Consider the following 72089-nt stretch of genomic DNA (forward strand, 5'->3'; position numbering starts at 1 on the left):
AATCGTGAAGGGGGATCAATTAGGATCAATTTTCAGGAAAAAGTGTTGGAATTTTCTTACTTCTCAACTCTCAAGTTTATATTTCAGTAGATTTTTTTTTTAAAAAAAATGATGTCTTTTCATCTGTCTAACTTTTAGTGGCTGTAGTTATCCCAAGATTGTACCAGTGGAAAATAGATGATACAAGAATAAATTATTTGAGGTGCATGTATTCTAACATCACCCTCTTAAAACAAGGATAAGAGTCTTAATGACCGTGATTTTATAGTTTTTTTTTTTTGCTTTTATTACTCGACATAATTTTTAAAAAGATTATTATGTGCTTCATGTGAAGATAACTCATTTTTTTCCTTTTGAAGGAAAACAAGTTAAAATTACCAAAATTTAGGTCAAAACATTTGATCTTGTCTTTTTATGTTTTTCATTTTTATTTGTGAATTATTAGTTTGTGGGAGGATATACCTTTTCTTTTGTGATGGTTCAAAATAAGAATATTCGTGGACGGTTATGCAAATTGCAAAGAAAGGGAAATGACATGAGCCGTTAGTTTAGCGGTACAAGCATCGTCCCTACTCTTTGTGTGGCAGAAAGCAACATAATGTGCACACTTCATCCCCTCAACTAAGCTATTTTAAAAAAATGGTATCGGGTTTGCTTGTGCGTTGATCGAGTCCTCAATTACTATTTGTAAAAGCGAATTTAGAATTTAAATTTTATGAGTTCAATTTTTTTTTATATGAATCTATTATAATTTTAAAATAATGGGTTTCAAACCTATTATTTATTGCAATTTTTGTGAGTTTATATATATAAATTAATGTTACGCATTGAAAGTATTGGATTCAGACAAATCTAGTTGAGGATGCATCCTCCTCCGATTATCTGCTATATCCTATTATCATAGATATCTAGTAACTTCATCATAAAAGTTCACAGACATGGATGACTTTTAAGGTTTTCATCAACTTTATTGATCATTAGATCAGACCTTTTAATTTGCACTCCTTCAATTAAATTATTAATAGAATTAGAGTAATTAAGTTGTTACGATTTGAAACACAATTTTAATAATATAAAATTTCTGATTGATCAGCTTTCTTCGATTAGATTCTTAAAAATATATTTAGGCTTTGATGTAAATAAATATCTTAACACTCGAACAATTGTTCAAACTGTCATCCGTATTAAGTCGAATTGAAAATTTATTAAATAATAAATAATAATAACCATCATGTCATACTAGTCAATTGTAGGAGTAGTAATTATTAAATTAATTGAGTTTGGTAGGATATTTCTCCATTTTTCACCTTCATCTGGATTTTTTTTAGTGCTTGCCCGTTTGGACATGAAACAATACTTTGATATTTAAAAATTTATATCGGCAAGAAAATTTGTGAATAGTGAATCATGTTTAATTTTTTAAGTAAAATGTTATTCCAATTATCCAATGCACTACTTAGTTTGTATGCCTATTCTAAGTGAAATATTAATTTTTATTCTCACAACTCTTCAAAATTTACAAAATCTTTTTTTCTAATTAGTGAACTTCATATGTAAGTGCTAATTTCTACAACACTCTTTGTTGACTTCAACTTTAAAAATATTTTCTTGTAAAGGTTTTCAGAAAGCGCGAAGACAGAAGACGTCGTAGGGAACGGTCTTTGAGCCCGGATTGAGGATTGATTGATCTAAACCTCCCGGGCTGGGCTCTCACGTGTTCGGGATCCGATCAGACCTCGACAAGTCCTTGATTTCTTATCCGCGAAGGCTCCCAGGGCTATGGGGAAAGATGTAGATCGATCGCCGCCCGGTTCACCAGGTTCTACCACTGCAGGGCGTCTATTCCTTCCTTGGCAGTACGAAAAATCTGTATCTAGTCTGGTAGTTGAGAATTCGCCCCTTCTTCTTCTTCTTCTTCTTCAGTGAACCAGGTCCAGGTCTTGCTTTTGGCATTTTCGCTGTTGACGTCCCATCGAGTTAGCTAGTGTTGGGTGAAAGGGATTTACGAATGTGGTTTCAATCCTTCCGGTGATGCCAGAAGTTGATGTCAAGTCAAATATCGTCCAACTGCTTTGTTTCTCCCATAATTTTACCTAAATATAATCCACCACACAAAGATTTTGCGGAAAACATTTCTTGTAATGTCAAGTCAATATTGTCCAAATGCTTTCTTTCTCCTGTACTTTCACCTAAATACAATCCACCACATAAGATTTTTGTTGAACTGTTTTCCACATGACTTTGAATTGACCCTTACATTAGTACCGTTTTCTACATGAGTTGGAATTGTCCTTTTTCATAATACCAAATTCATTATTATAGTAGTGATGAATTTCTTTATTCGTCTTTATTAGGGAACGCTTTACCTAAATGTGAGATTTTCTGGCGCAAATTACTCCCTCCGTCTTAATTTATGTGACATTCAAACAGGTCATTCTTTGATAGTAGTTTTTCATATATCTTTAAAATATTTTAAATTATCAATTATTGCGACTTATAATAATTTTTACGTAGTTTTCAAATATGTAAAATTCATTTCGAAAAAACGTAAAGATCTCATGTCCGAATTCACAGTCAAAATTAAACAGTTTGACTCTCGAAATCCGGACCGTACCACGTAAATTGATACGGACGGTTAGTTGAGCTCCAACGCGAGTACCAGAATGAAAAACCAAAAATAAAAAAAAAAAAAATATATTAAATTACTGAAATACCCTGAAATGCCTTATCTTGTTATCAAGGATGACAGAAGATAAATAAATTAGAGAAAAATATAACGTGGCCAATTAATATGAGAATCAAACAACCAATTAGCAACTTAACCATAAAATTTCCACTTTTCCATTGAAACTTCTCTTCTCTTCAATTTTCCTCTCATCTGGGATCTATCGATCGCCTTAATCAAACCACTAATTGGTTAGTTTCCATTAATTAATTAGACCCATTTGATTAAAATTTCAAAGATTATCTTTAATTTGATGAATATACAATAAATTTTGGTAATGTATAGGTATTTCTTGTTATTCTTGTTTTAGCATGCATAGGAAGCAAATATTTGTGGGTATTTTTGCTAAATTTTCAAGTTGATGATTATTGATTGCCATTATGATATTTAACTTAAATTTTAGGGTTTTATTTTTATTTTTGAATATTTTATGGTGTTTATGATTTTTTTTAATTATCTAATTAGACCCATTTGATTGAAATTTCAAAATATCATCATTAATTTCATGAGTTTTGGTAATGTATTGTTATTTCTTGTTTTTAACATGCATAGATAAAAATAATTAGACCCAAATAATTTTTGCTAAATTTATAAGTTGATGATTATTGATTGCCATTTTGATATCTAACTTAATTTTAGGGTTTCTGTCCTTTTTTTTTTTTAAAATTTTTGTTTTTGTGATTTATGTAGGTGTTTTTCACCACGGTTAATTTTATCTGAGCGTTTCTGTGAGTTATAGTTTAAGGCGAAAATCGGGAAAGAAGTGGATATTTAGATGATAAAAAGGTGAGGATTTTGATTTGTTATATGTTTTCCTTTTTCTTAATCCATGAATTGCATGTGATTGTGTATCACGTATATATGTTATGTTGAAGATTATGTTTTCTACGTGTCTGTCTGGCAGTGGTGGAGCCCGGAATTTTATTAAGGGGTGTCAAAATATATATAAAAAAAAAAAAAGACATACGTAAAAAATAAGGGGAGTCAATATAGTATACACACATAAAACTAAAATTTTGACTAAATGTGATATCTAAATGTGATTTTCCGGCGAAGGCCTTAGCATAAGGTGGCTCCGCCAATGCTGTCTGGGTGTATGCCCGTATAATTTGGTTTTCCTTTTATGAGTTTTTTTGATTTAGTATATGTGTGTATACATCCGTTGACTAAGTTGGTTTGTAGATTTTGAATAATTCATGTAGTTTCTCGGTAGTTTTTTCCTCGAGCAACAAGCAGTTGATTGGAAACTGTGTAATTTGTCTTGCCCACTTCTCAAGTAGCCAAACAGGACATGATTTAATCACGAAGTCCTAATGTACCTTTTCGGCTGTTTTTTCTTTAACTAAAACCGAGATTCTATCCGGTGTGTCCTTATTGAAGTGTGCGACCATATCATCTAAAAGCTTAAGCTGTTAGAGAGAGAGAGGGCACACCTTATTTGCTTAATTATATTCTCAACATGCTCCCTCATGTGCTGGCTTGATATTTTTCATGGTTAAGCACACGAAAACTCTATTGATGGGTGGCGATGAGATTCGATCTCAAGACCTCTATCTGCTCTAATACCATATTGAAGTGTGTGACCATGTCATCTAAAAGCTTAAGCTGTTAGAGAGAGAGAGAGAGAGAGAGAGAGAGAGAGAGCGCACTCTTTATTTACTTAATTATATTCTCAACATTCCTAACTTAAAATAGTATCTGGGTCTATCTGGTGTATTTTGATTTATAAGGTTTTAAGAATTTGGAGTTCTTTTGATTTGGTTTAATTCCTTGCCTCGGCTACTCCTTGTCCTAAAGGTTCTTTGAGTTACTTAAAGTAGGTTCAGAAAACAGAGTATGTTTGACAGCACGTTCTAGCTCTATGATGGTTGATAGGTGTTCCTCGAAGAAACATACGCTGTATGGGTGACAAACAACTCCTCCTATCTTGTTTAAGAGAAATTAACTATGTTGCTCGGACTCTCCAAATATACTGCCCCACCCGTGTTGGATCTTCCAAGAATGCACTGCTTTTGGAGGACCCGACACGCACCTGGTCAGCATTTTTGAAGAGTCCGAGCAACATAGGGAAAATATTCATTTTAATACCTAGATTGCCTGCTGCTTGGCACCAGAGAGGAGGCATATTAATTCTTTTCTGCGTTATATTATTTCTCTTTATATCTCTTTCCTTTTTTTCTTTTTTTTTTTTCTAGTTTTGAGTCTTCCTAAGCGTTGTTCTGCAACTTCACGAGAAAAGCAAAGCCAAACTTGCAAAGTTAGCTAGCTGGACTTCAGAATTGATGGTCATAACTAAAAGAGCCAGCCTGTGCGTAGTGGTTAAAATTCAAAGCATTCTCACGAGAAATGAATTGAAAATAAGATACATTTTGAGTTTCCCATAAGTAGCATCGGTTGGAGGTTACTCATCTTTAACCAGAGTCTTGTGTTGATCATCACATATCAAGGTATGTCTTTTGAATCTTTAAACTGGAAATAAGTATATCCGCATTCGAGGAAACAGCGGAGGGATCCGAATCTGACCTAAATGGGTATGACATGAAAAGTCATTTTCAAAACCTAGCATTAAGGGCGTTACGGCGATATACAAGAGGAATTGAGAAACTCGTGATGACGGGTCTAATCTTTATTGGTTTCTATTTGGACCTGTTATCTACTCGTTTAAATTGATTTTTATTTGTTACTCAGTTAAATGCTTGCGATTATATATATCAACTTCTCATCTTCATATCTATGAGTCTGTGAGTCACCTTTTTATGTTAGTATATTTGGCCATGAATGCATGGGTTGCTGCTAAGTCCTCGTCTCTGCTTAAGAATAATTAGTAGTTTTACCTAGTATTTCCTTTAGTTTCCAAAAGAAATAATTTACTATTATCTAGTAATTGGTTGGAAGTTATTACTGATTTCTAATATCCTTTGTTGTTTCGAGGTAAGCTATGGATTGTAATTGGCAATTCATTTTAGTTTCATGAATGTGCATTTATGTGTATCACTTAAGTGGCGATGTAATAATATCAATTACTCGAATCTATTTCACAGCTATGATTATTTATAAATCTGAATGATTGAGAACTGTGGTTATTATTCGTTTTTGTTTGAAGGTTATGACTTTTATTATTTCAAATAAGTTGGATTTTATGAACAGATATAAGATCTGTACTCTAATTTTGGTAGATCTGTGTGACCAGTGAATTCTTGGTTTGCTAGCTGCAAATGGACTGTAGTTAGTGCATTCACAAGGGTGTTTTTTGGTTGAAAATTGCAGAAAGACTCCGTTTTACTGAAGCCACAGTGCGACTCTCAGTAGAATCAAAAATGTCTGGCCTCTAATGCTTTTTTATTAAGACAGAAAAAACTCAATTGCGCTAAACGACTAATGAAACAAAACCCTAGTGCTGCCAAACTCTATGGCTTCTCCTCTCCACTCTTTTTTCTTTTTCTTTTTGATAACCGTGGTGCCCAGGCCGGCTTGCGCGCACCTCCACTAATTCCACGGGATACCTGCCACCTCCCACTAGCAACAAGTACCAGATAACTCTGTCCACCAAGGCTAGAACAGATGGGAGGAAATCACCTAATGTTTGGTCTCTACTAGGAATTGAACCTGAGACCTCATGGTGCTCAATCCACTTCATTGGCCACTAGGCCATACCCTTGGGTGCTCTTCTCCACTCTGTTATACTCCCTCTGTTTCAATTTATTTGAACCTATTTCCTTTTTAGTCCGTGCCAAAATGAATGACCTCTTTCCTAATTTGGAAACAAATTCACTTTATGAATGATTTACAGCCACACAAATTTTCAAGGCTTATTTTGAATCACAAATTTCAAAAGTCTTCCCTCTTTCTTAAATGTCGTGCCCAGTCAAATGGGTTCATATAAATTGAAACGGAGGGAATATTTGTTTAGTCATACCTTTACTTAAATGGCTACTTTAACACATCACCAGATGTATGGTGTACATCGGTCTCCTATAAAAAATATTTATGATGTACATCAGTTTCCTCCATCAGTGAAATTCACACCCTCCTTCACCTTCAAATGCCCAGTTACAAATATAACTGCTGCAGGGTATGGCCTTTATGACTAGTGAATTCGCCATCTGGAAGATATACCCTTTATGACTAGTGAATTCGCCAATGACTGGTTAAGGTGATTCTGAATGCAGAAAGAAGAGCTCGCCAAGTCTCCCCATGCCATGTTTATTCGGTTCATTATATTTACCACTCGTAACTACTATAGAAGAAACACTCATGAGTTCTGCGTTTTTTTTAAATAGTCGTTAGTGTTATATTGACGTGATGATATGTGTTAAGACGAGCTCAATTTTTCTGAATTGAAGGTGTAAATCCTAAAGATCTTGATTAAGAACTAGTCAATTTCTAGGCTCAATTTTGAACTTCACTTATTGGAATGAACATGGAGTAAGATATTGAAATAAGCATCCATTGATCTAGATGTCCATTCTCAAACAAAATGATTATCAGCTAACCATCTATCAAGTTTATGCACTTCCTTTTGTCAATGATATTATTAAGGTGCAGTATGTATTATAGCTTGTTCTCCTCCAAGCAGGCATCACCCCACAAAATTGTAACCTCGAAGAAAGGACAAAGGAGCATGTCACACGGTAATCGTATAATTGATTTGGAAGCAGATCAGCCAGGTCAAGAGTTTTTTCATTCTGCGCCTTGCATGTTTTATGCACAGCCTAATGTCCATGCAGTACCAGCTCCTGGAAATGCTGGTAATATCTATTTGCACCATGTATCAGACCATCAAGAGGGTACCTTAACATATGGGTTGACACAGTACAATGGGGTTCAACATCAGCATCCTCCCACCAATCCTGACCCAGCCATTTCTGCTTCATCCAATCATTACAATCCGTACATGGCTGTTCCTTCCGCTTCTGGAGATTTCCCATTTCCAGTAAATCATGGGCCACATGGAATGAATTCAGACTATGGAAGGAACAATCATTACATGGACGATGTCAGAGGCTCATTTAAGAGAAAGAATGCTGAAGGAATTCCTGCAAATCTTCAATATCATCATGCTTTGGCAGGTTCCAGCTCTGCTGTTGCTCCAGTGATTGCAAGGACACATGAATCTGATATTTCGATGGATGCTGCGTCATTTACACCACCAGATTATGGAGGCAATTCATCATCATTCATTGAAGATGGAGCACCGAGAAATATGAGTAACAGATCTGGTGCAAGTGGTACAGAAAATGTTGCACGACGTAACCATAATAATCAGTTATTTCAAGGAAACTATATAAGTCAGACCCATCAGTTGCCTGGCAATCCTTGGTTGGACTTGCAGTTCAACGGCAATGGTAGTGAGACTCAAACTTGGGCCTGGAATCAGGCTGCTCCTTTACCCTATGTACCTGGTAATTTATGTTCATTTTTTAATTGAGATTTAGGGATCTATTTTTCCTAGGTTTACTGTTGTTAATCTTCTCCTTATTTAACGTTTTCTGAAGGCCTTTGTTTGAAAGTCCCGTTTTCTTATGTGCTGCTGGCATGCCGACCCAGATGAACAATGAATCTTTCAGCTTCCTTTTGGCCTCTTATATTAAATGGAAAAATCCACAGGAAACACGTCTTATTTTCCTTTTACCTTTACTACCATTTTGTTAATTTATCTCGTATTGATTTTAAGTGCTAAAAGTTGACTTTGATAAACGACTTGCCCCCTTTTTTCTATATCTCCAGTAATAACTTCAGGAACTTATTGCATCTGTTTGCTTTTATTTATTACTCTAGGAGGCATTGGAGGCTGCGTAGATGCTGGAAACATGGGCGTGCGAGGTTATCCAATGACATCTAGCAATGGAGGTTTGACTAGTTTTCTGCAACCACCTGTTCCTCAAGGGCACCCAGGCCTTCATCATATGCCACCTAATATTCAAGGAATGAGAGGCCAGCCTATCACCTTCCCTCCACAAATGACGGCATCATCCTCACACAGACACCTACCTAATCCGTCCAACATCACCACTAACCTAATGCAAGGTGTTGTAGAGGCTGGACCCAGATATATGCCCTCCCTACCAACTGGCTTTGGGTTGTACAGACCTCATCAAAGGGCTATCGTACTTGAAAGAAATGCAAGACATCGGAACCTTCCTAACATGAGAGTTCTGCCAGAAGATGTAAACTTTCTCTGTTTGACCATGTCTAGTCACTTCCTTTGTCTTTATTGTCGTCTAATTTGATGCATTTGAAAGGGATTTTTTTCACTTTTGGCCCGTCAGCCAAAATTAATTATGGCCCCGAGCCGAAATGTACCAAACCTATACACTGATTATATATATATTTATTTGTATGTGTATTATATGTATATTTATACTTAATATACAAAACCTATATACTTGCTGGCTATTTTATTATCTCTATGTTGTAAATTAGATCATCGAAGGCATTGGACTTTATTATCTCCATTTGAAATTATTAGAATTACTATTGTAAACAGCCTCTCTACTTCTATGCGGTAGGGGTAAGGTCTGCATACCTCCCAGACCCACCTGTGGGATTACACTGGGTTGTTGTTGTTGTTGTTGAAATTATAGAATTGAATGCTAATGGGATTATCTCTTCATGGTTGTTATATTTAGGGAGTGGCAATGCTGGATGTTTCAGGCTACCATGAAGTTAACAATCCCACTGATCAGCACAGAGATATGCGTTTGGACATAGATCACATGTCCTACGAGGTGAGCAATCGCTTTCTTGATTATATTTAGTGTCTCAGGTTTGTCCTGATGGTTGATCAGTATATGCAAATTCTCTATTTTATTCGTGTGTTTTATAGTCTGCTCTGCGCTTGATTAGCATGACATCTAACAATAAAATATCTGCAACTTTAAAATTCTGTACCAGGAGCTTCTTGCACTGGGGGAGCAGATTGGCAGTGTAACAACTGGGTTGTCAGATGAAATAATTGTTAGCCGTTTGAAAACAAGATCATTTTCGTCCCCCGAGATTCCTTGCACCCTGCAAACTGCTGCATGTTTGGATCACAAAACCGATTTCTGTGTCATATGCCAGGTATCACTATTAACTTTTACTTTGAGTAGGACTAGGTTTGCCTATGACTTCTGTAGGGATAACAGTAGGGATGGCTCTGCTTCAGTCTCCTTTTTTCTGATCTGTTTTCCTTTTAGGTCCTGATTAAGTACACTAACCAAGACAAATGATATTAGTTAAACTCTTGCACAAACAACCACATTAGTACGCTCTAATTTGTTATCAACTTTAACTTCATTCCAAATCAACTTAACATCTCTTAATTTATGTTCTTATATCTACTAATTATTCTGGTTTTCACTCTCATAATCATCAATCTTCTGTTCACGCTTTTCTTTCTCAAAAAAATGTTTTATTTTCTCTCTTACCATGGTTAAAAGAAACTTCTTTCGATACTTCATATGGTAACTGAGTCAAGTTTGGGAGACAAATTGTATTAATCAGAAATATGAAGTTGGTACAATTGTCCCTATAATGCTTTTATTCTTTATCATAATAAAGAATATAATGACTTTACAAATCCATTCACATGGAAACTTTTGCATTCCGAATTGATTTCTTTTTCTTTTCCTATATTTCTTGTAACTCTAAAAGTGACAGTATAGAATATTATGGAGAAAGATAGGTTGATATCTAAGTATAAGAACTAAGAGGTCGTTTGGTTGCTGGTTAGTAGGTGAATTATTCATGTACTAAATCAGCATAACTAGTACCATTTTTGGTAGCATTTTAGTTGCTATGTATAAAATTTAGTGCACCAAGTACAGTGTTTGGTGACCAGTTTGCAATCCCGTTTAAGTAATATATGTATAAGTTATGAGGGATTCTGTACAATCCCGCATAACGAATTCATGTATAAGTTATGAGGAAATCTTTGTATTATTTTATGCGGGATAGAAGATGGAATAACTAATACATGAATAACTAAACCCTTCATAACTAATCCAGATACATGCATAATTTTAACCAGCAATCAAACGACCCCTAAGTGTTCTCTTGGGTGGTGGTATCTATGTAAGCCAGAGCGTAGCGTACACTGTCAGCTGAATTATTGACAACAGTTTACTATAAACTAAAGAGGATGCTTTTTATTCTTTCCTAAATCTTTATAATCTTTCCTACCATCACAGTATGATGGCATCATTAATTTTTGGATTTCCACCACGCAAAGTATTGCCTCGGCAGCTGAGGTGTTTCTGTATCTTTTTTTTTTTTTTTTTTTTATGTTCACATAGAATGCTGTCTATCGTTATTTACGTTGTCTGGATTTGTACTGCATGGTTATTTTTCAATCATTTGCTGTTAACTCTTTACTGTGCTATCCTATGGAGCTACATGTCTTTTTCTTTCTTTATTTCTGATGGCTTGCATTGTATGTTATGCCTTCTTTTTCAGACTGATTACAACAACCAAGAAACTATAGGAACTCTTGATTGCGGGCATGAATATCACGCAGATTGCGTAAAGAAGTGGTTGGTTGTGAAGAACATTTGCCCCATCTGCAAATCCACAGGATTGTCAACATAAAGAAAGAATTTGTGGATACAGGAAGTTGGTTGGTGGATGAATATTTATAAGAGTTGGACATTTTGTTCTCTTGCTAAATATTTATTCTCTATCAAGAGGAAACGTTCCTGAACCTGTATTATATATATTTTTGTATATACACTTGGCTAGATGTTAGCATATAACTTGGTGACCTTAATTTGTCACCTTGAATTTGTACAGACCTCTTAATTTTGTTGGAACCACCATGCATGATTGTGAATTTTGTATAGACATCTTAAATATTCTTGTTCGACCACGCATGATTACTGTATCCTTTATGGATTAATGTGTTATGTTGCGTATGACACACATCCACAACTGAATGCTGGATTCATGTTCCTGAATTTGTAGCTAAGGTGATAAGTCATTGATTCTTTTTGTTACTGCTGCTGCTATACAAGTAATGGTGCTCTTGCTTTTCAACTAGTAAGACATTATGCTATGTTTTTACTGCACGTTGTATATCTAGTTAGTGATAATTTCCTATAGTATTGAGCATGTTTATCACCATTGGCATGTGATCACTTCTTGGGAAAATACTTACCGGAACCTCATGTTTACACCAAACTGAGCAAGTCTAACCTTATGGGTCATAAAATAAAGTGATACTACATATCATTTGATTGCTATTAAGTGACAAAAACTTATGTGCAACTCTTTAGGATAGTTCTTTCTTAACCTGCTGCGACAGTGGATCTGTGTAATTTCAGTAACATCTTTTGAATGAGTATGATCCCTTCTTTTAAGTATTTAATGGAGAAACCCACTCTTTTTCCAAACAAAAAAGGTCTACTCCCTCCTGTCCTAATTTATGTGGCAACATTTTTCTTTTTGGCATGTCCTAAAAAGAATGTTAGCTTTCTATTTTTAGAAATAAATTTCCTTTTTACCCTTAATGAAATGATCTACAACCGGAACATCAAGGCTTGTTTTAGACGACAAATGAGTTCTATATACTACACAAAATAGATAGGTACAATAAATAAGTTCTACCAAGTCCCAGGTTTTCTAAAAAAAATGTGTATACCCCTTCCCTTCCCTTCTATAAAGAAATCAAAATTTGCCTTGAAGTGTGAGATAAGCGAAAGGGACAGGGGAGTGGAGTCCGGAGCCAAAATGACTTGTTTTTGGAGCTAATAGCCAAAAATAGAATGCCTTTTTTTTTTTTAATACCAAAATGGGTATTTGTTGGTTATCCACTAAATACCGTGTAACTATTATTAATCGTCCGGTTGCATTTATACATACGTAGCGAAATGTAACATATAATATTATTTTTTTTTTGTATTTCGTGGTACTACTAATAGGATAATTTTTTTTTTTTTTTTTTTTGTAGTTGGTTAATTTTTTTTTTTAATTTCGTTCATACAAAAAACGAAATATGAATATATATATATATATATATATATATATATATATATATATATATATATATATATATATATATATATATATAAATATATATATATATATATATTTTTTTTTTTAATTTCGTTCATACGAAAAACGAAATATGAAAATATATATATTTTTTTTTTATTTAGTTTATAAAAAAACAAAATAAATATATTTTTATTTTTTATACAAAAACGAAATAGGAAAATATAATTTTTTTTTGTATTTATTATATATGAACGAAATAGGATAAAACTTTTTTTTTTTTTTTTTTTTTTTTTTTTTTTTGTATTTCGTTTATATAAAAACGAAATAGGAAAATATTTTTTTTTTTTTTTTTTGCATTTCGTTTATATTCATCGTATTCGATTATCTAAATCTCAAACTAACTAACTTCATTAATGTCTAAAAAACCTTTTTTCAGCGGATGGTTTTAAAAAAAAACATAAAGGAGAGGGGAGTTGGACTACGACGCTGTGAACTGTGGGGCTTGGACTACGACGCTCTCGGATGGGAGGGGGGAAATCGCTCACTCGATAATGAAGATGGACGAGATGGAGAGGAAGATGAAGATGAAGATGAATACGATAGCATTAGCGTCATTTCACGAGGCCGACGAAGATTAGAATATTTACATTAATAAGATATCGTTTATATTTTTAATGAAGTCGGATTTATTTACTTGAAATTCAAATTGAAATAACATTGAAAAATGAAAAAGGTACAAATACAACACTTAACTAGCCGACATAACAACGAGAAAATGCTTATGGAAAATCATCTTCATCGGACATTTCGCGATCTAAGTTCCAATCGGGGGTAACATATAACCCCAATCTGTCCCTCCAAACGCAACCATCGCAAACGCATCCTATTATTTTCTTCGCGAATGCGGTTCAAAGCAAGATTCAATTCTTGGGGTGATGTGAGCGCATGCCTATTGCACGGCGTTTTGGACGATGTAGGCCACGACTTAAATCGGTCTCAATATTATGAGCTCATCGTCAGGCGTAGTTCCATTCTCTCCTCATCTTGCTAATGTATTGTCTATTATAAGCGCTCGCTCGGATTAGCGAGTACTCAAATTCACGTTCCAAAACTCATTTCCTACCCATTGACTAAAAAATGTCACCCGGGTGATATGTCATTGGGCCGCGTTGCGGAAGAATGGATTCCACGATGACATTTTGAAAGAATTTGTTTTAGCGTGGTGAGATGAATGAGGTATTATGGAAGACTATTTATAGAAAAATACATGATGCAGAAAGGTCTAAACCCCACATGCAATTTTCGTATTTATTAAAAAAACAATTCATATAGAAGTCTAATTAGTCAGAAAAACACCATAATTCATATTGACGGAATATATGTCGCTATAATAAGTCATATATAAGTCTAAATAGTCATAGATACACAATAAATTTTCAAAATAGGTTGTTCAAAATAATATCTTTTACATTTCGTGACTTAATTTGTGAATTTTTTTTACTTTTTCTCCGTTTATAAATATTGTCCTATCCTTTTATCCTCGTCTTTCAATTTTCTTTTATCCATCTCATATCTTTCATCTATTGTTTTTCAATTATCTGTTTCATATCCTTCTTTTATTTTTCTCTCATATATTTCATAAAAGATGACGGAAACTCATGTTAAAGTGTATTTATTTTAGGGTGGTGAAGTTGTGTATGAATCGGGTTCGGTTAGATACGGCGTGGTCTGAAATAGGCAAAGGTTTTCAATTTCCCTAAAATATGATCGTACGCAACGCATCTTAAGGAGTAAAAATGTTCGTAAATGATCCGAACTATCGGTGGTTATAACCGGACGATGTCCAAGTTCATTTACAAGCCGATGGTTCACCAATTTATGGTGAGATGCCAATTACGGACGATGAATCTTTATCGTCATTTCTTCGTTGTCCGAGATTTTTAAAAATCACATATGCATAGCGGCGCTTGACATGTATGCTACGGTTCACGCTCTACCTGTGTCGAAGTACCGACCGACAATGAGTTCGATTTTGGAGGTACTACCTATCTCCCAAGTTTGAATATTGGTTTTTCAAGGGTGTAGTTCAACAACAAACAATTGTAGGATTTGGTAGCCAAATCAAATGATACAACTAATTATGGTACACAAGTATGATGGTATGGCTTCAACGCACGATCATAACTTTGATTGGAGTGGACAGAATCGTGAGACGGGTGGACCAAGTAATGCTACTACGCAGTTGCATAATTTGAATTGTAATGTACGACACCCTTCACATCCTGGTCCAAGTGAATTGGACAGTGATAGGTAAATATAATCATATTTTATTCACTTTATTCATGGATTGTATAATTGTGTTTGACTTGTAAATTCTATGAATTTTTCTTATTTATAGGCATAATGATTTTGAAGATAACCCCAATTGACTCCGACTCACACAAATTGTGAGCAATAATGATTTAGCTAATGATATAATAAATGAGTCGGATAGCGATAGTCCATTAGATCATGAAGGGACGGACGATGATCAATCGTTTGCCGACGGTGACAATTCTGATGAAGATGTTGCGGCCCCCAATAATCTTAGTGTTAATTATCATTCAAATGTGATCCCATATTTGGATAATACTGAAGAAAGTAGAACCGGAAGATTTTGCATACATGAGAGATAACGGGTCCCTGGATTACGTAGAACCGCACTTTGAATTCCAAGAATCCTAAAGTTATCAAATCAAAGTTAGTTTGGTGCGACTAATTTTTTTAATAATATATTATTTTTGAATTTTGTGATTTTAATTGGTGTAATTAGGAGTTGATATTTTTTCTTGTACATGCAAATAGGTATGTTATTTCACGAAGAAGCAAATGAAAGGTGCAGTGAGACTCTATAATATAGCCCACAAAAAAGAATTTAAAACACATCAAGCCAAAGGTACATTTTGGAAGGTTATTTGCAAGCGGCATGAGGAAGGTTGTAGTTGGATGATCCGTTTTTCGTTGATCGGAAGTGGTATGTGGAAAGTAGGAAAAATGATTGAGCCACATAATTGTGACACGGATGATTATACGAGAGGATCATTTCAATTTGAATAAGAACATGATTGCTACTTCGTTGATACCATATGTTATGATCAATGCACAAATCGGTATTAAGTTTGTTCAGAAACTATAAAAGGCATCCATCACTATACTCCTAGTTATAGAAAAGCGCAAAAAAGGGCGTAAGAAAGCTTTTGAGATGGTGTATGGTGATTTCGAAGGTTCTTTTAGGGCATTGCCTCGATACATGGCTGCTAGAACATTTCAATCCGGCACTATTGTTGAGTGGACACACGAGTCAACTACAATGCAAGGCGAACACATCTTCAAGTATCTTTTACGGGCCTTTAAACCAAGTATCGATGGATTCAAAAGTTGCAGCCGGCCATCTCAATAGATGGCACTCATGTCTATGGTAAGTATGAGATGAAATTGTTGATTGTTGTTGGCATTGATGCAAAGCGAAATATTTTTCCACTTGCATATGCTATAGTTGCACGTGAGAGCTATGAGTCATGGACTTGGTTTCTCGATTTATTATGGAGACATGTTGTTTGTGATAGAAAAGGCATTGGACTAATTTCCGACCGTCACCAAGGGATCTTGCAATGCGTAATGACACATGAATGGTTACGACCACCACCACACATCATAGATTTTGTGTTTGACATTTAAAAAGCAACTTTAACAAAAAGTTTCTTAACTTTGATCTTGAGAAGCTAATGTGGTTGGCTGCTACAGAGCACCAGAAGAAGAAATACCAAATGAGGATGCAACAAATCAAAACTTTGTCACCTGCAGCGCATATGTGGTTAAGCGAGCTTTCGAAGGAAAAATGGACATTGTATAAGGACGGTGGTTATAGGTGGGGGGCTATGACGACAAATGTCTCTGAGTCTTACAACGGTTTATTGAAGAAAGCCCGTGGATTGCACTCTTGCCATGGTTCGCTTGACCTTTAAAAATCTTGATCATTTTGTTAAAGAAGCGCCACGTCGCTCGCTAATGGTAAATAAGAAGACTTGGCCGCCCGGTGTTGATAAGAAGTTCCATGAATATTGGGATAGGGCCGCCATGAACTACAACATTGTGACTGGGGTCTTCGAGATTCTGACATTTGCACACGAAGGTAAGGGTGGAAATGTCCATAAAGTCTCTGACAATGGAAAAAAGGTTCGTGTGGGAAGTGGAAAAACTACCACATGCCATGTTCCCATGCAATTAAATTCTGTCGGATCCGTAAAATTCAGCCTAAGGACTATGTTAGCAAGTACTATAGTTGTAGGTATTACAAGCAAACATACAGTGGAAAGTTTTCTCCCTTGGGTGATGAGGCATATTGGCTGCAAGTCCCTTACGTTTAATTGCAAACACCGCATACGAGCGAACTTACGGAGCCCGAGAGAACAACTAGAAGGAGGAATGAAATGGATATTGCTCCGCTCGCATGGCTAGGAGGTGTGGAACTTGCGGGCAGCAAAACCGGTCATAACAAAAATTGTTGCCCAATCGTACTCGGTAGTTGTTGTTGCTTGTTTACGTTAAGTTTATTCATGAGTTCTATGTTGTTGTTATCTTATGTAATCTTTGTTATCTTATGTAATCTTCAATAATATGTTGTCGTCCTTACTTTAAAATATAAACGGTTCGTATTGTAGAGTTTAATTTTGTCTTTAATTTAACAGTTATTGTTGGATAGAACTTACACAACACTTTATTGAATGAACATTAAATTACATTATAATTGAAAATTAAAACACATAACACATAGTTGGTCTAAGGGCGTTCGTTAGGCATGTCATCATCCGATTTGTAAAGTTCGTGTGCTAAAACACTTGCTCTTTCATGTTCTGTTAGCGTGCGATTTGTTCTTTACGGCTTGTTCTTCAGCCGAGCTTAAGGATATAGTACCTACAACGTCTCACCAACATCTATTATTCTCCTTTCGAATTTGTTTCACTATGATGACTCTCTACCTCATATTCTACCATATCCTGCGTTCCATCCACGAGAGAATCGACGTGGCTTGGGTGCCCCATTGCTCAAGCTCATTCATGAGCATATTTGACTCATGGTACCTATGCTCCCATTCACGGCGTAATCCGCAGAGTACTCACATGGATCGATTTTTCAACATCCGAAAATCATCCTCTCGTTCGTCAAGCATGTGCGGGTTGTACATGTCCATCTCAAAATCATATGGATCCCATGTTCCCGATCGGTTGTTGGGTGACTCTGAACTTGAGCTATCATTTCTGTTTTCCGGGAATGCCCAAGCAAAGGGTGAGGAAGAGCTTCCAGGAGTGTTCTCTTTATTCTTCGACATTTTTTGGATAGTAAATGGATTGTAAATGCTCAGTCGAAGCTTTTGGATAATTTGCGAAATGCAAAATAAAAAAAATTGGCTCTTGCTTGTAAACGCTCGCCCGAAGATAACAATGACCGGTTAGAGTTCTTTATAATGTAAATTTTGTTGCATTTCGTTGCATATGCACCGAAATGTAAAATAAAAATTTGGAGTAATCCAAGTTTATAAATAGCTTTTCGTCATGGACTTGTCAAATATAAGTTTTTTATATTTTGTTGCTGACCTTGCGAAATGCAAAGCTAAAAAATTGTCAGAAGCTTGTCAATAGCTTTCAATTTCTTTTTTTTTTTTTGACTTGGAAATGAATTCCTTTTCTTTTTACATGGACAAGTCAAATCCAATTTTTTTTTAAGAATCTTGTTATTAGCATTCATTTTTTTTTTTTTAACTAGGAAACGGATTCCATTGTTTATTTTTTTTATAGGGACAATAGCTTTCAATTTTTTTTAAGAATCTTGTCAGAAGCATTGTTGCAGTTATCCTTTCCAAGTCAGAAGCTAAAAAAGAAGCTAGTCAATAGCTTTCAATTTTTTTTAAGAATCTTGTCAGAAGCATTGTTGCACTTTTATATTTCGTTGCATACTTTGCGAAATGCAAAGCTAAAAAATTGATGGAAACGGATTCCTTTTCTTTATACAGGGACAATTGAGTTCCAATTCGTCATGAACTTGTCAAATATAAGTTTTTTATATTTTGTTGCTGACCTTGCGAAATGCAAAGATAAAAAATTGTCAGAAGCTAGTCAATAGCTTTCAATTTTTATTTTTTTTTTATTTGGAAACGGATTCCTTTTCTTTTTACATGGACAAGTCAAATACAATTTTTTTTTAAGAATCTTGTCGAAAAGCATTCATTTTTTTTTTTTTTTTGACTAGAAAACGGATTCCATTGTTTATTTTTTTTATAGGGACAATAGCTTTCAATTTTTTTAAGAATCTTGTCGGAAGATTTTTTTTTTTGTTGCGCTTATCCTTTCCAAGTCGAAGCTAAAAAAGAAGCTAGTCAATAACTTTCAATTTTTTTTTTAAGAATCTTGAAGAAGCATTGTTGCACTTTTTATATTTCGTTGCATACTTTGCGAAATGCAAACTAAAAAATTGGTGGGAAACGGATTCCTTTTCTTTATACGGGGACAATTGAGTTCCAATTCGTCTATGGACTTGTCAAATCTAAGCTTTTATATTTTGTTCATTGACCTTGCGAAATGCAAAGATAAAAAATTATCGAGTTCCAAGCTAGTCAATAGCTTTCAATTTTTTTTTTTTTGACTTGAAACTAAAAAAGAAGATTCCTTTTTCTTTTTACATGGACAAGTCAAATCCAATTTTTTTTTAAGAATCTTGTCGAGCATTTTTTTTTTTTTTTTTTTTTGACTAGAAACGGATTCCATTGTTTATTTTTTTATAGGGACAATATCTTTCAATTTTTTTTTTTTTTTTACTTTTTTTCAGGGGCGTTATGGACTTGTCAATTATTAAGCTTATCCTTTCCAAGTCGAAGCTAAAAAAAAGCTAGTCAATAGCTTTCAATTTTTTTTTTTTTTTAAGACTTGGAAGAAGCATTTTGCACTTTTATATTTCGTTGCATACTTTGCGAAATGCAAAGCTAAAAAATTGGTTTTCTTCTTTTATATTTCGTTGCATATATTTCGTTGCATACTTTGCACTTTTGTATACGTTGCATACGGAAGCTAAACTTTTATATTTTGTTGCTGACCTTCTCCATTCTCCATTCTCACTTCTCCTTCTTCCTCACCTTCTCATTCTTCCTCTTCTTCCGTTCTTCATTCTTTTCTTCTTTTTCTACTAATCCTATCACAAGGATTCCTCAACTTTTGCTCTATAATCTTCTTCAAATTGAGGTAATTTATTAATTTTATAAGTTTTTACATATATTTTTTGATTTAGTCATTATAAATTAGTTCACATTTATTTTTTTGATTTATTTATATCTTGTACTTAGTGTAGTAGACTATAATAAAGAAAACAAAAAGTTACAAGTTTAATTAATCAATAGTTGGTAATTTAAATTCGTTGCTTCAATTAAAAAAAGCTTTAAAAAATGTTAGTAGAGTTTATTGGTCAATTAAAAACTACAATTAAAATACTATAAAAAATGTTCTTTTAGTTAGTCATTTTCATAGAACAACCGATGAAGAAATTGTGAGGAAAGTAAGATTGTTAAATATAACATAAAGATATTTGTATCATTTGTTGGGTCATTTTCTATGTTCAAATTGTGACTAGTCGTTGGAGATTATTTTTGTTGATAAGCATGAAGAATTTTTACTTTTCAAATTAAAAGTATAAAATCAATAGTTGGACTTGTTTATGAAGCTAATAGACAAAATAGCATGACCTTTTTTTTTTTAATACCAAAATGGGTATTTCGTTGGATAACTAATGAAATACTATTCCGATCCGGTAAAAAAAAAATTAACTATCCTTGCATCCCCTCTCCAATCATATGGTTTGTTTTAAATAGAAAAGAAGTAGTTATATGTAAGATGAATACTATTATGGCAATTAATTATGAGCTTAACCAAAAGTTTAATTACATTTCATTCACCACATAGCGAACTGCAATTATTTTTTGACAGTTGTACTCTTATTAATTTTTTTTTTCTTTTCTCACGTGATAATATATCTTATAGTTTGACCTTTGTTGACTTTCCTATTGAATATATAGTAAACAATTGTGTAAGGTGTTGTCAATTATTCTAACAGCAGTGGCTTGGTGTTGCAATGTTATAGATATGGATCGCCCAAAGTCATTGTACATCCGGTCCAGAAAACTATGATTTATTAACACTCCAGCAACAGCATCGATCCCAGGCTGTGTGGGATGGAACATTGACTGGATGGAACGCGTGTTTAACTATACGTCGTGCGAATCATGAATTACGGAATCACGTGAGGCAATACCTTTACATAATCGCATCCTTAATTACTTTGAGAGGTGTAGATTTGGGGAGTTTTAGCAAGAGGTAATGTGCGGTATGATGAAGGAATCATCACCGCACTTATTGAAGATGGCGTCCGACGCATACATTTCATATGCGGATGGCGAATGTGCCATCACCTTTGCCGCAGATGTCGAGGTGTTATATGGCATTCCCGTGGATGGCCACCCATTGGTGCAAAGTAATGTTAAAAATATAACTAAATCGCGTAGCGGAATTGATGTACGACCTTCAAGTTGGTTGCCGAGAAGAAGCAATTATAGGTAATAGCTTGTTGGTAATAACACAATTATCTAATCATTTGGAAAACTTGATTGCAGGAATGATATTATTGATGAACACCTTGATGAAATTTGAGGTACAAAAAAGAGGGTCGGGTTGTACTGCTTTGGTTGATTGGTGGCACTATATTCCCGATAATACTGGTTCAAAGCTTAGTTTACACTTTTTGCTTGACATAATAGACCTTGATGCAATAGGCGGTAAAGCTTGGGGAGCAGCAGCATTATCATACTTGTACAGTTGTCTATGCCGTGCTTCGATGGCTAATAGCCGTGATGTTTGTGGATTTATTGCTTTGTTACAGGTACGTGAATTTCAATATTATATTGCTCTCAAAAGTAGAAATAAGAGATCAAGCGACATTCTTATAACCACCATTACCCAAATTTTGAAAAATAAAATTAGGAACCGAAAGTTGAGCTTTATTATAAACACTAAATGTACCACTATATATAATGCAAACTGATTATTAATATTTGTGTATATATGTAAACGTCGATTAACCATATTTCCTTGAGTTATCACGCTAACAATTTAAAAGTATTGCTTGATACACGTTTAAATAGTCAACTTCTCGCTATCTTTTAAATAATATTTTAGATTTCCTAGTGTTATAATTTGTATTATAAATCATTAAAAATTATAATATTGTCGGATGGCTTGCACGACAATATTAGCACATTATCGGAACCCAGCCATAACAACACAATTTTCATGTGTATTTTCGGTTATTTTATTTAATTCAAAAAATATTTATATATTTAAATTTACTTATACAGGTTTGGGCTTGGGAGCGAATAATCCCGATGCAGCCATTACTTCGTCCTTCAAGAGTAAACGAATGAGATATTGTATTTGCGCAGAAGTGGACTCGTCGTGGAGTTCGTGAAAGCGAGGCACGAGCTGTGCTAGTAGTTTGTAGGGATGTTTTAGACAACCTAACTGATGATCAAGTATTTTTCCTTTTAAATTTTTTTGATAAGAAATGTAAAAAATATAACAACAATAAAGTTTTTATAGATTTGTTCATTTTTTGCTAACTCGTACTGTGATAATGGGTTGATTTTGTTTTAATTTGTTATAGCTAATTTGCTACAACTTGCTACTAGTTGTGATATTTTTTATTAGCTTTTCTTCTTTTAGCATAATTAGTATTTTGTCTAGGTTTGTTTTAATGGCTAGAAGGTTACTAAACTATTTTATTTTGTTTTTATTTCCATCAAAATCCATTATGGAATTTTCAAGTTAGCATGTTCTTGTTATGCTTTGGAACTGAATAAAAAAGAAAGTGCTCCTAGCAAGGATTTGGTCATGATACGCTTTCTACTATTGAGTATTTTTTATTCTTCATTTGCACGGTTTGAAAATGATGAAATTTTGTGTATTTAGAAGGAAGGAAATTGCTTGAATGTTCTAATCTTTACTTAACTGAAAATGCATAATGGATGTTTGTTGTAATGAGAAAATGTATAATTTGTCTTATAAATTATAAATGATTGTATAATATTTTTGCTATCATAGTTTGTGTGGGAGCCTTATACAGAGGCCATCAATGATGGACTTCCGGAGTGGTGCCGACATGGTCAAGACATTTGGATGACGCAGTTGCCACTCATTTGTGGGATCTACCGAGAGTGGCACATGGTGGGTCGGGTCAACCGACAATTTGGTAGGGAGCAGTTTGTTCCCGGACCACTCCCCCCACATAGACCATTTCATTTTTCACTGGACAAGCGATTTACGATAAGTCGGGGAGATGGGGGGAAAATTTTGATAAGCCGAATATTTGTGGGAACGCCGTCGGAACTAATAGTTGAAGCACCACATGCTACCGTAGCTCTTTGACCGGATTACTCGAATATTTTAAATGGTACCGAGGTACTCCGCACTTTGATAGGAAATCCAGAACGTACGCGTGGATAGGGGATACCAACACCTCGCGAGGGGAGGCACGAAGCTAATCGGTACGTAACTTTTGGTGCATGTCAAGTTAAATAGACAAAGATTAATGATGTACTATATAGTTTTCTAACATTTGAGTAGAAATAAAATTCGCTAGTACTAATTAATATATCTTGAAAAATAGTCTAAGAATTTGACTTACTACAAATCTCATCCAATGCCATTATTCGTGCAAATTTACCATGATTCTCTTAACCTAGGTGCTTCAATTTTTATACTTTATCTCTTTCGTTATTTAGCAAAAAGAATGTATAATAATACATTGACCATGATTATGAAAGTAATTTAATTATATTTTCTAACTAAATCATCATATAAAGGATTTGGAACCGATTTACATATAAATACATGTGTATCATATGTATTAAATATTATAGTAATATTAATAACTATACATATATGATACATATTAATTTCTTTTTGTCAATAAATGGCTTTCTTACGTCACTGTTTGTTATATATTTTTTTGTAGGCGCGTGGAATTCATGGAGTTAGACATTTGGCTTACAGTGTTGGTATGAATGCATTGATGCAAAGGTTTATTAACATGTCGACTGAGTCTCTGAATGCTGCTGCAATGGGGACGAGGTTGACATTTGATCCCGATTATATACCACCAGCAGTTTATGTGGCACCGCCTAAGTTGCCAACTGGTCGTCGGGATCGTGCAAATGTACGTCGTGCTGGTAACCCACGGGGTCGAGGTCAGGTGGCGCACCAGCTTGTTGATGACGATCAAGTTGATGATCTAGAGCCACAACCAGGTACGGATCATTCATTTGATTTTTCGGCCCATCTATGACTGCTTCGTATCATCCACCTACGAATTTACCCACCCCATATCACCCATCTAGTCCACATTACCCACATACGAATTTACCTAGCCCATATTATCCGTCGATGGAATTTTCCGACCCATCTATGATCGCCCCAAAAGCTCCATGTCACTCATCTATGGATATACATAGCTCCCACTATCCGACCATGGATATATCCATGCCCATCTATGATAAGGCTCCATATAACTCGTCTAATATGGTCACTCCACAAGCATCATCACAATTAAAAGGTTTCACCCCATTTAGCAATTCCTCACAACCTTGGAGCCAACAAAGCTTTGGACAACCTCTTTTCCAAGTTCTTCGTACTAGTACCTCATCCCGACCTCCGCCTAATTTTCCCCGTGATGGAAGGAGGCTCAGTTTTAATCATGCATATGCACCTACGCTAGATGTTCAGGACTTAGAGGCACAGGTTCGTTTTGAATTTAAATTTTTATGTATATAACTTTAGTGTCGCATTAAAAAGTAACTTTTATTTTGTATGATATTTATAGGGTGCGGAAGGGATTAAAAATAAATATACTTTGACATGAGTTTTCGTCATCTTTTATGAAATATATGAGAGAAAAAATAAAAGTTGAAGGATATGAAACAGAAGAAAAACAATAGATCCAAATATATGAGATGGATAAAAAGAAAATTGAAAGATGAAGGATATAAAGGTAAAGATAGGACAATATTTATAAACGGAGGAAAAAAAATTCGCAAAGTAAGTCACAAAATGTAAAAGATATTATTTTGACAACTATTTATTTTGAAAATTTATTGTGTATCTATGACTATTTAGACTTATCTATGACTTATTATAGCGACATATATTCCGTCAATATGAATTATGGTGTTTTATGACTAATTAGACTTCTATATGAATTGTTTTTTTAATAAATACGAAAATTGCATGTGGGGTTTAGACCTTCTACACCATATATTTTTCTATAAATAGTCTTCCATAATACCTCATTCATCTCACCACGCTAAAACAAACTCTTTCAAAATGTCATTGTGAAATCCATTCTTCTGGCAACGCGGCCCAATGACATATCACCCAGGTGACATTTTTGAGTCAATGGGTAGGAAATGGGTTTTGGAACGTGAATTTGAGTACTCGCTTAATACGAGCGAGCGCTACACTAGACAATACATTAGCAAGATGAGGGAGAGAATGGAACTACCGCTTTGGATGAAGCTCATGATATTGAGACCGATTTAAGAAGTCGTGGCCTACATCGTCCAAAACGCCGTGCAATAGGCATGCCACTCACATCACCCCAGGAATTGAATCTTGCTTTGAACCGCATTCGCAAAGAAAATAATAGGATGCGTTTGCGATAGTTGCGTTTGGAGGGACACAGATTGGGGTTAATGTTACCCCTGATTGAAACTCAGACTGCGAAATGTCTGATGAAGATGATTTTCCATAAGCATTTTCTGTTGTTATGTCGGCTAGTTAAGTATTGTATTTGTACCTTTTTCATTTTTCAATTTGAATTTCAAGTAAATAAATCCGACTTCATTAAAAATATAAACGATATCTTATTAATGTAAATATTCTAATCTTCGTCAGTCTCAGGAACGACGCTAATGCTATCGTATTCATCTTCATCTTCCTCTCCATCTCGTCCATCTTCATTGTCGAGTGAGCGATTTCCCCCCTCCCATCCGAGAGCCGTAGTCCAAGCCCCACAGTTCACAGCGTCATAGTCCAGCTCCCTTCTCCTTTATGTTTTTTTTTTAAAACCATCCGCTGAAAAAAGATTTTTTAGACATTAATGAAGTTAGTTAGTTTGAGATTTAGACAATCGAATACGATGAATATAAACGAAATCCAAAAAAAAAAAAATTATTTTCCTATTTCGTTTTTATATAAACGAAATACAAAAAAAAAAAAAAGGTTTTATATTTCGTTCATATACCAACGAAATAAAAAAAAAAATTATATTTTCCTATTTCGTTTTTGTATAAACGAAATAAAAAAAATATTTATTTCGTAAAAACGAAATAAAATAAAATAAAAATTATCCTATTTCGTTGGACTACCTAAAAAAAAAATTATCCTATTTCTTTGGTAGTCCAACGAAATACAAAAAAATAAATAAATTATATTTTCAAATTTCGTTTTTTGTATGAACGAAATAAAAAAATATATATTTAATTCATTTTTTTACCAACGAAATACAAAAAAAAAAAAAAAAAAAAAAATTATCCTATTTCGTTGGTAGTCCCACGAAATACAAAAAAAAAAAATTATTTGTTACATTTCGCTACGGATGTAATGCAAATGCAACGGACAACAGGTGTCATGGGTATTTCGTTGGATAACCGATCTAAATACCCATTTTGGTATAAAAAAAGGCATTCTATTTTTGGCTATTAGCTCCAAAAACAGCCATTTTAAACTCGGGACTCCGGGGCGTGCCGTAACAACCTGGTTTCTACTTTCTTGCAGTGATAAATTAACTAATCAGATGGGCTGTCCTAACTGGATCTGATATTTAAATCAACATCGGATTCCGGTTATTAAAAAAATGCAGACGGAAGCGGAGATCACAAAATGCAACATAACAACCATTTCTATATTGTTCACAAAATAGATAGGTAGAGCTAGGAGCTCGATATTGGAAAAATGCTCTCTTTTCTTCGGGAAATTGAGTTAGTGGGACTGGTTTCCTATCCTCAATAGTCGATATATATAACGAAAAGATTGATTGATTTACTGCATTCATTCAGGAAAGCACTTGCATCTTTTTGGTGGGCCTTTAAGAGGTAAGTGACACTGGTTAATTAATGAGACTGCTACTGTTGATGCCTAAACCAACAAAGATTCTGGTAAATTACCACTAGTAGATTATGACTACACAAATTAGTTATTCCCGTACTTCCCTAAAGCTCAAGGTCAGGAGCTCAAGATTTTGATACTCATATTGACCTTTACAACATGTCTGTGCCTAATAATTTGGTTAGTGTAGTCGTACTGAACATCGAAGTTCCTGCCTAATTCAAGGAACTACAGATACTACCAATAATTTACTTAGCCTCGTTAATAATCTTTCAAAATTTGCTTATTTTAAAAAGTATTTTTTTTGTCAGTAAGTACTTTTAGAGATGAGTAGTTTGTAATTAGCTACTCAATCTGAAAATTACTTGTACCAATAGCAGAGCAGGAATTTGTGCTTGAACACTTATTTTTTCCCCATAAAGCATGGCCAAATACCTCAATTCCCTAAAATAACGACCTTTTGAAAAAAATAAGTGGTTTTGACTTCCCAAAAACTTGGCCAAAGTGCGATATTAGTTTTTGGGATTGTAAATGAATAATAGTGATTGATAACCTTATTTACTTACCCAAAACAATAGAAATTATTTCATTTACCCGGCTAAAATAATACTGCGTCAAAGTTCTGGTTCAAATATAAGACAAATGACAACTTATTGAGCAATTCAAGATATATTGTTCTTCAGAAAACCCTAAAGCCACTGAAAGATACTTCACTAGACTCTCAACTGTCAGTATACAAGATGATCTTCCTGTCATACAAAACAACTACTACACCTCTGTCCCGAACAAATTGTGGACGGCTATATGAATCTTCACAAACCATATTTCTCCATTTAAAAAAATCATCTCATGCCATAACCATACCGCATAAAAAAAGGTTAAAAAAAGAACGTAAATGTATATAAATACTAGTAAAAATCTTTCAGTAACACTGCCTTGAATTGTGTGAAAAGGCAAGATGCAAGAGTCAAAGACTATAGCAAAATAGGGTACAAACTAAAAGAAAGTTAATGAAACAATACAGGGTTGGAATAATATAAGTAGAGACATCAGTCCTAAGATAATCAAAACTGAGAATACTGAACGCAACTATAGGAGAAGCATTTGCTGGTTGCAGTAAGCATTTGGTTGCTTAACTCACTGATTTCTTGAATTTTTGCTTAGACAGAGCAGCAACCAACTTTTTTAACAGCTGAAACATCATCCTTGCCAACATTTATAGTTTGCCCCTTTGGCAAGGCAGCAGGATCGTCCCCAACTTCGAGCGCTTTCCGACAGACCACCCTGTATATCTCGGTCAATACTTCCGTAAAGGCATTCTCAACATTCAAGGACTCAAGTGCCGAAGTCTCCATAAAGAAAGTACTCTCTCTTTCAGCAAAGGCCTTGGCGTCCTCTGTCGACACAGCACGCAAGTGACGTAAGTCGGCCTTGTTCCCAACGAGCATTATGACGATATTTTGGTCGGTATGGTCTCGAAGCTCTTTTAGCCATCTCTCGACATTTTCAAATGTGACATGTCGAGTGATATCATATACAAGCAATGCACCGACAGCACCTCTGTAGTATGCACTTGTAATTGCACGGTACCTGCTATCCAACACCGGAAAAGGAAGAATAAATTAGTAGGTGTTCGTCCATAGATTCCATATATTTTTCACTTTATTTGGAGTTTATGAAGTTAATGGAGGCTCGCTTCCGGAGTACTATGTGATAAGAAGGTGCCACCACAACTTAAGGGCAAGTTCTACAAAGTGGTGGTTAGACCGACTATGTTGTATAGGACGGAGTGTTGGCCAGTTAAGATCTCTCACGTTCAAAAGATGAAAGTTGCTGATATGAGAATGTTGAGATGGATGTGTGGGCACACCAGGAGTGACGGGATTAGGAATGAGGCTATCCGGGACAAGGTGAGAGTGGCCTCGGCGGAAGACAAAATGCAGGAAGCGAGACTGAGATGGTTTGGACATGTGAAGAGAGATACAGATGCCCCAGTGCGGAGGTGTGAGAGGTTGGCCATGGATGGTTTCAGAAGAGGTAGGCCGAAGAAGTATTGAGGAGAGGTGATTAGACAAGACATGGCGCAGTTACAGCTCACCGAGGACATGACCTCAGATAGGAGGGTATGGAGGACTCAGATTAGGATAGAAGGCTAGTAGATAGTATCGTTTATCCTTTCTATTAGTAGTCGCATTATCGCGATATAAGTTCTTGTGCTTTGATTTACTTTCACTATCTTGTTATTTCCTCGTACTTTGATTATCTTATTTTATACGTGTGATAGCTACGCCTTGCAAAGCTTCATCATGGCTTAGTCACTTTCGTTATTTTCATTTCCATATCGCTTTGAATTTCTTGGCCTTATCGACCTCTTTTTATGCTTTCTATTGCGGCGAGGGTCTTTCGGAAACAGCCGTCCTACCTTGGTAGGAGTAAGGTCTGCGTACACTCTACCCTCCCCAGACCCCACGTTGTGGGAGTTCACTGGGTTGTTGTTGGATTTATGAAGTTGGAGCTGAAGACGGAGTTGTGTTTGGTTATACCCTTTTTTTTGAGAAGGTAACATATTGTATATATTTATATAAACAACACCTGAGGTTGTGCTAAAACCATATTTACAAGTGAAAGCTGAAAAACTGCTTCAGAAACCTAACAAAAAAGAAGGGTGTCTATCGTTGATGCAATATCTTCGATATATCTCTGATTGGACAAAAAGCAAAAGAGGCTAAAGCAATCCAACTTAATCTTCTGAACTGAACTGCTAATATCATCAAAACATCTAGAATTCCTTTCTTTCCAGATTGTTTTGGTCATACTTCTCGCGAAGGAGAGACAAGAGCACTTAATTTGAAATTTATAAAGATGGAGCTGGAAAACAAGTTTGGAGCACTTTTCCAAATTTGGAATCCAACTCCAAGTTAGATTTGAAAATTTTATAATTAAACACTCATTCTGAGATAAAGTGATAAATTATTCCGGGAAAAAGCGAATAATTCTCATGGCCAAACGGGCCCTAGTCTCCACTTCTAAAAAAGTGTCAATCTAACCGTGCCAAAGTAGAACAGAAAAGATTTCAAACCAAAGATTGAACCGAGTTGAACAGACCTCAAACATATATTTCCATACTCAAAACCAAACCCTAAGATGAACTTGTCAGGAATTAGACCAGCTGCCAGAAGAAAAACGCAGGCTAAACAATAAAACAGCAAAAAAGCGAAGCAAAAAAGATAAGACTAACCAAAGAGAACCACAACTGAAGAACTATAAGGATAAACACCTTATTCTTTCTCTTAGGAAGACGGTTAACTATTTCAAGCACATGTATAGTAATAGCGTCTAGGCCGAAATTTCAAATAGTGAACCACCACTTTTTTCTGAGTAACTGGTACTGAAATACTGAACTACCACCTAAAAATGACATTATGAGGGAGATTATTTCTTACACCTAAGCTGCTGAAGTAGATAACAGTCAACTGTTGTGAATTAATAAAGTGCAAATGGTACCCCTTTTCTTTAAGATAAGTTATGGAAAATAGTACCCATTCATTAAATAAGCCCTCTAGTCTCCCCTGACAAGGAAAGTTTCTAGCAGAAGTCAATTAACGATTAAATGAGATGATGTTAGCTAGGAGATAATAGACTAATACTACCATACATGCACATGTTCAACTTTTTTCCAACTAGCTTGCTGAACATAACATTGCCAGCTAGCTAAATTTGCTCCATTTTTTGGAATAATTGAGAAATTCTTGAGGGGTAGTGGTGCACGTTTCGAAACTTGACAGATAATGGGCCCACCCCTCTGCCCTTTTCCATTTAAATACTAGGCTTTTGACTGCAGTAGGATTCCAACCTGTGACATACCCCTGAGGCCCTGACCCACAAATCCAAAGCCCTGAGGTCAAATTTGCTCCACTCCTTATTATACATTCTTGAAGCGCTTCTTTTTTTCCTTTAATTAGATGATATCCATAATTGAAGCCTTAAAACCTCAAGATAATTATCCCTTGTAATAAAGAAGAATCACGTCTGTATGGAAGTTCAACGTGTAGATGGCATTTGTTCCCTCCTCTAATTTACCACCGTAGAAGAAAAATAAGTAGAGTTTACCCATAGTCAGAAGTAAATTCAGGTCGATCAGTGAAGACTTGATCCACAACTACACTTGCTCGTTGTCTAAAAGAATCTATAGTCACTAACTGGAGGCATTGACCCAGAGGAAAAATCCGTTCCGCTAAGTTTTATACTCCTTCCGTCCAAATTTATGTGAAACTCTTTCCTTTTTAGTTAGGCCCAAAAAAATGACACCTTTCTATATTTAGTAGTAACTATTTAACTTTAAGCTTCCCATTTTCCCCTTAATGAGATGATTTATAGCCACACAAACATCTAGGTAACTATTTAACTTTAAGCTTCCCATTTTCCCCTTAATGAGATGATTTATAGCCACACAAACATCTATGACTTATTTTAGACCAAAAGTTTCAAAAGTACTCCTTTCATTCTTAAACTTCGTGCCCAGTCAAACACTCTCACGCGGGACGAAGGAGTACTTGTTAGCTAACAAACCAGAAGCAACTCTATAATACCATCAGCGAGACAGAGTAATCCTATCCTTCACATCCTCCATAGAGTTAAGATATATACATACAAAGACAAAGTACCACAGAGACAGGGAAAGAGGAAAAAAATCAAATCCCAAGAAAAGAATCAAGGAAAAAAATCTAGATGGTAACATAACATAAGTAGCGTGGTTTTTCTCTGAAGAGGCATTCTAGCTGTTGCTCGGGCTGTTCAAGAATGCCGACGGGTGCATGTCGGATCTTCCAAAGTAGTGTATTTTGGAGGATAGGATACAGGTGCGACAACTGGAAAGTCCGAGCAACATAGCTAGATTTTATATATCTTAATTGAATTAGGAAACTTTCTCTCTTAGCTCTGGAACTACCAAACTTCTAAATCTTGCATAAACTCAAAAAGATGCAACTTTTTCTGGGGGAAAGTTTATTAACTCCGTTTTTTCCAAATCCTAACATAAACTGAAACAAACCCAGCTTAGAGACTTAAATTAGCAACTTACACACAACTTTAAGACCACAAGATTCTTGGTGAAGTAATTGTTTACACCAAACATCCTACTTGGCATATTTAAGACCACAAGATTCAAAGGCCAGTTTGATAGACCACACACAATCTTTAGTTTAAGACCACAAGATTCAAAAGTTCTATATTTTCTTAAACTCCGTATAGAGTCAAACTAAGACGAACAAATTGAAGCGGAGGCAGTAACTCATTTTTTTTCTAATTCTTGCAAGAATTGAAACAAACCCCAACTCAGAAAGTTCAACTCATACATAAATCTCAAGTAGACAAGATCAGTTACAAAATGGGATTTTCAATGTTAATAGATCAAACGAGATTCAACCCAATTTGAAGTCCAAAAAATGCTAGCATGCTATTTACCACTAAAGATGAAAGCAAACTCATAACATAGAAATTTCACCTTTCTTGGCCACCGGTGTCCAAAATCTGGGCCTTAACGATCTTATCATCGACCCGAATACTTCATAGTTGACTTAGATATTGGGCACGGAGTTTAAGAATAAAAGAAACACTTTTTGAAACTTGTGGTTTAAAACAAGCCACATGTGTGGCTGATAGAAAGTTTAAAGTTAAATTGTTACTAAATATAGAAAGTTCCTTAAGAGAGTCAGACATATTGGGACGGAGAGTGTAACTTTTCTACGGGAAGTTGTTACTCCCTCATCCCAATTTAAATGCCTTCCTTTCCTTTTTGGTCTGTCCCAAAGAGAGCGCTTCTTTCTATATTTAATAAGTTGACAACTCCAAATCCTACATGGCAAGTTTATAACCACAAGATTCAAAGGACATTTTAGTACATTATGCACATCTTTAATTTAGAACTACAAGATTCAAAAATCTCCCTTTACTTTTTAACTCCGTGCCTAGTCAAACTAAGACACTTAAATTGGGACGGTGGGAGTAACTCATTTTTTTTCAAATTCTAGCAAACATTGGAACAAACCCCACCTTAGCAAGTTAAATTAGCAACTTATACACAAATTTCAAGTAGGATTAGATCATTCAAGTGGTTTCACCTATAAGATGGGATTTCCAGTATTTATAGATCAAACGTACAAGCAACAAGTTATAGCAATGAAAAGATGAATCTCAGAGAAAGAAAAACTTCACCTTTCTTGGCCAGCAGTGTCCCAAATCTGAGCTTTAACAATCTTATCATCAACCTTAATACTTCTTGTAGCAAATTCAACCCCAATAGTAGATTTAGATTCAAGATTAAACTCATTTCTTGAAAATCGAGAAAGCAGATTAGATTTACCAACACCAGAATCTCCAATTAACACCAACTTAAACAGATAATCATAGTCATCCTCAGCTCTATATCCACCTGCCATACTAAAACTTATCTCTTAATTCAACAACAAATATATATGTATTAACTAAAACGAAAAAAATGGGTCTTGAGGTTTTGCTTTTTGAGTAAATCAAACTTGGAGATATATGAAGTGAATAGAGTTCAGAGTTCAAGAAAGTTGAGGTTTAATGCTAAGAAGGTAGGTGGCAATAAAGGGTTCATTTTTTAGGATTATTAATGGGAGACACGGGGCGTTTTCAGTTTTGAGTTAATTGTTAAAGTGCTACAGTATTACTATGTGTTATTTTATCTCTTTTATATATTGATATTTCTTTTATCTTATTTTATTATAATTCTGCGGCTTATGTTTTTAGCGGGTCTATCGAAAAGCGATTATTATCCCACAAAGATAGATGTAAGATGTGCGTACATTCTAACCTCCCCAGACCTTACTTATGAGATTACACTGGTATGTATGTTGTTGTCGTTGTTTGCTACAGTGTTATCAGTTATGTTATCAATTTGAAAGTAGAATTAAGTTTCCTTTACGATAGTGAAAAATAAGATGGTGATAATAATGAAGAAAATGAGTGGAAATTGGTGTGAAAAATAAGATGGTGATAATGAGGAAATTGGTGTGAAAAATATAAGATGGTGATGATGAAGAAAATGAGTGGAATATTGCTGAGGTCGACCATTTATAATTTTAATAGAAGAAAATTATTTTACTAAATTTTTTGTGTGTTATTTCACATTTCTTAGGTGTAAAATTAAAGATTTTTGGAAGAAAAAAATATGTAACTACAAATAAATTTATAAAGGGCTATAAAATCAGTTTACTCAGGTTCATTTTCTACTAAAATAGAAAACATGTGTCTATAAAAAAAATTAGATTAATTATTTTATTTAGTGATTTTCTATAAAAAGATCATACAATTAAAACAATATTTTTTTTTGGCAATTAATTTAAACAATTTTTATAGTGTACTTCAAAATCAAATCACCCTTAAACATGAAATACATTTAAAATATTGAAATTTATGAATTTAAGTTTTATACATAAGAAAGGTAAAAGTCTCTTTTTTTGTAAAATTGTAATGTCCGAGCGAGCTTGCACGCACGTCGAATAATTTTATGGGATACATGTCGTCTCCCACCCGCACGAGTACCAGATAACTCTGTAATATGTCACGTCCCGAACCGTGGCCTGGGCGTAACACGGCACTCGGTGCCTGACTGCATGTGACCGAGCGAACCACATGGCTTGCTGAATCATCATGAGGCATACATGAGCGGAAATATAACGTAAATGCATGATGAGCTTTTGTAAAACATAGTAAGTCACAATATAATATAGAAATACTTGTTTAAATCATGAATGCGGATAATACCATAAAAGAGCCAAACCGGCTAACCAACTCTGAAAGTCTGACATGACACAACTGACTTGTCTATTCTATGAAACCTCTAACATACGTCTGAACGTGGAACATACTTGCTGGGACAAGGCCCTCAGCATACCTTTAAATGCATAACTAAATAAAGAGAGACAATGTCTAAACCCCGAATGAGATGGGGCTCACCAATAAGCTGATACGTGTGGAGTCCTACTAAGCAGATGCGTCGTCCTGTAAATCAATACCTGCATCGTGAAATACAGGCCCCCGGACAATAAAAAGGGACGCCAGCACATTGAATGTATTGGTATGTAAAGCAACTGAAAGAAATAAGTGGGACATGGAATAACATGATAAGAACTGAAACTGAAAACCTGGACATGAACATGAGCATGAATATATATATATATAAATCACATGAGTAAAACATGGTAAGTAGGGAGAACATTTCATAAACCGACAATATGGTATCACCACGTGGGTACGTGGAGTCTAGTACCTCGCCGGACCAGCAAAGCCCCCATACCTTGCCAGGGTATAAGGTGTAACGTGCCTGATGGATCCATTCAGTGGAAAATTAAGGAATCATCCTAACTGGGCGGAGCGATCCTTGTCCTACAGTGGCTACGTAGTTTCAGGCTATCTGAGCCTTCTCGGTAACTTGTGCAACTCCCAAAAATATGAACATGATATAGTTGGCTAAGAAGCCCATGATTTTCGTGAATTAACTTGTAAATGACTTGTAATCATGAATTCACGAAATAACTTGCAAATATGGTTTCATGAAATAACTTGTATTTAGCATGTATGTATCTTGAATCATTGCATGAAGATAATTATATAATACAATTGCATGAAAACTTATAGACATGTAGGATATTCATGAAATAAGCATTTTTATTCAATAACATGCATGTAAGAACCTATGGAATACGGGATATGGGTTTTCATGGATTACGAACAGATTCTCAATAATCAAAACGAAATATCAAGAACACAATAACGAGATTATATCACAAAGCTTAATATAATATAGTACATGCACCTAGGGTTATCATGAACATGGCTAAAACCCTAGTTTCTGGAGAACTTGCGTATAATCATGGAAGTACATGGCGTGGGGAAGAACAAAGATGTTACCACACGTGAATAGAAACTCTACATACCTGTTAATGCTCCAAACTTGTATTAAAAATCTGTTCTTGGAAGAAGAATCCAAATCCTTGGCCTTGAATTTCTTTAGGTGGGTTTTCTTGAAAACCTTATGGTAAGAACATGAAATTTCTACTTAGGATTCTCGGGAAATTGATGGAATTCACTTAGGATAGCCTTAAGGGGCTTACCTTGATGCTTGGAGAAGTTGAGAGGAGAGAGTTTTCGTGTTAGGGCTTGAGAGGAATGGGAATAGTGAAATAAAAACTGAATTCCCGTCTTTTAATAGTCTCAGTCGCGGCACCATTACGGACCGTGTTACGGTCAGTAACACATGTTACGGTCCGTAACACTGGACCGTAACATGCGTGAAATTTCCAGTGAGGTGCTAAATTTTGGGGTCGGGTTACACTGTCACGTTACGGGCCATAACTCATGTTACGGTTCATCACGATGAACCGTCCTTTGGTCCAAAAGTTACGAGACGGTGATTTTTCAAGCCTACCCATTACGCTATGTATGATGGGCCGTAACACACGTTACGGATCGTCCTTTGGAGCGTAACACTGGGTTCTCTGAACTGAAACATATTTTTCGATTCCAACACTCTCCTTCTTGGGTTTCTAACATCCTGAGTCATGAATATAATTTAGTACGAATTTTACGAGGTGTTACAAGATAGGTCATCCTGATATCTGCATTTGTGTGAACAGTGCTAAGGTCCAAATGATTCTTTGTATTATCCTAGTTCAGTAGTCCTTTTACAAGATATATACAATACTTTTTTCAAGTGTTGGTTGGAACACTGTATGAATTTGATAGTGGAGATACTTATAAATAAGTCATTTTTGCCTTTTACTGAAAAAATATTTATGACAACCAAACGCCAAAAATAATTATTTAATATTTTGCTAAGAATATTCTTCATCATATCATAGAGAAAAATGTCAATACCTTCCTATTTAAGTAATAATAATAAAAAGAGAACCTCATTTTCAAGTGTAATTAATCAATTTCATGGCTTGTTGACTTACAAGGTGGGGTAAGGTGTATTAAATTGCAATGTCGGTGGCATTGGCAAAAGCCTCTTGTTGCGTTGGAAATTCAATTTGCATCGACATGGGGTAGTAGCGATGTAAACTAAAATCATGTATATCCTAGGCTAAAAAGTAATGTGAACTTTACACTAAAGGGAACCTACCGGACCGTAGCAAAAACAAGTCTTTATAAGAGATTATCATCGCTTATGGATCCGAGCCTGAGTAATCTATCTATAATTAGAATGAAGAAATTAAGATCCGAACCGACTGATGTTGAAGAATGACTTATGGTTATTAGTGAAATGCCACTCGAATCAGAGCAAGCGAGTTCTTCCCGAAATGCATGCGCAAGAATTGATTGGACATCTAGAGGTAAAACGTTATTTCGGTGCGAGCCGCGAGAACAATACCTAATCCAGACAAATTCTGAATGCTAGATATGACCTCCAAATAATAGGGATCAGTGAGACGATAGGGCATAAGCTTCATCGTTGAAAGGAAACACAAACGGGATCACCAGCCATGTCTTCTAAATGATCGCTTAGTGATAAAGAAGTAGAATTAGATGTTACCCTATTTAAATTTGTTTATTTCTAATTTTAGTTGGTGCTTTTGTCTTGATACATGAGAATTTTATGACAAATAGTAGAAATAGAGGAAGTAGGGGTTAGATGTAAATTCTCATGCATCAAGACAAAAGTACCAACTTTTACGGCTTAAGAATGGCAAAATCCAATTGTAACTGAATTCAAATTTATTACAGTAAAGATATGTCAAAATTGATATTTGAAAAAAAAAAAAAAAAAAAAAAAAGGTAATAAAAAGTTTTTAAGGCAAAATCTTTTGCCTTTTAGCAGAGGGAACACTTCTTTGATACAACCAAAAAAATGTCTATGAATCCTGATTTAGACATGACCCAATATTCTCAGGAACCATTTACCGGTCATATTTACATAACACTCTTGGCCGCCTTCAATCCTATATACTGTATAAAGTCCAAGCAATGGAATTACCCCTCAGTTCAAGATCTCCCTACTTGCATGTAAGAGGGCTTTTGAAGAGCTATTGCCTTCCTTCTAATCGTTTTGAAGAGAAAAGAAACATAAAATAAGTCTGATTGCAACGGTAAGATATAAGCTTAAAAGTAGGCAGTTCGTAATGATCTCCAAAATAAGAATTACGAGGATAGGCAAATCAAGAGCTTTTGAAGTTTTACCCAGGCGCGCTTCTTCATTCATCCATTTAGGCTCAACTAGGAACACATGGATCCAGGCCACACCGAGGGAGAAGACGGAAACAAGCAAATCAGTGGGTTCTAATTTCTGGCCTATACCCTATCTTCAAATGGACTATGACTAAACAAGTACTGCCTGAAACGACAATAACTCCAAGAAGGAAACCATCGCACGCCCGGGGTGGGGTGGGGTGGGGGTGGGGTTCGGGGTGTGGGGGATAACTTGCCTAAATTCAAAGAAAGAGAAGGGAAAGAAGATGGCAATTCTGCATATTCATTACTTTTGTATATTGAAATAAAATCCAGTACAATTGTTGGCATGCATTTGCAAAATGGAAGACATATTCTTGTTATTTGGTTCCTCTTCCAAACACTCCCTAACCTTTACAACATAGATAAATTCTCGTCCATAAAGGTAACATGCAGCGGCTGCCTTGTATGTCAGCAGTTCCCAATCACCTGCGCTCAACAAGCAAACCAGAATATTAAAATGTAAAGATTTGTCGGATATATATATGAGTTTAACTTATATACATCTCACTTAAAATATAAAGCAATTTTACACTCAAGTAGCCATTACTAGGTATAGTAGGTAATCTACCTTATTTTCAATATTATAAATCTCACTTTTTACAGAGTGTTCCCTGTAGATATCTTTCAGATGACCTTGTTGTGTATGTAGGTAAACTCTATATACATTGCTTTACATCCAATACAACGTTGAATACAAACACATACTAGCAATACCTAAATAAGTCCGGATGAAAATCCCTTAGAAGTACTATGCCTCACTTTAAAGCAAGATGTTTTACTTCAGCGGAAGAAAATTAAAAACCATGGTAACTACTTTAAAGCAGGATGCCGTACTTCAGCAGTACAAACAAAATCATCAGAATACCATGTCATAAGAATTTTTAATAATTGGAATTTTAAGACTTCTAAACTAAACTTGTACATCTGTTCTACTAGCTAAAAACAATTTTTGGCTTTGGCATCAAATAAGAGTTTAGTTTCGAAAAACTACAAAAACTTAAGGGCCGGATCACCAAACGCTTTCTCTGTTGGGGTCCATGGGCTTTTCACAACTCTTTTTAGGCAAAGAAAACTCGAAAGTGGTTCAGCAATACGTGAACAGATTGTCGTGCTGATAGAAAGTTGAGCATAGACAAACACAAGAAATTCCTCCAACTATGAAATGTAAGGGGCAAGGTGGTTGAGAGCTTAGACCCAAATAATCCAATACGGCAGAATAGATCACCTCGAAACAAGATCAAGCCCCCAAAAGCTTCAATTTTGGACATTTATTATGGTAAACATGTCAAGTAAGTTACATGCTATCGAGAAAGCCATGAAGCAGTACCTGAAGCAATATCTGAAGTGAGTATATTCTGGCTGAAGTGGCGTGTCAGCCACCATTTGCAACGGAACCTCCATGACTTGCTGGATTCATAATCGCTAAATATTCTTGGAATCTGACTAATCCGGTTCGTGAATTTTTGCTTCTCGCTATCTTCACCCTTGGAGCACACAGACATGCAGTCTTCTTCACATTGAGAAAGTTTTAGGAAGCAACAAGCCAACTCCTTCCATGTGTCACATTTTGCATGAGTAGCATCCAAATGCAAAGCTATCATTTCCACCAGCTTTTCAGTGCTATACTCTCCTGCTGTTGATATGAACCAAGCCCAAGGAAAAACAGGACCCACAAAAAAAAAAAAAAAAAGTCAATATACAATGAATGATGCATCAATTGCAAAATAAGGTTTCGTTTGGGACAGTTCCACAAAATGGGACTTCTCTTCAGGTTGAAGAACACATGACTTCAAGTCAAAATATAATTCCCCCCCCCCCCCCCCCATCAACACACACACACAAATAAGGTCGATGTAATCAAATGAAATCATAATTTGCACTTCTAAAAAAAAAAATGTTATTTGGTGTTTTTTTTTTTTTCCTAAAATTATACTTTCATGGAGAGGAACTTGAAAAACATGCAAGGACTCCAAATGCATGAGCTTAACCCAACTAACCAAAAGATGTCAAGATCTCTCTATTAAGTTAATTGAATTCTCCTTCCGTCAATATCACGTGCATCTTCTTGTTGCAAACAGATGTCTTCATCGATTAGGTAAGGGTCTGAGGGGTGGTAGAATCTACTGCACAAGTTTCAAACACCCTCTGATTTTCCAGTGATCATCTCCTAGAATCAACAAATCTAAAACTAAGGTAATCCTCCAAAGCTTGTTTCCTAAGAGTTTTCTGTAAATAAACAAAGCTGGTTTCCTTATATTTTGAGATCTGAAACTCGCTGGTGTATATATATATATATATGTAATGCTAATGCAGATCATTCAGTTCTCTAGGGGGTACATCTATAAGCCGAGCAAATAGTCTCGACTTCCAATTTCCTAATTTGCTTTGCCTTATCAGTTTGGACTGTGAATGCGGCCTTGTAGCAATGGAGGAAGCTCTTGTTTATATGGGTGACCAAGATTCGAATAACCAACCTCTCCAATGAGGAGGTAAGGCTGTCTACATTTGCCTCCCCCAGAGCCTGTCTGAGCAGGAGCCTTCTGGCATTGGCGTACGCTTTTCTATCAGTCTGGACTGATCCAAACACTTGCCACAAAGTTGTCCAAAATAAAAGGGGCTTTAATTATTGATTTGTAAATAAACATTTCATTAAGTTAATAGTATTATTTGTTAAGTTTTCAAAGGTTAAGTACCCCGCATTGGTTAGGGAGGAATGGGTTGTTGTCTCCTTATATGGTCTTGGACAGTGCTAATTTCATGATTCAGCTTTTGGAGTTGACTTAGGCCCATGTTCCATTTTCTTTACAGAATAAATAGTTTTGTTTAAGCCAATTATTGAGCATTATTTCTTGCATGTCCTTAAGACAGTACTTCGGAGTGCTGCAAGCCTTGTGGAAGTACTAGGATTTTGTATCTCTTATCTCTTTATGATGAAGTGAATAAAATGATTTTTCAGGTAAGGATGTACCACTTCTATGCAATCTGATGAGTCTCCCTAATGAGTGGCTACATGTAGGATCCTTTTCCAAATTTTCCTCAAAGATTGCTGCAAGTTTGACATAGTTTCCACTGTCAAAATGCTCCAAGATAGTTGCTTTCAACCTGCATGATAAAGAACAAAGAAACCAGAAGAAATTAGATGAACTGGAGAAAGAGATAATGATTGGATTTACAGCAAGCACTCAACTAATGACATGACAAGAAACTCAATACGGAAAATTGTCATATATTATTGAATATTCTCTTGTAATCCTTTTGTTTTAATAAAGTACGTCTGAAGAGAAGGATCCTGGCCCATGAGCTCTAAGATACGAGGAGCAGCGCATTTGTGTTAGTACCATTGCACAAGTGGTAAATGCATTTTGTTTGTATAAGGAGTAAGATAGCTGAAGAGTGAGGGAGCAAATGCTGGTATCAAATCCTTCCAACAGACAGAGAAAGCTGGTGCAGCAGTAAAAGATGATGAAGCTGTTAGAACATAAAAGCTCCTAAAACTGAATAAAGAGTAAAAACAGCAAGAAAGGATTAAAATTCCAGCATATCAAGAACATGGAAACTTCAGAATTTAAACAAGGAAAAAATTACCAACTTCCTATCTCAACCCACTTTGTAAGTGAATGCTAGATATGAAGTTGGCTATTTTTTCCTTGTTTCAATTTTGAAGTTTCCATGTTTAATGATATGCTGGAATTTTAATCCTTTCTTGCTGTTTTTACGCTTTATTCAGTTTTAAGAGCTTTTATGTTCTAACATAGGCATATGGTACAGAACAGGGTACCTTGAAGCTAAGTACCGAACAATGGACCACAAAAAGTTGCATACTGCACAAAAGGCCCTACAAGAAGATCACTGTTCATTGGAAGCGCTATAATCTATGTCACAAATGATCAATCCCCAAATTTCCGGATAAATTCTTTTACGAATTGGGGCTTGGCTTAATATTGATATAGACAAAGTTAGGGTTGATCATATCTTTTCATGTAAATATCGAGTCAAATGCATTTTGTTTTAGGAATTGGAGATTCGCTTGATAGATATAGAAATTAGGGCTGGTTAAGAGAAACTAAAGGTTGGATCACTTTCCATAAATGATCTCTTGTAAATAGTGAATAAAAGTTTAAGTGGCAACATGTATAACCAACACCACTTCAATCTTTGATCATTCATTTCACATCAAACCCAATATCAGAAATCCTGATATACTAGTACCCAACACTGTTTTTGTCTGAGAAGTTCAAAGTCGTCATCGTTATTATCTTTTAGGCTTATATTCAACTTTACAATGAAGAAACAGTTACCTCAACTGAAATGATGTGTTGGAGTATGGAGAAATTTTTTCCACCTCATCAAGAGCCTCCTTCACCTGATCCCCGAGCAGCAGCATCTGCCAAGATAGTGACGTTCAAGTAAATGAAAAGCATATCATACATTAACTTACATATATCACTCAAAAGCACATCGAAATATAGGATAAATAAGATGGAATATTTGCAAAGATATTCTTGAATTCTTTAGCATTTCCCTTTTGTATTGCTTCCATCAGCACCCCCCCCCCCCCCCACAACACACACCACCAAAACACACACACACACCCCAAACCTCCTTTTTTGCAGGGTAGGTAGAGGTGTCATTCAGCCAAGCAAAGTCCAGCTTGCTCAATAAAGTGAAAAGGCCAATAAGCAAGTTCAAGCTTTAATTTATATTTTTAATATATGAAAATAAACATTTTGAATTATACTAGGAAACATTAATATCTTATCATGCAAATATCGAGACAACTGCATATTGATTTATCCGGACATACCATTAAAGAAGTTTATATTTACAAAGCTTTCATAAGTATTACATTTTTTAACGTTCTTGAACACAAAACAGCTTGAGATGAAACTAATTTTAGGGGCGGGTTTAATATACAAGATTAATTTTGAGCTCAAGCTGCGTTCAACAACTTGTCTCATTTAGGTTTCTTTACAAAAAGGAGGTCTCCTCTGTTGGTTTAATCTGATGAAGCTAACACAAAAGACATGTATCTTTCTTGAGCAGCATGCAGAAAATAGAGATACACAAACAGACACATATAACCAACCAATAAGGGGTTATGGAATCCTCTTTCGAGAGTTGGGGATAGCGTGAACATGCATGAACTTCCTAGCACGTCTACATAAAAGCTGTTATAAATATAATTTGAAAAAATCCCCGTATGATTTCTTTTTGTTGATGAAAAATTACCCGTACGAATTCTTTCTTGGACATAAGAAATTACCTGCATTAAAGGATGAAAAGCTTCGAGTACTGGCGGACTCGAATACAAAGCATGTCGTAAATACTTTATTGCACTCTTATAGTGGTCATTACGCAAGGTCCGGTGCATATTGAGGTCATCCTCTAAATTTTCATTTGAGGAAGGCAATTGTAAAGGCAACAACCACAATGGAAGACCTACATTTGAATAGAGTAAGAAATATCAGGATTTAAATCTTTTATCAGTAAGAAGAACATAAGATATCTTAAATACCATTCTTAGCAGATAGAAATACATGAACTTTGAAGCTTAACACAATATCCACCTTTACAAGGATTGAAGGGCTTAGAAATTACATATTCTATACACCTCATGTCAACTGCCTTTTCAGCCTTTTGAGAACATTCCAAGAGGATGTTCTCTCACCTAAAGTTGTGACTCCTTCATCTCCACATCATCCCTTTCGAAAACTGAAGCATACACTCGAGGACCAGTTGCCACCATCCGAAGTATAAAATAATTTAAAAGTCCAACTCTCTCTCCCATGAGGCATGTTTTTGCAACAACCCAAAATAAGGGGAGGCTTATGGCTGCTTCTCCCACTCATCTGGAGAGCACTCAGAAGCATGCTAGTGCCACTCATTCTAAATGGCCCAAAGAAGATCCAGACAATCCTTGCCTATAACTACATGCCTATGCTATTATATGTAACTGTTTTTTTGGCTAAAGTATACCTATGCTAATACTTGAAACTTACCTAAATGGCTAAACCCAAAGCAAAATTAGTGGCTAAATTCATATTATAGAATAACCTGTACAAACTAAAGGTAATTATTCAAATGATTATGAGACACGTTCATTCATGAAATCAACTCTAATCAGTCATCAATAATTTCAACTTTGCTTCAAGACAAGGAGGTAAACTTGTTTTTTCAGTCCAACCACAACCACACAATATACCCAGTGAAATCCCACAATGTGGGGTCTGGGGAGGGTAAAGTGTACACAGACCTTACCCCCACCTTGGGAGGTCGGGAGGCTGTTTCCAACAATGTTTTTTCAGTCCAAATCTAATTGCCATAAACCAGGCTCTAGTGTTTTCTGCATGTAAAAGCAAATTTTTCTAAACTTTTGAAATTCATATATGACTATACAGCAGCCTATATTTAAGCCATGAGCACAACTCACCGCGATTGTAGAATATGGAATGATAGGGCACATCACCACTCAGATCCATAGAAGAACCTTCATGATCACTTCTTTCAGCAGAATTCACGTAAAAATCTTGTGGCTGAAAATTGTAATTTTGTGTTTCTCCCGGCACATTATCATCAACGACCATGGGGACTTCTCTCTGTTGACTGACATCAATTCCCAAGATCTCTTTATCATTCCTAATAGAGGTGTTTGAATCACAATGGAATGGAGAATTAGCCTCTTCCCCTTCAACAGCATCATGCCCCTCTGAATTTAAAATGGACATAAATAATCTGTCCTCAAAGGTCTCTGACTGCACCGGGCTATCAGATTTATCCAACTCTTGCAAATGCAACTCCTTTGGGATAGTAGAATACCATAACTGGTAAAAGGTCAAGCCCACAAGTAAATTAGAGACTGGATCACTCTCAAAACCACGTTCCTGCATGAGACTGATACAAATCACAGCCAGGGGGGTACATTAAGCCTTTGGAATTTAACGAACATATATAAAAATGCTACACTAGATTGACATTCCAATAGAGCATTCATCCTAAAAGAAAAGATTTTGTGTAGCCAGTTTTGCCGCCAAAAATTTGACCAACTATCATTTCCTACATATTTGTCCAACAAATTTTTATATTAAACATTGATAACAGAACACAGAGCTTTCTCAATATGCAACTCATATTTACTTGGTTTAAAGTTGGACATCCAGAGAAACAGAAGAAAGTGATATTTCTCAATTTTGCCTGATCAGACTATCATGGACACATTTAAGATTAACATATCCACCACGTTTCGCAAAGGCAGATTTCTGATTCATCTAAATCCAAGTGAAATATATAATAAAAGTAGGTTTTATCTTCCGAAATGTAATGGCTGCGCAATGTCAAACCAGCCATTTTCAAAAACCAAACAGGTATTTACGGTTAAAATTCTTTTTACTAACTCCAATATTAGCAACTATCAACACCGCTCCCGAAGAAAGACCATCTAGTTTATATAATAATTGGTGTCATCCTAAAATGTGGAACAAGTTTGACACACCCTGAATGTGTAATCAGTCACTTTATTTCATGTGACACACTTCTCCTAATTGGACTATTCTGGCCTATCCATGGGCCACCCTTGTTCTCCATTATTCTACTATTTATGAGAAGGTGGGTTCTTATTTTTCAATGTACAATGACAACTTGGGGTGGAGGAGTGGCAGGGTTATTCTCTTACTCTTTTGACGACATTAAGCACCGCAAAATATTACAAGAACCTGCTCCTTTGACAGTGTCAACCACATTATTTTAATGATTTAGTTTAAGAAGAATCACTCCAATAAGCCAATAGTGCTGCAGCTTCATAAATAAAGTTGCAAAAGAATTATCATTCTAAAAAAAAAAAAAAATTGCAAATACAATTATCATTAATTAGGAGTCTTTCTCTCCAAGAGAATGTCATTTTCCTCTGAAGGTGACGGTACAATATTAGTTTACAATATCGACACCATTATAAAGAGTGGGATGTAGCACAACAGTTTTCAGCTCTGGACCCTATTTTAGAACTTTAGCTCTTTTCTCAAAAACTAAATGAAACTTTCTTCCATTAATAGGCAATTGATTTTCGCCAACCTAGATGAGAAAGATAAATTCTTATTCATTAAATGCCAAGACTTACTATAAGGCACCCTGATGTGCATCCTGTGTGTTCCCACATCTGAGACAGAAAAGGATGAATTCCAACTGAACAGCAAAACGATCCTGCCACAATTCACACTTCAAATGAGCTACCATAAAGGTGAAATTCAATTATAACTCTTTCATAAAGTTTGCAACACAAAATCATACTAACATCTCTATCACTACCACTTACAAACCCAATGTTTTTAAAAGTGAGCTCCAAACATCTATGATTACTAATTTTAGCATCAAATTTATGATAATTAATCAAACTCCTCAAAGTCAGGGTTCACATGTGACATGCCATCAGATATATAGTAATTCAATCTCAAACTTCATTATCAGTAGCACCTTGTGACTTACATAGTTACATACATAATACAAAGACACAAATCCATTTATAAACATCATAATCATCAATGTCAATCATCAGGGATCCTGAAGAGCTCCATGGCTATCTTAACTATACAATGTCAATCATCTTCATCAAAAGTAGTTACAGAGGCCATATAGTTATGTCACTAGTATTTTAACCACCTTGAACTATATATTATATATTCGATTTCCAAAATAACAACAAAAACAATAGTCAATGTACTTAGCATTTCCAGGAAAAGGAAATTTTGTTCTTTAGAACTATTTTTGGATTACTAAAAGTAAATTTACTAACACATTGCATATAAAAGGTACCCGACAAGGAAATAGTAAATGTTATAGAAAACAGTTGAAAAAAAGGCAACATGGAGAAGTATAAAGCTAATGAACAACAACAACAAACTTACAATTTCCACGAAAAGAAGATCTTGTTCTTTAGAACTTCTTTTGGGCTAAAGAAAAGTAAATTTAATGGTAGTATATTGCATATAAAGGTTCACAAGGAAATAGTAAATGATACAGAAAATTTGAAAAAGAGCAACTTGGAGAAATATATAACTAATGAACAAACATATAAGCAAATACTTAATATTTTTTAATTGTACCTTCATAGCCCAATATTTCATAGGTCCAAGCTTCTTCATCCAGAGCTCATAAATGTTTTGTATCCTTCTTGTACTGATAGTCTCGCCTTTAATATGCTCAATGAGCTCCAAAGCAGCCTAAAACGTTAGAATCCATATTAAATCATAACTATTCTTGCTCAATAAAACTTTTAGGGGCCATTTGGTAGCTGGTTAGGAGCAAAGTTCTTCATGAATTAAATCCTGGACAAGTAATACCATGTTTGGTGTCATTCTTTTGCTCTGTATAAAACTCAACACATCTAATCCCGTGCTTCGTTTGCACTTTAGAAACCCACATAACTCATACAAGCATAAGTTATAAGGGAATATATGTATTATTTTATGCAGGATAGAAGATGGAACAACTAATACATGAATAACTAAGCACTACATAACTAATCCCTGCATAAATAATACATAGATTGGAGCCGTTTGGTTGGTAGGATGGGACAGACAAGGATATTCCATGGGATTATTTCATCCCACCTTCTATATGGGATAACTTATCTTGAGACTAAATAATACCCATTAACAAATGCGGTAAAATAATCTTATGGAATATGCCGTGATTATTATCCTTATTCCACCAACCAAACAACCCCTCTAGATTCCCTTATAACTAATCCCTGCATTACTAATATCTGCATAACTCTTAAGTCTCGAACCAGCAACCAAACGACTTATAAGAAACGAAGTACTCTGTCCCAATTTATGTGATACAGTTCGGATTTCCAGAGTCAAACAAGAAAATCTTTGACCGCAATCTATTCGTATGCCCTTTAAATATTTTAAATTGTTAATTATTGTGACTTGTAGTACTTTTTATATAGTTCTAAATGTCTATTGTTTTTCAAAAACTTAAGATTGTATGTCCGAATTCAAGGTCAAAATAAAGAAGTTTGACTCTTGAAATCCGAACTGTATCAAATAAATTGGGAGAGGGAGTAATTGGATTGAAATGATTAGTACCGTAAACTTGGTCCGAGTTTTCAATATGGCATTTTCTTTGGTTGTCCCTTTAAGAAGTACACTCATCACACCACTAGCCTCAGCATATTTATGTTGCCTCATCAACTTTTGCAGCAAACGCCTCAGTCTTCTCCGATGTTCAGACCGTAAACTTTGACAATCATGGTGTAAACTCCCTATCCCTCTCTTTAGACAGTAACTTGGTTTTGTATTTGCTAATATGATTGCATTTATCCTTCTAGTTTGGGTGGATGGATTCACTCCACGATCATAATCATCTTCAGGCCTTCCACGTTTCCTCATATGGGATTTTTGGGCGGTCGGAGTATCTTCTTCCATATCCATTGACAGTTTAGTTTGGAGATAAACCTCTACTATGATATAATAGGGTTTAAGAAGAAGCAGCTGGTGCGGTTTCAGAGAAGAGTGGTGAAACATGAAAAAAATTAGTGAAGGCACAAAACAAAAGATAAATATATCTAAACACATTAACAATGTCATTTAGACACTAAACAATTAGTGAAGGCACAAAACAATAGAGTGAGACCTAACCATTACAATCATTTATGGTAGTCATCATAGGATTTGACAGAGGGAGTAACTTGTTAGTCTTAATTTTTTTCAATCACAATTTCTGGAAACTTTGTTTCCTTCCAAATAAAAGAAAAGGAGAAGGGGAGCTTCAGCCTTTTAAGGGTTAGCTTGTTAAATAACCATGTATACTTTAAGAGAGTGGAAGCTTGACAAATCATTCAGTAAGTTCCAGGCAGGGAACTAGATGATAATTAGGAATTTGAGGATTGAGCTTGCTTAGAATCCTAAAATCTGTATGAGAATTCTATATTAGTTCTTTCTGCTCATCGTTTTATCTATTATTATCATTCTAAAATTTGAGTTACCAACAACAACAACATACCCAGTGTAAATTTTGAGTTACCAAGTGTCACCTAATTATAGGTATGAAAGTCAGCTAGACAAGTTCTGGGAGTTTATGGACGACTCACTTCTGGATCCGTCTACACTGGAAACTCTACAAGGGTCTACACATCTCAATATTCTTATGAAGCACAAATTGCAAAATTCAACCTTTTGGCTAATTGTCTACGTCGAGCACTCCACTTGGACAAAAGGACCTAGTGTAAGATGTTGTAGTCTTGTAGATGGTCATGTTTTCATAACTGAAACTTATTGTCATCAGCTGGACAATCTAAGACAACATCTAGTTCAAAATAGTACAAAGTCTCGACTGTCAGATTTCATATTCATTCACATTTTTGGTCCAAAGACTATTTTTGTAACCTTCAAATTTTATCAGCAATCTCACCAACATTAGAACAAAAGAAAAAATTATCCGGCAACTAAGAAGCGATGTTCTTTCCTTCTAACACGTTCTTTCAATGATAATAACCCTTCAACTACGGGACTGTTATTATATCTAACATAGATAGTACACACGTGACACGTTAACTCTAAAACTTTCGGTCATCACAGCATACGTTTCTCCATAATTACTTGGCCAATTTTATCTGCATTAGTAGGACAAAAACCAAGGCCAAATCTTACAAAAGTGAAACTTTTCTCATGAAGGACATTCTGATGCAATATCAATTTAGGAGATATTGTAAGAAAGATGACCTGATGCTTGCAATGGTTGTACCAAGTGCAATTGGTGTAGTTCACAGCTGTAGAGTGTTGATTTATAGCAGAAGGACACAAGTTTCATCTATTGTACCTGAACCCCTTAAGTTTAGTTTATCTATTTACTCAACTACCCCAACTTTCCTTGTAATAATTCTTTAGATCCCATAAGCTAGGTAGGGCTTCTCCCTTATATTCTACCATGTAACCATTCTGGGTTTCTATCAATGAAAATATCCCTTAACTTTCTTTAGTGGTATAATTTTAGCTTAGCTTAGTTCTTAGCTAGATTTCTTCCCAATTTCGTTCTTGCATCACATTCAGACCAATACAGAGAAACAAGCTTCAAGGGTTAAAACTAGAGAAAACCCAAAAATCAAAATTGAAGAATTATATCAGTACTTGTAGTTTTCAACCCCAAAAAACATTACAATCCCTTCTAAAGGACTCAAAGCCCAAAACACATGCTTTTTATAGTCAAAATACAAATCAAATCTGCTAACCTCAAATTGATTTACAAGACCCCTAACCTACCCATAAAACCATTCTCCGCAACCATTGAAGTATCTTCTGCAACCAAATTGCCTAAATGATACTACAAACAAAAAATTGCAGAAGAGGGAGACATAAAACACAAAATATAGAGATTAGGGTGGCATAGGACTTACCTTTTCTGGTGCCTGTTGAGGATTGTCGGCACTGAAACACTCCTATTATCTGCATATATATGACAAAAACCAAGGCCAAATCTACAAAAGTTAAAACCTTTATCACGAAGGGCTAAAACTAGAGAAAACCCAAAAATCAAATTCAATAGCATTATATCAGTACTTGTAGTTATCAACCCCAAAAAACATAACGAGCCCCACCAAAGGATCCAAGGCCCCCAACACATGTTTTTTTGTGCTCTATAGGAAACAACCTCTCTACCCCACACCCACAAAGGTAGGGGTAACGTCTGTAGACATCCTACCCTCCCCAGACCCCACTTGCGGGTTGTTACAAAACAAATCTGCTAACCTCAAATTCATTTGCAAGACCCTAACCTACCCACACCTCATGCTCCCCAACCATTGAAGTATCTTCTGCAACCCAATTGCATACTACAAGAAAATTTGCAGAAAAGGAGAAAACACCAAAATAAGGAGATTAGAGTGCCATAGGACTTACCTTTTCTTTAGAGTGGCATAAAACACCAAAATAGTAATTATTCTACCTCATTGGTGTTACCCAAGGCCCCAAACACATGTTTTTTTTTGTCAAAATACAAGCCAAATCTGCTAAACTCAAATTCATTTACAATACCCCCAATTTACCCACACCTAGGCAGGGCAAACGGTGCGGGGCAAACCCGCATAAACCCGTGAAGGCTCCAACCCGCCCCGCCCCACCCTGCATAACTTTTTAATTTTTTGTCTTTCTTAACTGATTGTGATACTAAAATATGAAATTCATAAAAAGGAAAATTATTTTCCTACTAAGTAGTACTCATTTAATCGATAATGACTTGAATATTTTATGAAGTTATGTTGTTCATCCCAGAACTATATTATTAGCAAGTCCCATTTGTTCACAACCAAGTAATACCACCTGTTTCCGTTTTTAATTTTCTAACAAAAATTCACATAACAAGAAAGAGTATATACTTTTATCTTTGAAGTATATTCCGCAACCCAATTGCCTAATAATAATACTACAAGAAAATTTGCAGACAGAGAACAAACAAAATATGTAGATTAGAGTGGGCATAGAACTTACTTTTTGTTGAGGATTTGAGAGAAACGTTGGATGCAGTGAGAGCTTTCTTTGGTAGAGAACGCAAAATTTTGACTCTAAAGGGTCTCCTGCCGCGCCGTTGTGCAAAATTAAGTTCTATGTCTATTTTTTAAAATATGCTTTGACTACAACAATTTATACATAATTATGTGGTTGTAAATTATTTTATTAAGGGTAAAGGAGAAAGTTTTAAGCTAATTTATTTTTAAATGTAAAATGTAATATTCTTTTTGAGACAGAGAGAGTATTATATGTAGCCTATATTTATGTATAAACATCCAATTTTCAATATATCGTACATAAACATCTTTTATACACTTTATACGAAGTTGATACATTATGTATAATGATTTTCCCCCATTATAATATTATATAATGTTGTATATTGGGTTACGTAGAGTAAATATTTTTAAAAGTTGTAATTTTTAAAAAATACATATAAAAAATGAGGGAAATATTCAATTGTGTAATTTGTTTATTTATTTTTATGTGTATTTCTTATGTTTTACACTTTCTAACGTCATACGTGTACTAATTTCTTTTTCTTTTTCATTTTTTTTAAACATTTAAAGTAAATAAATTTATTGTATTTTAACAATATATGTAAATATTAAATTGATTATTGTCAATATTAAATTGATACAAGCAAAATATCATATCATAATACAAAAATGTCACCATTAGTACAGCCATGGTACTGCTTCACCCTTTGGCCATTCAACTTAAAAGTTCGAGTCCCATCTTCGGACTTCAATTCAATTGCTTCATTGGGTGAAACACTTACACTTGGAAAGGCCCGGACCATTTGAATTTCAGTTTGCCCGAGAAAAGCTCCAGTCGTGAGTTGTACAACAGGACATCATCATATGGTTGGATGTCCCGTTTGAGGATCTTTTTATCATGGTAATGCTTCATCCTCTCCTTGTACAAGGAAACACCCTCATATGCTTGATACCAAAATTCATCCATTTCATTAAGTTGAAACAACCGAAGCTTGGTTGCCTCCTCCCAATCCATATTCAACTTCTTCAATGCCCACATAGCCTTGTGTTCAAGTTCAACTGGCAAATGGCATGCCTTGCCAAACTCTAGCTTATCAGGGAAAGTTCCAGTGGGAGTTTCGAATCCCGTTCTGTAAGCCTAAAGAGCATAATCAAGCTTGCGGGACCAGTTGGTCCTATTTGCATTGACCGTCTTGGCCAAAATGCTCTTTATCTCCCGATTAGAGACTTCCACCTGGCCACTAGTTTGAGGGTGATATGGGGTGGCCACCCTATGCTTGACACCGTATTTTTTTAGCAGTCCCGCAAAAGCCTTATTGCAGAAATGAGAACCACCGTCACTGATGATTGCCCTTGGGGTGCCAAAACGGGTGAAAATGTTCTTCTTAAGAAAGCTTGTGACACTTTTCGCCTCATTGTTGGGTAAAGCCACTGCTTCTACCTATTTGGAGACGTAGTCAACGGCCACCAAGATGTATCTCATTCCACATGAACTCACAAAGGGCCCCATGAAATCAATGCCCCAAACATCAAAGAGCTCTACCTCCAACACAAAGTTCATAGGCATCTCTTGTCTTTTAGCAATTGATCCTCAGAGTTGGCATTGGTCACAAGACTTTGCCATCGTGTTTGCATCATGGTAGAGAGTTGGCCAGTAATACCCGCACTCGAGCACCTTAGCCGTCGTTCGATTTCCACCATGATGACCTCCAATCGGAGAGTCATGACATGCTCTTAAGATATCTATCACTTCAGATTTGGGAACACAACGTCAAATGATATTGTCGGCGTATGTTCAGAACAAGTAAGGTTCATCCCAATAGTATTGCCGACAATCTCTCAAGAACTTCTTTTTCTAATATACCTTGATTTCATCGGGTATAAGGCCAGTCACTAAGAAATTTGCTATGTCAGCATACCATGGTGCTATATCACATGACACTGCTAGGAGCCTCTCATCGGGGAAAGCGTCATTGACTTCAAGTTCTCCCATAGGTCTAGCGGCTTCCTCAAGCCTGGATAGATGATCAGCAACTTGGTTCTCTAACCGTTTCCGATCTTTGACTTCAAAGTTGAATTCTTACAACAAGAGAATCCGGCGAATCAACTGTGGCTTGGCATCTTTCTTCACCATCAAGTACCGCAGTGTAACATGGTCGGTATACACCACCACTTGGGACCCCAACAAATAGGCCCTGAACTTCTCGAAAGCATATACAATGGCAAGTAGTTCTTGCTCGGTCATTGTGCAGTTCATCTGTGCATCGCTCAATGTCTTGCTAGCATAATAAATCGAGTGCATGATCTTGTTGTGCCTTCTACCGAGCACTGCTCCGATAGCAAATCCACCAGCATCACACATAAGTTCAAAAGAAAGAGACCAATCAGGTGATACAATAACGGGAGCCGAAGTAAGTCGCTCCTTCAATTCCTTAAATGCCTTGCGGAACTTTTCATCGAAGTCGAACGTAGTCTCTTTTTCTAGAATCTTGCACATAGAATTGGCTATTTTCGAGAAATCTTTAATGAACCACCGATGGAACCCCGAGTGCCCCAAGATAATATGAACCCCTTTGATTGAGAAGGGAGGAGGAAGCTTGGCAATAACATCAATCTTGGCTTGATCAACCTCAATTCGTTTTTCAAAGATTTTATGAGCAAAGACTAATCCCTTCCTTCACCATGAAGTGAAATTTCTCCAAGTTTAGAACAAGGTTGGTATCCTAACACCTCTTAAATACTCGACCCAGATGGTCAAGACAATCATCAAATGAATCACCGACAACAGAGAAATCATTCATGAAGACCTCCAAGAAGTCCTCAACCATATCAGAAAAGATAGACATCATACAACGCTGGAAAGTGGCCGGAGCATTGATAGGCCGAATGGCATTCGGCTGAACGCAAAAGTCCCATAAGGACAAGTGAACGTGGTCTTCTCCTAATCCTCTAAGGCAATATTTATCTGGTTGTAGCCGGAATACACATCCAAGAAGAAATAGTAGGACCTCCCCGCTAACCGATCAAACAATTGATCAATAAAAGGCATAGGGAAATGGTCCTTGCATGTCACAGAGTTGAGCTTTCAATAATCCATGCACACTCTCCACCATGTAACTATTCTTGTTGGAATCAACTCGTTCTTTGCATTTGGCAACACTGTGATGCCATACTTCTTCAGAACACATTGTACCGGCCTAACCCATTTGCTATCCGCAATAGGGTAACTAAACATCAAACCACTTAATAATCTCCTTCTTGACCATCTTTTGCATAGGTGTGTTCAGTATTCATGATATTCAACACTCGGCGAACTATCTTCTTCAAGTTGAATTTCAAGTAACCTCTTCGTTTGCTTATTATTCAGTAATGCAAACACAATAACTGGCAATGTATTATTCGGACTGAGGAACTCATACCTCAAATGTGGTGGGAGTTACTTGAGCTCAAGCTTTAGAGGCTCAATAATTGATGGTTTGGTTGGAGAAGTGGTCCAATTCTCAAGATCAAGAGACAATGTCTTCGATTGATAAGAATAATATCCCAATCCTTCAAGCAAATTTACTATCTCCACATATCCCTCCATGTCATCTACATATAAATTAACCATGATAGCCGCTAATATTTCCCCAAGGCACTCTTCCTCTATCTTGAATTCAACAGCCTCATCTACCACATCTATAGTATTAATAACCGAAATGCTTTCATAAGCACTTGGTAATTTCATTCCTTTGCTGGCCTGAAAGGTTACATCTTCATCATTCACTCGAAACTTGATCTCGTTCTTATCCGAATCTATAGAACCCTTCGGTAGCAAGGAAATTTCTTCCTAAGATGATAGGAATATCTCTATCTACTGAACAATCAAGAATCACAAAATTTGCTGGGAGAAAAAATTCGCCAACTCAAACAAGCACATCATCAACGACCCCAACTGGCCTCTTTATCGATCTGTCAGCCATCTACAACCACATGCTAGTTGGTCTAGGCATTCCCAGTCCGATTACTTGTAGATAGCTAGCGGCATTAGGTTAATGCTTGCCCTATTATCACAAAGAGCACGTGTAAAATCATGATAACCAATAGTGCAAGGAATAGTAAAAGCCCTTGGATCCTCTTTCTTCTGAACTCTGGTTGTGGAGATGACAAAACTAACATGGTGAGTGACACTCACTGTATCATGTTTGATTGATGGCTTCTTCGTCAATAAATCTTTCAAATATTTAGCAAAACCCGACATCTCTTGGAAAGCATCAAGGAATGGAATATTTATCGATAGCTGCTTCAATTGATCATAAAATCGTTGGCACTTGGCATCCTCAATCGTCTTCACCAAACTTTGAGGAAAGAGAGGTGAAGATTTTATCTATTGAGTTAAGGGCCTGAGTGCCCCCGTCACCTTACTTTTTATTTTGTCATTGCTCACATCTTGAGCCTTTGGAATCTCTGGCACAGATCAACTTCAACCACACTAGGAATTTCATCTTGCACTTCCTCAACCTCATTTGGCACCTCTAATGGCGCCTCTGCATCTGCTTTTTCTATAGGCCCCTTTTCAACTGCTTTCGCACCCACACCTTGAAGTAGTTTCCCACTTTAAATAGTGATGGCATGGCACTTGGCTATTGGATCACCACCTCCACCTTTTGGATGTGGAACTGTATCACTCGGGTATGCTCCCCTTTTTGGAGGGTATTGCTCTCTCGAAATATGTCTCATGTGTGACTCAAGCTTTTGGATGGAAGTAATGTAAGAGCTCTCTCATATGTGACTCAAGCTTTTGGATGGAAGTAATGTAAGAGCCCACAGTTTCGTTCAACCCCTTTAATGTCTTATCGGATTTCTCTTTGTTGGCTAGCACCCTCTCGAGCATGCTCTCCATCTTAGATCCCCCTTGATCATTTGATTGAACCTTTGGCAGAACATAGGGATTGAAACTCCTATTCCCGAAGTTGTTGTTATTGTAGTTCCCTTAGTTCGAACCACCATAATCATTTCGGCCATATTGATTGTCTTGCCCTTGTTGCTGAGGTCTCCACTGATTCTGATTCTGATAGCCATGCCCTTGATAATTCTGTCTTTGATAACCCCCTTGAGAGTTATTAACATAATTGGTATCTTCATATTTCATAGGTAGTCCCTCTTTATATGGAAACTCGAGACCTTGGTATATCCTTTTGGCAAAGTCTGCACATCTTCAATAACATTTGCTTTCTTTGTCTCCTTTTCATCAAACCTCTTGGTAAGCAAAGTAATACTGGTTGCAAGTTGAGCAAGAGTTTGGTTCCTCTCTTGGTTTTCTTTCACAATATTGTTGATTAACGGAGCCCGTATGCTGCACCGTCAGTACTACCCGAATACCATGCTTGATTATGTGTAGTCAATCTGTCAAGCAATTGAGTGATTCGGGCAGATGTGTTGTCCATGAAGCACCCACCGACTGCATTATTTGCCACTGACTACATCATCGGAACTAACCATGTGTAGAACTTCTCCATTAATATGTGCTCTAGAAAAACATGATTCAGAGACCGCATCAAGTATTGCTCTCCCAAGCATCATACAATTGTTCCCTCGGAAGTGTCTTGAACTTATAAATTTTGTCTCGGATTCTAGCTTTCTTGTTTGGAGGAAACCACTTCTTGAGAAAGACACTCACCAGCTCACCCCAAGTATGAATAGAATTGCGGGGCAACTTCTCAAACTAATCTCTTTCTTTACCAGCTAAAGAGTATTTGAAAACTCTTAACCGAATTGCATCAGGAGTAACAACATTCTGGGTATGTATCTGGCACACAACAATGAAATTCTTCAAGTGTTGATGAGGGTCATTGTCGGTAGATTTCTCAAAATACCCTTCGAGCTTGAGCAATTGATAGAGGTGGAATAGCAGATGCATGTAATCCGCAAATACATTCTCCTCTTCATCAACTTCTTGTGGTAGGGGCGCTACCTGTACGCCCCTACCACTATTTGCTCCATGTCCTGCTCATCTATTGGCCATAATCACCTGGTTCACAGAAAACAGCAAATAAGATGTGATGGAATAGAAAAAGACCTGAAGTAAAGCACACACTATTCAGTAATTTTAAACCGTATTTCCCCGGCAACGGCACCAAAATTTAATACGCTCAAGTTATACCTATTATGTCACAACCCAGTTTACGGATCGTGCGGGCACTTACTCCATCCCACTTGCTAGGCGAACCCTTCCCCTATTTAACTATTTTAGTTATCACATGAGAAAATAAAGCAATGAACGCGATCTCAATATCGTAGATAAATACTAAGTGCGGAAATACAAGTGACACCCCAAGGATCTGGTCTATATTAGTACAAGAGCTACTACTCAATATATAAGTATAAATCAATAACTACAAATGTCTGAATGTTTCCATACAAGACTCATAACATGATGAGAAATATTGTCCAGCAAGTAAAAGACATATACAATGAGGAATGGAAACTCAGGCTGTAGATCTGGCAGTGACTCACCCAAGTCTCTAATGGAACTACCTCGGGGATCACTCACGAGGACCTTACGTAAATCCTGTCTTAAACTTTACACCCTGAAAAGGAGTGTAGCAAGGTAGCATCAGTGCAACAACACATACTGAGTAAGCATCATAGGCCGACTAAGATTAGTTCACGCATATAAGCATAAAATCAACAAGATAAGCAGATAGACACATAATACCCAAACCAAGGTCACAGAATATCACATAACCGAATCACAACATAAGATAAAGCTTCTAACCACAAGTCCGTCAAGTCTCAATAACTCTCGAACCAACACAATGCTATCATAACAAATCAGTAGATAATAACATATGGAATGCAATGCAATATGATGCAATGCTCAGTGCCACAACTTGTACACACATGCTAAAGGCCTTGTACGCTCAATCATCATGACCTGCGGGGGATCCATGGTGTCCATGTACCACTTGTTCTGGATCTTTTCCTAATGGTAACGAATCTCCGGATCTTTGCCCACGAAGGTTCTTTATCATATCTCATGAAAGCATCTCAAAACCTTTCATAATCAGCATAAGTCTTTCATCAACCATATCCGAACCATGAATGAGTAAATAAACGCAAATATAGTAAATCAATGAAATCATATGCCAATGAAAGTACAAATTCATAATTCCATAAGCCATAACAAGACTTTGATAAATCAATACAACCATGGAACGAATCAATCAAACCATCTTTATCAACATAAATAGTCTATATTAACCCTTTCCTTCCAAATATAACAAATACACCTCATCATTCAATGCGTAAAGTAACGGCGACAAGCCCACATAGTCATAAGTCATACCAATCTAGGTAATATCCAACCAGACATCATGTCCGAAGACCTAATCATGCTTTCTCTTGCAATTCTACACAATATATACGTTTTGCTAATCAAAGTCTAACTAAGGTAAGCTGTAACCTACCTCGAATGCAGAACAGGAGCCACGAACTACTCCACACGAGCCTTCTATTTTCGAAGCACCTCAGAATGATGGTACTCTAGTAAATAACTTCGCTAAGTAAGTAAACGACCACAACAACCAACTAATAGAACTAGGAATCAATTCGGGAAAAGTTACTCAAAATAATCAAATACCCCTGACGAGTCACGAGGGCAAAAACAGGAAATTAAGGGTGAAATTACTTTACCCATAATCTTATTAGTCAATATCCTTAATCACATGAAGTTCTAATCCCAAATGGTAACTCAATTTCAACCAATCAATTAAAACCCCCAAATTTGTAAGAACCCTAATTTCAAGGATTTGATTTAAGAACTCAAAGAAGATTCAAGCCTAGAAGCTAAAAATCGTTTGATTAAGAATTAGAAATCAGAATTTACCCAACTCCAATTGATTAACAGAGGATTAAAATCAACATATGGTTTATAGATCCTTCTTCCCCAAATTCATACAAGAACTACCATGGAAGCTTAAGTAGAAAGGGATTACAAGATTGTGGAGATGAGAACTTACCCTCAAGATGCCTCTACTAAGATGATCTTCAAGAATTATCTAATTGCTCTTAGTATAAGGTTCTTAGGTGAATGGGACTAATGATTCGGAATTAGGGATTTAAAAGGAGAAACTGATCCCGTCAATCTGCCACGGCGATTGAAAGTTTCGCCATAGCGGTCCCGCCCTGGCGGTAGAACTATCCGCCATGGAGGAACTTCATTAAAAGGGTATCGACACTCGCCATAGCGGTCATGACTTCACGATGGGGTTCCACTATGGCGCTACTGGGCTCGCCATGACGAGAATACCAGACACCAGATATTCTGTTTTTTCACAAGTCTATCCCAAAATCCCGACATCAATCCGAGGCCTCCCGGACAGAAACTAGCTATGCACACACACACACACACACTTAAAAACACGTTACGAACTCACTCGTGGCCTCAGAATTCCCAATAGAGGTCTAATTGACTAAGTCAACCCCCAAACAACTAAAATCAAGTTTCCAACCAAGTACCCAAAATGCAACCAAACACCTCGAGAACCGAATCAACCACTCCACCAAGTTATAATCGACCCTCCAGACCTCACAAAATAGACGGAATTTCGAAAAAGGTCCATTTATCCAAAACTCAACTATTGGTCAAATATTTTCCACTTTAAAGCTTTAAATTTCTCAAATCAACTAAGACTCACCTGATGACCTTGGGAACCGTGTCGCCCATCCCCGCGGGTCAAATTATACTAACAAGGCTCAGGGAAGGTTCAATGAGGGTAAATGGTCAAAAGGGAAATAACGACCAAACAGGTCGTTACATATTAAATGGCGTAAAGCGGACGTTGTCAAATATAGTAACCTAACTAGGTTGGGGTCGAATCCCACAGGGAATAGAGTGTGAAAAGTTTACTATTGTAGTGTGCATATTAACTCTCATCTTAATTCGTATTCCGGTAAGTTTGTAAAAGAGTTTGGAATTCTACTAGCTATTTTGATTTGGGTGTAATTAATTGGAGTAAAGAAACCAAGATTGTGTCCTCTTTAGATGAATGGATTGTACTAATGCACTTAACCTCTAATTGACTTCCTAATATTTCCCAATAGTAAGAAAATATTTCTCTCTATGATTTTTCCAAATATAAAAGAGTTGATAGTAAGAACGATTAATATGTGCAAAGTAAACCCTTCTTATTCCTAAGTGACTTTATTAAACGAGGGTTAGCACCCCGAGTTTTTGTTACTCATCCCTACCAAATCCTAACTCACTTTCCCAAGTAAAGTAAGATTTTATGACTTAATGTTTGCAACCATCAAGTATTATTGAAAATAAGGAATACGTAAAAACTAACAACCCATTATGCATATATTCAATAACAAACACCCATTCACATAACACCCATCATTGGGTTCACAACCTTAGTATTAAATTTAGCTACTCATGGCCTTTAAGTAATAAAGAAGTCATTAGTGCTTACAATGGAATAAAGAAGATGAAAAGTAGGAATCTCATTCTCAAAAGCTTCAAAACTATGGAGTATTCAATGTCCAAGAGCAATGAGACAAAATCCTGACCAAGAATCGTCCATAAAAATCCTACATTAGTATTTATATTGGTCCAAGTCGTGGAAAATAACTTGACAAAACTTCCCTCGTCGAATCAGTTATGCGGACTATAAAATATTATACGGTCTGTCAATCTTCTATCTCCACCGTGAAACTGCTTTTATTCAACTTCTACGCTTTCTCTTTGACGGTCCGTAAATTGGTTTACGGTCCGTAGATTTGCTCCATAGAGTTTTCTCTGGTTGAGATGCAAACTATAACTGATTTACGTTGGGTTTTACAGTCCGTAAAATAATCTACGGACCGTAAGATCTGCCGTAAATATTCTTCAGTTGAGAAGTATCGTGACGTTTTTACATTACAATTGACGGGTTGCAAAATAATCTACGGTCCGTCATTTGTTCCGTGAATCCTTATGGTCAGTTAACTTCCCTTTTTTTCACTCCTTTTTGAGATCTTTTCACATAATTTCCCGACTTTTCCATATGGACACTACCTGAAACACATCAAAAACACATCAAAACGACACAAATTTGCTTTAAAACAAGTAAAACTCACTGTTAAAAAGCATCAAACGTCTTTGTAATTATGCGCACATCATTTAGCAAACAGATTCCCATGAGATAAGCCCAAGTGTGATGTGATGAATAAAATGAGAGGCAAAATCCACTTTACTTTGGTACAATCAATTTGTGTTGTGTTCGTACGAGGCTTGTTGACTTCTAAAATATAGAAAAATTTGCATTTCATGCCTTTTCTTTCGTCGACTAAGCTGTCTACTCACTCAAAAAAATAAAAGTTGAAGGGCATTAAGTAAATTAAGTAGCACACTCATTTTCTTTCTTAGATTTTCAAGCATTATAACAAGCAGATTTAAATAATCATATTTGGTCCCTTGAGATGCAAGAAAGAGGGATTTTAAATGAGGCGCATCTAAAGCCATTTCTCCACAGATTCAAGGCCACACCTGCGAGGAATGGGCCGTAGGTGTGGAAATCGCTTAACGGAAACTCACAAATTTCCCCAATTCGAGTTATTTCATTCCATTCACAAACTTGAGACCTAGAAGTTCCGGAAGGGGAGATTTTGTGGAGATTCTTGGGGTTCTTCAAGTGGTTAAGCCTCTTAACTTTATTTTTTGATTTTATAAGGGTTGACTTAGAATTTTCTTAATAGCAAACTTGTTTCGAAGGGGGTTTATGACTAAAAACCCTAGGCTAGAAATTGGGTTTTCTTAACTAAATATTGATGGTTTTGGGGTGGATTTCCTAGTGATTAGCTTGATAAAGCTTGGGTAAGTTTCTTCCAATTCAAATTTCGATTTCAAACGGGGTTTTCAACGGAGTAAAAAGTGATTAAATTAAGCTTATTTGGGATTAGATTCTTGTGAAACTTGATATTTGACTTTCTAGACTTTGGGTGAACCGATTTTGACATAAATTTTCGATCTTGCCCTTGTGGTCCCGAGGTCACCCTTTTAGAGTCGTTTTGATTTCGATGTACAAGCATGGTTATATGGGTATCCTTAGTTTCGTAATCTAATATAGATTAATTTCTTGATAGATTTTGATTGATCCGAGACAATTTGGAAAGGCAAGGCTCAAGCAGATTAGTTCGTGGTACCAGTTCGGCTTTGAGGTAGGTTACAACTTACTTATGTCCAGACTCTAATTAGAGAAACGTATGTAGATAGTAGATGTTGACGGAAAAATCATGTTATGCCTTCGGGGTTGTGGTGATAAATCTACTGGTTTGATAAAGTCGGCCCTCAATTTGAGGACTTTTTATAAAGTGATTTGGTAGAGTAGTAGTAGTGTTTGGTTTTGCTAAATGATTTGATAAGTGTTTTTGTTAGTGATTTATGTTTGGTCAATATTTTCAAAATGTACTTTTAAGTGTCAAATTACGAGAATATACTTTTAATTTTAAAGGCAATTTTTGTACATGGGTAATTTTGTCATAAAAAAACGTAGATATTTATTGTTTGAGAAGCTACTTTTTTAAGCTTCTGCTTAAAAGCTGAAAAACAATTTTGTTACTACACAAAAACACTTATTTGTTGATAGAAATCTTGATCAAATACCTTTCTCTAACATACGTTCTTGTTTTGTTAAAAAAATAAGCACTTTTGACCTTTCAAAAGCTTAGCCAAACATGTGATAAGTTATATGCGCCGATATAAAGTCAACTAAAGAAATTTGTATACCACCAGGTAATTACTTATTGTAGTAGGTAAGATTAAAAATCTCATATCCTCTAGATAACCGAAGAGTATAAAAAATCTTTTATATGGATGGTTGTATAACCTAAAGTCGTAAATTGGTGTCAAGAAGTGAAAGGGTCTGACATTAGATTTTCTACATGGATAGAAATTTGAAGCAGATGAGTGGTACATTCCTATTGTTGGAAGTGCAGTGTTTTCTTTTTTAGCTTTTTTTAAATTTTTTTAGGGGGTGGGGAGGAGAGAGGAAGTGGGAGAATGGATGTCACTGTCACGACCCGACTAGGGGCCCTGACGGGTACCCAGAGTTAACTACCGAGAGCCACTCATTATGCTAATCATCATAACCAACCTGAACATACACAATTCCCAAGGCAACACATATATATACATAAGCCCTCACGGCTACAAAAATGATATACAAAATATACACTGATGCATCTATGAGACAACTACTACCCACACATACGTATCTACGTGCCTCTACTAGAGTATTAAGACATAAGGATGGGACAGGACCCCGTCGTGCCCAAATATATATACACAAAAGAATGTATCAACAAATGGCACCTCCAGAGTAGTGGAGTGCTCCTGTGAATCTGCTGATAGAGTCCTATGAATCAGTACCGCCTCCCTGTCTACCTGTGGGCATGAACACAGCGTCCATAAAAAGAAAAGACGTCAGTACGAACAATGTACTGAGTATGTAAGGCATGAACAATAATAACATGTCGAAGAGATAGGGAAACATCAAGTAAGGAAACAACCTGCAACTGAATGTCTCTTAAGACAGAATTATGCATGCTAACTTACATCATAAACAAAATCATATCTAGTAAGCATATGTAAGCTACCCGACCATATAGGTATGGTATGATCATCATTAGCCCGCACCCAGGCCTCCCGCGTCCGGGGTTAACATCTCATGCCGCCCACTATTGGTGTCTGCCCATACCATCTAGACATGGTGTATATGCCGCCCGCCTTAGCGGTGTCTGCCCGGCCATATAGGCACGGTGTAATCTCATCATGAAACATGCATAAGAACTCAAGTGAAAGCTACAACTCTATCGGGGTGACGTAAGGTCGAGAACCCCCGATTCCATTATGGAGTAGTCATGATCATCATATCTCACCTTGGAGGAACTAGCATCATAAGGCGAGTCTAACAACAATGAATAACATCAAGGAATCATATAAGGATCATTAATTTCATAGGACTATCATATCATTAGCTTTGGAGTCTCTAGACTTAGATTCACCATCATCATTGCCATATTCATAACACATCTCTTATCTTCATCTCATGAGAAGCTTGTGATAATCATAGACTTATAGTTTACGGAATATAAGAGAGTTATGGAAAGATAAGGAAGTCATATTGTAAGGATCATGCCTTAGAAAAATAAGGGACTATCCTTACATACCTCTTCGTCTTTCTAACCTTATGACTAAGTGCTCCCCTTCGATACTCACAATTCTACATTCAAGAGAATTCGTACTAAAAATAGATAATCGATAACATACTTATGCTTAAGCTAAAGCGACCAAAAGCTAATGAAAATTGGGCAGCATTTCCTTTGTTTCTACAATTTTCTCCATATCATACAAAAACTCCCAACATCAACAACAACATCCACAATATCATGATCAATAAACTTGTTAAGCTAAATATTGTTCAATTCTTAAAATTCCCTCTTCGAGGTCATCCATAACCATAGCTATCACTCAACGTTGCATTCATTCATATATAATGCTTCTTCAATATCCTTAGCATCATTCATAACAAGATTATACCCCTAACATATCAAGAACTATGATTCAAATCGAGTTACCATTCAAGAATTCCACTATTTTCATATTTGTACTCCATTTTTCACTTCCTTCCATAATCCAAGTCTTTCAACCATTCAATACTCTTAATAGCATGAAATGAACATAAAACTCACCTTTGATTGTGTAGGAGTGGGTTTCGGATGGAAATGCTTCACTTGGAGAAAACCCTAACTTCACTTCCAAAGAGATTTCTAGCTTCCATCGACCCTAGTTAGCATTCTTGCACTTGATTCTACTAGTTTTTGGTATTTGATCTTTGATTTCCCTTGAATTTGTGTAAATGAAGTGCGTGGAATATTCTAGAGGCTTTGAGAGAAGTGGAGGAAATGAGAAATGAGAAATAAGACTTTTGGGGTCATCTTTATATAAAAATTAAAAGCTGCCCGACGGGAATTATACGGACCCTTATACGGTCCGTATAATATTATACGGTCCGTATAAGTGACCGTATAACTCCATCAGTGATGGCCCTTCCCTGTGACGATTATACGGACCAATTATATGGACCGTATAATATTATACGGACCGTATAAATGGTCGTATAATCCACCTTCTCTCCGATCTTGTTCTCGTCGTTTCGTTCGATCTCCAATCCTTATGGAACCTTTTTAGCACTTGTTTAACACTTTATTAACAATCTAATGAGCTTTATAACTCTTCCTCAAGACATTATTAAATCAACATTAGCTCGATACTTTGCAAAATCCTTCCAAAACACGACTTATACCTTGCCTTCCCCAACAAAATTTCTTCTCTTACCTCAAATGTCTTTAGAATCTTAATTAGAATCGCCAAGTAACCTTTCTTACTTGTAGGGACATCGTATACATCTCACTCTGCGTTAGTCTATTTACTACATAACGACATAAAATTTTTCGAGGTGTAACAGTCACAACCCAACTTGTGAATCCTGAGGGCACCCACACTAAACCCCCCGATGGGCGAACCCTTCCATTAACTAACTTATTTTAATCAACATTCATCAAGCGAAAATAAGAAGGTAATGTGCTAACAATATCAAATATATAAATAAATGTTGCGGAAGTACTAGTACATAAATACCCCAAGATATGGTCTGAAACTAGTACAACAACCACTACTAAATAAATGCATGATTTGAACAGGCAATACAAAACAAGTGTAATAAACACTGTCTTTGAAAAGGAAGGATAAATATATGTACAGTAGAGCCTCTGAGCTGCGAATCTAGAAAATAACTCACCCTGTAGTACTCTAGCGAAAGCCTCGGGGATCACTCGCAGACAGAACCGGAACTCACGGACGTACTTGCACTCAAAAAAAAAGTGCAAAGAAGAATAAGTAGCATGTGTACAAACACACGTACTCATAGGTATCATAGGCCGACAACGATTAGTTCACGCATACATATAGACAAAGATTAACAGATAGAGCATATAAGCAGTCACCACAAACACCAACAACGATCATTAGGAAAGTCTCACCATAAAGATAGTCGCAATGAATCTCAACATCTCGAGTCATAAGCCTAGATGAAGCTTCTAATCCATAAGTATGTTGGAACGACCCGTTTGATTGTTATTTAATATTTCGCGAAACCATGCCAATCCAGGTCTATGATCTTAAATAGTAAGCCCCATGGGATGTTTTAAGGATTAATAGTGAGAAAAATCAGTTTCGAAAAGAATTAAAAGTCATGGGCCCAAAGCAGGAATTGGACTAGCGGCCAAGGAACCGCCACAGCGGTCCGACTATAGTGAGACCTCATCCACCGCAGCGGGCGAGGCGGGGCAGTAAACGCGTTTTGATACTCAGTTTATATTTCACCCTCCTTTTTAATGCTATTAGGTTTTCACAAGAAGAAAAACCATTGACACCAAGAGAAGAGGCTTTTTTCAACATTCTCCATATCTTTCCCCATAAATATCATCTCTCATGGATTCGGACAAGGTCTAGGAAGGCGAGAAATTCATGGAAATTCAAATAGTTGTTCGTCATCGAGGTAGGTTATGATTTACTTGAGTTAGACTTTGATTAATGAATCGTATATACAGTTAGAGTTGACGGGAGACTACATGATTAGGTCTTCGGACATGGAGTTTGGATGGATACATTTTGAAACTAATGAAAATTATGTGTAAATAGTAACTAGGGCAACAACGAGTAATATTATTGAGTGTTGAGTGCTACTTCGTGATGGTTATGTCTTACGGGATTAAAGGTGATTATTTGTCATGACTAGAAAGGGGTAGTTCGTTGTGCAGAATATGTATTCCTAGGTATATTTGATTTCCGTCTTTATTTCCAAGTATATTATAATATTCATATGATTGTCATTCTTGTTAACAAGAGGTTTGTATTGGAAGGACTGAAGGAAATTGTGATAGTGCTACGCCAATCAAGGGCATGATTCATGACATTGTTCCATTCATTGGCATCATTGTATACATTCCATATGGTTATTAGGAAATACATGGAGCATAAAGTCTGAGTACGTGTCAATTGTGTTATCCGGCCATATGGCCGAGTTGGGTTGAATAGATGGTATTATTTTGCGTACCAATCATGCGCAATGTAACAGCCGAGTATATATTTATATGATGTGGATCCGCGTTCTGAGGTTCTTCCGGAAAGCAGGATTTATGGCTCGAGTCCGATGAGCATCCGAACGAGGTGGTACATAGACACCATGGATCCCCCCGTGTTATGACCACCGAGCAATGACATCGCTCAACATGTATGTACAACGGGTCGTCCTTGCACAGCATCCGTACCGCATTACATCTCATACTGCTATGTCCTTATATTGTGTACTGTTAGTTTGTTATATTGCATTGTGTATCTTTTATGATTTGATTGAGGTTGTGTGAGGTGGTGATTATTATGAAGGTAAGTGTAAGAACAAATTCTAAGTGGTAAGTCGTCCCATGGGTGCACACATCGTAGTAAGTGAATTGGATAGAAAAGCTCTACGGCTAAAAGTTAAGAATTAGATGATTAGTGTAAATGAGGAGATGAGATGAGACTCAATAAATTGGCTTAAGGGAAGGTGGAATGGGATTTCAATGACTAGTTAGATAACCGGTAATTCTATGGGGATAGGATAAGTGAATAACTGGGAGTAGAAAGGTAAGTTCGTGACGATATAATAATCTATGTTGAGAGTCTTGAAGGTCGTTGACCTATCTGCTTATCTTATTGACTTTATATTGTGTTACGCAAACTAATCCTAGTCGACCTATGATGCTTACCAGTACGTGTAGTGTCTTTGGTACTACTCTTGCTACATCCTTTCTTTGGGTATAGGTATGTTGCAAGTTTAAGTTGAAGTTTCTTTATGTGGATTACCAGGCATCCTCCTACAGCGTCGCTCATCTCACTCTAGGTAGAGGTTGGGTCATTTATTTTGTTTTTCTTGTGTAGTAGGAGCTCTTGTACCTGTCTAGACTAGGTCCCGGGAAGTTCTTTTCCGTTTTCTTGTATTTAAAAACAGAGGTTGTATGAGCTTTTACTTTAAATCTTTGTGATTCTGAAGAAACTATTTTTTATAAAATGGATGAATACTGGGTTGGTTGGTAAGGGTTCGCCTACTGGTTAGTAATATGGTAGGTGCCCGCATGGCCCATAAGTGGGGTCGTGACATATGTCAAGTCATTAATTAAGCCCTCAAGACAACCACAACTCAGTACATCAACAACCACAGATCAATAAATAATGCGCCATGCGATTATGCAAAATGAAGGTAATAGTATGCTATGCAATGCAGTGCCCCCAGGCCTCCTATCCGTACCGTACACATATGCTAAGGACAATGTCACAATAGTCATGAACCATGGGGGATCCACGAAAATTCATGTACCACACTCGCTCCGGTATGTACCTCGGATCACGAGAACTCTTTTCGCTCCGGTATGTAACCTCGCATCGTGGCACTATCTCTCTTTTACGCTCTTTGGCAAAGACCTCGGAGGCTCCACTTTCTCACTTATCATCATTTCAAGGGCAATCATGTCAAATCGATAACACATGAAATATGGAATATATGCAATGCATAACTCAACCTCGTCAATATTACAATCATAGAAGCCATAATAATTGCCATGAATGCAAATCATAATCCGATTTGTCAGTATCAATCCTTTCACATTTCATAAGATATGTGAGGTAAGTGAGATATCCAGAAACATATAAAGTCAAATCATATACATGGAAAGCATAAGTATAGCGACAAGCCCACGTCAAATACATGGAAATCACAAATATAGCGACAAGCCCACATAACAGCTGACAATACCAACCTAGTCGGAATACAACTCCACACCATGCCCGAAGGCCTATCATGATTTCCCCGTCAACCACTACTATACATATATGATTCGCTAATCGGAGTCTACACATAAGTAAACCGTAACCTATATCGAAGCCGAACAAGTGCCATGGCCAAGTCCGCTAGAACCTTTCCCTTTCGAAGAGCTTCCGAGCGATCAAAGTCTAAAAATTATTATGCTACATTAGATTACGAGGCTGATGATACCCATAAAGCCATAAACCAATCGAAATAAAAAATGACCCATAAAAAAGGGACCCCGAGCTCGCAAGGGTGAAATAGGAAAATTAAGCTACTCAAGATCTAGGGAGTCCAAATACCCATTTCTATCATAAACTAGTCTCAATTTAGCATCAATTTCATTTTTTTCCATCAAAACCCCAATTTATAAGTAAACCCTCATTTTTCATAACCAAAATCTTAAGCCAAAGAGAAATTCAACCTTAGCAACTAATTACCCCAATGATTAAAAGATTAGATTCAAGGGAGTTTCCCAACGAAGCATAATTTAGAAAGAAGGATGGTTCAAAATTAACCTAGGGTTTATCATCCCAAAACCCTGAGCTTAAACATTGTTTTCTAACATGATTTCCCCACTTTAATGGCATCATAAATAAATAAAAAGGTAGAAGGCTTAGCCAATGGAAGCATCCTCAAAAAGCTTCCCAAAATCGCCCCATAAAAACCCTCCAAGTCTCTAATTTTAGTGAATGAAAAGAAAGGATTTGAATTTGGGGATTTATTGATATGATTTTCCACGATCTCGCATCTGCAAACCCATTTTTGCAGATGCGGCCACTCATCTTGTAATGACCCTTCCGGTCGTTATGGGAAATTAGGACTCCATTTGGAAATTTCGAGGCCCCGGGTGGATTCGTAGGGCGTCTTTTTGTATGTATGCATGTTTTGTGTTGTGTTTTTGAGGCCTTGGATAAAATGTGGGGTGATAGGGGAAAACTGGACAGAAAATCGAGCTCACTACCCAAAATGCACCGCTGCAGTGGTACCGCTTTAGCGGTGGAAGCAGTCAGCCACTTTCTTTTGGGGCTACTATGGCGGGCCATTTCCCACTAAGGCGATGCCGCTATAGCGGGGTGGTGATCGCTATAGGTGAGCGGATTTATCTTGGGTCCGCCATAAGGTGGTGGTGGTCGCTATACGGACAGCCTTCAATCTGGTGTAGCCGACCGCCGCAACGGTCGACGGGAAGCGTAATAGGATTTTTAATGCCTTAGTTTTACATTTTCATTCATAACACATCAACACACTTCCCAACAAGCACCTAGAGAGGATTTTCAAGCTAGGGCAAGTTAACCTTGAGAGGTAAGTCTCTTTGCTTTCCATTCTACTATTCCATTCCCTCCGTTATTGTAATCATCTTCATGGGTCTTTAATGATGAAAGTGAAGTAGGAACCCTAGAATAACAATAAACCTTCTAAACTTGATGGGTTGGGATTATTAATGCGTATTTATCATTTAAATGGATTTATTAGTTGCTATTTGTCATAATTTGAACATTTAGAATAATAAACTAAGTGATTGAGACCTAGGGTTCTATAAAAATGGTGTCTTTGCCATAGAAAACTATTTGTAACGGGAATGTTTGATAGAATATTGTATAAATTGATGGTTTATGAATATTAGGGGCTTTGATAGGTTGTTTATCACCTATAAAATCATCCACCCTTAGAATGGGGAGAGAGAAGGGTATTCCTGCCTTAGTATTTGTATATTGAGCAATGTGACTCATTGAGCCTTCTATTTTTAGACCGTGAACGTACTGAGGCTTTGAGGAAAGGAAAGGCTGTAGCAGAGTGACAGGCATTGTTCCAGCTCTACTTTGAGGTAGGTTACGGTTTGCTTGAGTTAGACTTTGGTTAGTTGGTTGTATGTTTTGTGATTTCCTTAAGAGAAAGCATGTCTAGTTTTCATGCATGATATTGTGTGGTTAAACTCTAGCGTGAATGCAAATTGAGTGTTTGTGTAGGCTTCGTGCCATTATTCCTGTGTGATTGAATCTGCAGTGGATGTGTTGTGATGAGAAGCTAATATAATCTTCTCAAGTATATTGTGACATGAAATGATGAGTTGATTCTTGGTAATGGAGAGGTAAGAAACATCGTCCGGTAAGAGGTATGAAAAGACACTCATGTGACCTAGATTATGGGCTCGTGGTTCGAGGATCGTTTCGAAAAAGGGAGGTATTGTGATATGTCCCGCGATCGAGGTTCGTTTCGGGGAGGAGGTTTGTGCTCGGGTCCGAGGGGTATTTTGAAACGAGTGGTACATGGATACCATGGGTCCCCTGCAGGTCATGACTACTGAGCTAAGACATTAGCTAGCATGTATGTACAGTGCGTGTGGTTATTGTGGTAAATTTGTTTCCGTTGTTGACTTACGTGATTGTGATGCTTGACATCTTAGTAATTGATTGTGATTGTTCTTCGTTGACTTGCCGTGATTTATTGATGTCTCTGATCGTTGATCGGCTTGTTTTATT

At 36.3% G+C, this 72089-nt stretch overlaps 3 protein-coding genes across 8 annotated transcripts; 1 reads left to right on the plus strand and 2 right to left on the minus strand.

Moving 5' to 3' along the window:
- Positions 1 to 2760: 2760 nt before the first annotated feature.
- LOC132031271 (probable E3 ubiquitin-protein ligase ZFP1) lies at positions 2761 to 11564 on the plus strand. Of its 2 annotated transcripts, XM_059421164.1 has the most exons (7): positions 2763 to 2916; positions 3416 to 3511; positions 7302 to 8127; positions 8504 to 8892; positions 9355 to 9453; positions 9620 to 9787; positions 11162 to 11564. In XM_059421164.1, the coding sequence occupies exons 3-7, from the start codon at positions 7347 to 7349 to the stop codon at positions 11291 to 11293; spliced, it is 1569 nt and encodes a 522-aa protein (XP_059277147.1). In that variant the 5' UTR covers positions 2763 to 2916; positions 3416 to 3511; positions 7302 to 7346; the 3' UTR covers positions 11294 to 11564. The 2 variants fall into 2 exon arrangements, with proteins under 2 accessions (XP_059277148.1, XP_059277147.1); XM_059421165.1 differs by lacking the exon at positions 3416 to 3511 and having other exon boundaries at positions 2761 to 2916.
- A 16245-nt stretch (positions 11565 to 27809) lies between these two features.
- On the minus strand, positions 27810 to 33567 carry LOC132031272 (ras-related protein Rab11B). The gene is made up of 2 exons (XM_059421167.1): positions 33145 to 33567; positions 27810 to 28521 (listed from the first exon to the last, which is right to left on the minus strand). Exons 1-2 carry the CDS (start codon positions 33366 to 33368, stop codon positions 28092 to 28094), a joined length of 654 nt encoding a protein of 217 aa, XP_059277150.1. The 5' UTR covers positions 33369 to 33567; the 3' UTR covers positions 27810 to 28091.
- Positions 33568 to 38404: 4837 nt separating this feature from the next.
- Positions 38405 to 51785, minus strand: LOC132031273 (uncharacterized). 5 transcript variants are annotated; one of them, XM_059421168.1, is made up of 11 exons: positions 51663 to 51785; positions 50573 to 50621; positions 48267 to 48671; positions 47277 to 47393; positions 46295 to 46377; positions 44615 to 45075; positions 43448 to 43623; positions 42483 to 42568; positions 41153 to 41286; positions 39512 to 39817; positions 38405 to 38610 (listed from the first exon to the last, which is right to left on the minus strand). In XM_059421168.1, exons 3-11 carry the CDS (start codon positions 48609 to 48611, stop codon positions 38429 to 38431), a joined length of 1890 nt encoding a protein of 629 aa, XP_059277151.1. In that variant the 5' UTR covers positions 48612 to 48671; positions 50573 to 50621; positions 51663 to 51785; the 3' UTR covers positions 38405 to 38428. The 5 variants fall into 5 exon arrangements, with proteins under 5 accessions (XP_059277151.1, XP_059277152.1, XP_059277154.1 ...); XM_059421169.1 differs by having other exon boundaries at positions 50573 to 50653; positions 51663 to 51710; XM_059421171.1 differs by lacking the exon at positions 48267 to 48671.
- Positions 51786 to 72089: the final 20304 nt, after the last annotated feature.

Source organism: Lycium ferocissimum, chromosome 9 (assembly GCF_029784015.1).
Source record: "Lycium ferocissimum isolate CSIRO_LF1 chromosome 9, AGI_CSIRO_Lferr_CH_V1, whole genome shotgun sequence".
NCBI lineage: Eukaryota > Viridiplantae > Streptophyta > Magnoliopsida > Solanales > Solanaceae > Lycium > Lycium ferocissimum.

Coding starts and splice junctions, on each gene's coding strand:
- LOC132031271 (XM_059421165.1), top strand. CDS start 7,347: ATGTCACACGGTAATCGTATAATTGATTTGGAAGCAGATCAGCCAGGT. Junction 9,454..9,619: donor TAGATCACATGTCCTACGAG/GTGAGCAATCGC, acceptor ATTCTGTACCAG/GAGCTTCTTGCACTGGGGGA. Junction 9,788..11,161: donor ATTTCTGTGTCATATGCCAG/GTATCACTATTA, acceptor CTTCTTTTTCAG/ACTGATTACAACAACCAAGA.
- LOC132031273 (XM_059421168.1), bottom strand. CDS start 48,611: ATGGATATGGAAGAAGATACTCCGACCGCCCAAAAATCCCATATGAGG. Junction 46,378..47,276: donor TGAAATATTGGGCTATGAAG/GTACAATTAAAA, acceptor GAATTGTGGCAG/GATCGTTTTGCTGTTCAGTT. Junction 38,611..39,511: donor CACTTCAGATATTGCTTCAG/GTACTGCTTCAT, acceptor TGTTGAGCGCAG/GTGATTGGGAACTGCTGACA.
- LOC132031272 (XM_059421167.1), bottom strand. CDS start 33,368: ATGGCAGGTGGATATAGAGCTGAGGATGACTATGATTATCTGTTTAAG. Junction 28,522..33,144: donor GACACTGCTGGCCAAGAAAG/GTGAAGTTTTTC, acceptor GTTGGATAGCAG/GTACCGTGCAATTACAAGTG.